General features: G+C 43.1%; 1 protein-coding gene across 1 annotated transcript; it reads left to right on the forward strand.

Annotated features, from left to right (window-relative positions):
- The first annotated feature begins 21,130 nt into the window (after positions 1-21,130).
- Positions 21,131-60,723, forward strand: CRISP2 (cysteine rich secretory protein 2). The gene is made up of 14 exons (XM_054383384.1): positions 21,131-21,305; positions 24,292-24,353; positions 25,787-25,906; positions 26,403-26,490; positions 30,084-30,229; positions 33,010-33,104; positions 34,669-34,757; positions 53,583-53,644; positions 54,524-54,646; positions 56,594-56,684; positions 57,220-57,365; positions 58,621-58,715; positions 59,459-59,547; positions 60,596-60,723. Exons 1-14 carry the CDS (start codon positions 21,131-21,133, stop codon positions 60,721-60,723), a joined length of 1,509 nt encoding a protein of 502 aa, XP_054239359.1.
- The last annotated feature ends 2,345 nt before the right edge of the window (positions 60,724-63,068 follow it).

Genomic DNA, 63,068 nt, shown 5'->3' on the forward strand with positions numbered 1-63,068 from the left:
TTGTTTCCTACCTATGCAATGTGCCCTTTGATTGAGCTTCCATGGTAATTCAAGTCCTTACTGGAACAGTGAAACCAGCATTTTAACAATTGCTTAAGATAATGAGTGTATTAAAAGCTTGTTATCATCAGAGGAGTGTGAGTAAAGATGCTACAAGGATCCATTTTCTCACCTTGTCCTGAATGGGAATGAACTGAAGCACACATCTCAAGTTCTTTGCTGGACTGTAGAGGTGGCTTTGCCTTTTTGTTACAAAACAATGAAACAAGTAACACTATGTAAGAAGTGCTGCAAAATGCTGGTGAGGGTTGTGAGAAGTATCTTCTGAAATGTATTAACCCCACTGTGTGTCCTTTCAGATCAGATTCACAGGATGGTGGGAAGAGGATCTTCTCATAAGGGTGCGTGCAAATTTTCCACGGGTAGCTGCCAAGAGCAGTGTGGCAGCCTAAGGTATCACAACATGCTATGAAAGGTGACTTCCTCTTCTTCTAGAATTGCAACCTACCTTTAGGCTGCTGAGGTGGGAGAGGTAATCATGGATGCCAAGCCTGGGAGTCACAAAAGTCACTTGAACTTTTGTCCTGTGACAGGTCATGCTTGAAAACAGCTCAAGGAACTGGTCCTGGTCTAACAGACCATAATTCAACAATGAATTTCATGTTCACCTTTCCACCACAGTGAATCAAATGCACAGATGTGGCCTTAAAGGGATCCTGCAGTTACTCAAAATTTTTAATGGTTTGGAGTGCTGTTCAATCCGTGACTGATGGTTTGCAGCATAACGTTCAACCTGTGGCTTATAAAGCCACCAAAAGCTATTCCCTTATCCTAGAAACTCCTCCTAACCTCCATATAACCTGCCTCAGCATTTGACTCCACCACCTATGTGGTACACAGAGCCCAAATTTACTGCACTGAGGCAGCTTTGTTTATCCACATTGGAAACAGAGTCTACAGGTGATGCAGACTTTGCCAGATTTGTCTCCTGACTCTGAGGCCACAGCATTGGGGCTCAGTTACAGCTGCTACATTCCAAGTAGTATGGCTGGATCCTAAGCTGTTGGGGCTGGTCACTGGTCTGTGGTAACTCCTGAGTGTTACCCTGGTTGTCTAGAGTGTTGGTCAGCCTGAGCTCCAGCTATGGCCTGTGCTAACAGTTTAAGCAATAGGCTTGGCTTTGTATTGCAATATATAGGACCACTGCTTGTGTAATTTACTGATATGAAGGCTGACCCATTAGCTGGAGAGCTGCAAAACTTGGAGTGGATGGAAACACTTGGAGTGCCATGAAACATCCTGTGCAGATGTGCTGAAAGACTTTCCAAGGAGACCTGTCTGGCCAGTATCCCACAGGTAATTTAACTTTCCTTACAGGGGTGAATTCTGGCAGAATTCAGAGGCTGTCTTCAACTCTGCTAAGTCAGATGATATTTTTGATTGGAACATTTCAGAATGAGCATCCACAGCCAACACTTACTGACAAGGTTAAGAGCATCCCTTCCTATATTTGCATATCCCAGAAAGCCAACCAGATCCTGGGTTGTGTCTGGAGAAGTGTGGTCAGCAGGTCGAGGGAGGTGATTCTCCCCCTCTACCCTGCTCTGGTGAGAGCCCACCTGGAGTACTGCATCCAGTTCTGGAGCCCCTATTACAAGAGGGATATGGACATGCTGGAAGGTGTCCAGAGAAGGGCCACGAGGACAATCAGAGGGCTGGAGCACCTCTGCTATGAGGGCAGACTGAAAGAGTTGGGGCTGTTCACTCTGGAGATCCGAGGTGGCCTTATTGTGGCCTTCCAGTATCTGAAAGAGGCTACAAGAAAGCTGGGGAGGGACTTGTTAGGATATCAGGTAGTGATAGGACTAGGGGGAATGGAACAAAGCTGGAAATGGGGAGATTCAGGCTGGACATGAGGAAGAAGTTCTTCACCATGAGAGTGGTGAGAGCCTGGAATGGGTTGTCCAGGGAGGTGGTTGGGGCTCCATCCCTGGAGGTATTTAAGGTCAGGCTGGATGAGGCTCTGGGCAGCCTGATCTAGTGTGAGGTGTCCCTGCCATGGCAGGGGGGTTGGAACTGGATGATCCTTGTGGTCCCTTCCAACCCTGACTGATTCTATGATTCTATGAATCTATGATTCTATGATTCTAAGATTCTATGTTTTGCTATTGGCCCTTCAATGAAGTCATGAGCTTTGAAGCAATAGGTTCTTTTGTCAGATGATTTTACAGGAACTCTCCAGGGAATCCAAAATATGTTTTTCTCCTTTTCAGAGATGATTCCATGAGGTGTGGTCATCTAGGCAGTTACTGGATCTCATCTACCTCAGACATGAAGTTATGAACTTGAAATTTCAGTTACCCCCAGAGGGTTGTGGTGTTTTCTTTTGAGAAGATGCAATCTGTGGTCTTCAGAAACATTTCTTGCAACTCTGGAAGACTTGCAGGTGAGAACCTGACCCAGGCTGACATCTAAATTAGTGCAATGTAAGACCTGGAAATTCAAATAAATATCAATTTTAATAAATGCTTTTGCATAAGTCTTTAATTACATTTTAGATTTTGTCTACTTAATTACAGAGACAGACAGTCAAGTCGCTGGCCAGCACACTGACTTACTATGATCAGTAATTCCAACAGCTGGAGCCTATCTGCAGAAGGGCAACAGAGCTGGTGCAGGGCCTGGAGAACAAGTCTTGTGAGCACCAGCTGAGGGAACTGGAATTATTTAGTCTGAAGAAGTCTGAGGGGAGACCTCACTGCTCTCTACAGCTCCCTGGAAGTAGATTGTATTAAGGTGGGTGTTGGTCTCCTCTCTCAAGTAACCAGCAAAGAAATGGCCTGGAGTTGTGCCCCAGGGGAGAGTTAGATGGAAGAGCGGTCAGGCATTGGAACAGGGTGCCTAGGGAGGTGGCAGATTCATCACCCCTGGAGATGTTCAAAGAATGTGTAGACATGGCATTTCAGGACATGGCTTAATGGTCATGACAGTGTTGGGTTGATGGTTGGAATTTATTATTTTAGAGGTCTTTTCTAACTTGAATGATTCTACAATCTATTCTATCTAGCATTCCTTGTGTTTTCAAGACCACTAATCTTAAAAATATTTTGATTTAATTTGTGTTACACACACATATAAATCAAAGGCTCAGTTGGTTCTTAGGTGGTCAAGTAATAAACAAAAGATCTCTGCAAAAAGTGAGACTTGGAAAAATTTGTGCAAAAAAGAGACTGTAAGGTAAATTGCATTTTATCCTGCTAAAGGTTGTGCCTCTTCCATGAGATACCTTGAAGCATTGTACAAAGGAAACCTAGTTTGATATTTATGACCAACTTTGAATTGTCCACAGTGAACCTAAAATGTGTCCTGTTCCCAAGGACTGTAAATCCTGGATCTGATGTTTCCTATTACCTGACTAAGGGTTAAGGCAGTCACAGTTTCCCTTATACAATGTGAAATTCAGCTCTTCTAGTAATTGATCCTAAGTTGTTTGCCTTCCTCTGAAATTGTCTGTGCTTATGGGTGTCAAAAAGAAAAGGAAGGATTTGCAGGGACTGCAAGAAGTCAAAACAGGGACTTGTGGGATTGCAGCAGATCGATTCCTAGTGCTTACAGATTGTGTGCCCAGATAATTTCAAAGCACATGGTATGAAGGGGTCACATCAGCCTCATGCCAGTATTTTTTGCAGCATCAGGCAAGACTATCACTTAAGACCTAGCCAAAAGATTTACAATGTAAATGGTTAGTGCATATGGGCATGAGATTGCCTAAAGTCCCCAGCTGCCAGTGTAGACAAAGCCTTAATTAGCCAATGATGATGGAAATTTGTGCTAGTACGGAAGTTTTCTTTATTCAGTAAGCAGTTCCTCAGCTAGTACTGAATTGAAATCAGCAACCTGTTTGTCAAGTAACCAAGGAATGCAGCTTTAGCTCAGTATTTATTAACTAAAAATTCAATCAGTTAGTTAAAGGTAAAAGTTTATCATTTTCTCTCATGAGACACTTGGTACACTAAGCAAATGAGAACGAGTTTCTTTCAAAAGATTAGATATCTGCATTTGGGGACCTAATTCCTTCCAGAGGACAGTGATTACCTGAGCAGCTTTTATAGACTGAGAGAAATAAAGTGTTGTTGAGAGATGTAAGCAATGTGAAGCACTTGTTCTGCAGATTATTTCACTACCTGTGAACACTGAGCTAAGAAATTCAACTGCTTCCCAGGAGCACAGGCACACAGTTCTCAGTAACAGGCATGAAAACATCAGCTCTACCTAACACACCTGTAGAAACCATCCTCATCTTTGCAGTAACAAACCAAACAGTAAGTGAATAGGTAAGAGTAGCTCTTGTGAGGATTTGATGTGGCTTTGGTAATGTCAAGTTGGCTAATCCATCCCAAGTTCAGTCAAGGAGATTTGACTTGCCTGTTTACTTTGAACAATACCTGTCTGTAACATCAAACATGCTCATATCCGGTACACAACCTGCCATGTCAGCTGAGATGGGATTAACTGTGATGGCCTTTGCAGAACAAATACAAGTAAATCAGCATGAATATTGTCCATGGCTGCTTTATTGTGTCAACAGAGCAGGCTACCTGTGTTACATACATAGAAGAATAAAAATTCCTACCTCAGTTCTGGACTGAAGAAGAACACTGAGTCTGGCAACCTTTGTTAGTAGGTACTTTCAGCACATACTAAGGCCAGGGAGTTTCTTCTCCCCCTCTACTCTGCCCTAGTGAGACCACACTCAGAATACTGTGTGAAATCTTGGGCTCCCCAGTTCAAGAGAGATGGAGAACTGCTAGAGAGAATCCAACAAAGAGCCACAGGGACAACTGGGGGACTTGAGCATCACTCTTATGAAGAGAGACTGAGAGCCCTGGGGCTGCTTAGTGTTGAGAAGAGAAGACAGAGAGGGGATCTGATCAATGTCTATAAATATCTGAGGGGTGGGTGTCAAGTGGAGGGGGCCATGGTCTAGTTGATTAGATAGGCTTGGGTGAGCAGTTGGACTTGATGATCTCAGAGGTCTCTTCCAACCTGGTTGATTCTGTGATTCTGAAAGGTGGGAGTCAGTCCCTTCTCCCAAATAATAAGTGCTAGGACAAGAGGAAATGGCCTCAGGTTGTGCCACGGGAGGTTTAGACTGGATATTAGGAAAAACTTTCTTCCTTGAAAAGGTTGTCCAGGCAGTGGTGGAGTCACAGTCCCTTGAGGCATTTGACAGGTAGACATGGTGCTTAGACATGGTTTATTGGTTGACTTGGTTACACTAGGTTAGTGGTTGGGCTTAAAGGTCTTTTCCAATTGAAACTATTCACTAATTCTATTATCTACTATGTAGGAAGCCTAAACAATCTGTAAGATTAGATCCTCAAGGTAAGAAAATTAAGCTAAGGCCAGATGAAGTCTACCCTCTGTTGAACTACTTTATCATTGCCTTTCCAGTGGAGAAATTATAAATAAGATGACAACCAGAAGCAAGGAATGAGATTCAATTTCTCCAACATTTTATTTTATATTTAAGAACCGCTTTTTAATTCTGGAAAAGCCAACTAAAGAAATTCTCATACCCTATAGACAAATGTTATGCAGGAGCCTGCTCCTAACTTTTGCTCAGGCAGAAATGCAACTATTTGAAATACATTTAAAAAAAAAAAAAACAGCTTGGCATTTAAGCAAACTGACATCTGTTTCATTAACAAACAACCTGGATAACTTGGGTTTGTGTGTAAGAGGTTTTCATTTGTCATAACTCTGCAGACTGAAGAAGCATTTAATCAGCTTCAGCAGAGCATAATCCCTTAACTTTGATATTTCTTTTCCCCCTCACAGCACTTAGCAATGCAAACAATGTTATGAATACCTGGAAGCGTCACAGCAGATTCACAATAGCAACCTGTCATAGTCTGCCCAAGTGAAATTGTTTCTGAGACAGGAAAAAAAAAACAAACAGGAAATTAGCAAGAGAAAATGGTTGTCATTTGGAAAATTCATATTAATTGCCTACAGTCATAGTCAATGTCAACTGACTTAGCAAAGAACATTTAACATTCAGGTTTGAGTAGTCCCCAGAAAATCAACCTCTCAATTTTAAATCAGTTGCACACTTTAACAACTGGCAGAAGAGGATTTTCAGTAAGTCAGTTGCTTCATTGATCTGGAAATGACAAGATTTAGAGCATGCATTTACATAGAACAGAGGTGGGGACAGCTTGGGAAAGTTAGCAGTGTATGGAAATTTTCAAGAAAGTAAACCTCAGGTTTTCATCATGGACCATCTGTGTGCCACTAATGGGCACCACTAAATATGTTACCCTGTGTAACTAAAGCTACTTCAGACTGGCAGCAAGCAAGTCAGAAATAAGGAGAGAAGAGAGTATTGGGGAGAAATAGAGCAGTTATTCAAGCAGTTATTCAAAAAGGAAAGTAGAGCAAGTGGTAGCTGTCATTCTCCATGAGCATCTTTAGGTTGATAAGGGATCAAGAGAATCCATCCCTCCTCAGGATAACTGAGACAAAGAAAAGAGTGGGGAAAAAAGCATAAAATATCCATATTAATTCCTCAGAGCTCTATGATTGTCGTGGTGGTCTGGTTTCCTCAGGGACACATGACCAGTATGTTTCTGCATTACTGAACTTTGCCCTTTTAATCATTGTGGGAAACTCTCTTCCCCAATGTTAATGCTGATGAAGCTCATACTTTACCTTTTCATAAACTTTTCACAATGTAAGAACCATGAAATTCTTTACATTAAGGACGAAATGTTCCTAATGTTCAACCTAAACCTCCCTTGATGCAACCTAAAGTCTCTAAGGACCTCACTGCTGTCTACAACTACCTGAAGGGAGGTTGTAGCCAGGAGGGGGTTGGTCTCTTCTCCCAGGCAACCAGCACCAGAACAAAAGGACACAGTCTCAAGCTGTGCCAGGGGAGGTTTAGGCTGGAGGTGAGGAGGAAGTACTTCACAGAGAGAGTTGTTAGAGGTTGGAATGTGCTGCCCAGTGAGGTGGTGGAATCACCATCCCTGGAGGTGTTCCAGAGGGGATTGGACGTGGCACTTGGTGACATGGTTTAGTAGTCATGAGGTCTTGGGTGACAGGTTGGACTTTGATGATCCTTGAGGTCTTTTCCAACCTTATTGATTCTGTGATTTCCACTTGTCCTATCATATTTTACCTGGGAGAAGAGACTGACCCCCACCACACAACAAGCTATTTTCAGCAAATTGGAGAGAGGGAGAAGGTCTCTCCCCTGAGCCTCCTTTTCCATGGACTAAACAAGTCACTCCTCACAAGACTTGTTCTCTAGACCCTGCACCAGCTTTGTTGCTGTTCTTTGGCCATTCTCCAGCATCTGAATCTCCTCATCGGAGTCAGTGGCCCAAAACTGAACCCAGTATCTGAGCTGCAGCCTCATTGATGCTAAGTTCAAGAAAATCTGTGGGAAAAAGAGTAATTTAGAAAACTCTTTAACTGTCTGTCTGAACAAATCAATCCAGCCAGGAGTTTTCACTTACAAAGTTGCCTTGAGAGCCCAAAGATGGAATTCAGCTTTACTGCCCTTGAGCACATCTACAGGTAAATAGGTAAAACTTCAGACCACACAGAGACAAACTATTAACTGCAACACTTCTACTAAAAAATTCCTGTTTAGCTCATCTTTCTTGCTAACTGAATGTGTGACAGCATCATTTATTTGACAACATTTAGGCCCATGTTTGTTTCATGGTCTTCTTATCTGCCTTTCTTCTGGGCTTACTGTGCAAATTTGAAATCTGAATGACTGATCATTTTGCACATAAGAAAAACCTATGCCTCTAAACCCAAACTAGCTGTCTGAGAAGAGAACAATTCTGAAATGGACCTATGTAGCTCACAAATCCACCAACTAAATGTTTGGTGCTTTCTGCAGACTCTGTTTTCCAAGCTCTGTTCGAGCTGCCAGCAGGATCCTCCATGAGAAATCTGTGTAGCTGCAAGAATCCCAGGTCCTATGGGAATCAATAGAGAATCAATAGCAATTCCTGATGTTTAGCTCAGTATTATTTAAGAAACTACTCCAACTGGAAGAGATGTTCCTCCTCCAGATTAGTTCCTCTTTCACATATCAAAGCTCCTGGAGATTTGTCTTCCTGAAACAAGAAATTATTTCTGAGCAGGACATTGTTTCCTAGGATAAGCCACTGCTGTGTTGTAGCTGAGTGATATAAGGATATGCAACCACCAAAGCTCACTAGAAAAGTTATCTAAAAGACAGGTAGTTATGGTGCTTAGAGCTACGATATAGTGGTGACTTGGCAGTGTTGCATTAGTGGTTGGATTTCATGATCTTTAAGCTCTCTTCTGATCTAGATAATTTTATGATTCTAAAAAAAAAAATCGAACATCACTGCTGGCAGTTCATGTAAAAGGCTGAAAACAGGGATTAGCAAAGTGGTGCAGTTGTGAAATGCCACCTGTAAATCAAGGAATAGGTAGTGTGAATATTTAATGATAGTTTGAGGAGGATCTTTTTGTTTCTTTTTTTGCAGGTTCTTGCATGACCTGGGTTAAAATTTTATTTAATTACTCAAGGATATTATTTTTTAAATCCCAATTTAGCAAAAAAAAAAAGAAAAGGAAAAGGAAAAAAAAAAGGAAAGGAAAAGGAAAAGAGAGGACAAGAAAAGGAAAAGAGAGGACAAGAAAATGAAGAAGGAGGCAAGAAAAGGAAAAGAGAGGACAAGAAAAGGAAGAGGGGGCAAGAAAAGGAAAAGAGAGGACAAGAAAAGGAAGAGGGAGGCAAGAAAAAGAAAAGGGGGAGGCAAGAAAAAGAAAAGGGGGAGGCAAGAAAAAGAAAAGGGGGAGGCAAGAAAAACTAAGTAGAAAATAAAAATGGATCTTGTCTTTAGTACTTGAAGTGTGTTAAATCGTGCTTCATGATGCCTTTTTCAGTCTAATCACTGCAGGACACTTATATGATTGGTTTAGGCCAGACCTCAGGCTCTAACACATGAAAATTTTGTTACAAAATAATCTCACCATTCATACCTAAATATGGTTATGTTATTCTCTGATGTGCAAGAGAAAAAGACCATCTGTTTTGTATAACTCTGATCAATAGTAGGCCCTTGTTCTTTTAGAAAGGGAGTGCAAACTAATACGAAGAAGCATTTGCAGTGCAACTGCAACTGCCATCAAGCGAGGCGATCTCGGCCGTCACGTGCGGGTGCAGCGAGCACAAAGAAGCTGCTGAACAGGGAGACAATGGCAACTTCTTGAGATTACAACAGAACGGGAGAGAGAAAGAGAGAGAGCCCACTTTTGTTCTATCATTTAATTCCCAGATGTACTGTCATGAAGCACCATTAGGGCATAATGAATCTGCTCTGTTATTTGCTTCAGTGTGGGCTTTGAGCCAGGGAGTCATTCTGCCCGGGAGACAAAAGAGGCTCTGTCTGTGCAGCGATCCCTGCATCCTCGCGACACGTTGCCTCCTACATGTTGTGAACTGTCTATCCCCTCCCCTCTCCCTCTGTTATGTTAGCTGTGAACCGCAGTGAAAATCTGTCTGTGACAGACACTTGCAGTACTTGGTCAGCTGTCACACAAGCATGAGGTGAAAGACTTCAAATATGGCATTGGGCTTACAGACACTCATGCACGCACACACACACACACAGAGGAACAGCCATCACTGGTTACTGCTCAGGTCCGAGCATGAAAACAGAAACAAATCAAACAACCAACAAAAAAAAGGAAAAATAGAAACAACAAAACAAACACAAAGGAAGAAAGTGCTTCTATGGAAGCCTGAGCTCTTACAAACAAAGAAGGCATTTGTAATGGTTCTGTTAAAATCATAGAATCATAGAATCAGTCAGGGTTGGAAGGGACCACAAGGATCATCCAGTTCCAACCCCCCTGCCATGGGCAGGGACACCTCACACTACAGCAGGCTGGCCAGAGCCTCATCCAGCCTGGCCTTAAACATCTCCAGGGCTGGAGCCTGAACCACCTCCGTGAACACCCCATGCCAGGCTCTCACCACTCTCATGGGGAACAACTTCTTCCTCGTATCCAGTCTGAATCTCCCCACTTCCAGCTTTATTCCATTCCCCCCAGTCCTGTCACTATCCTAACAAGTCCCTCCCCAGCTTTCTTGTAGCCCCCTCAGATACTGGAAGGCCACAATAAGGTCACCTTGGAGACTTCTTTTCTCCAGAGTGAACAGCCCCAACTCTTTCAGTCTGTCCTCATAGGAGAGGTGCTCCAGCCCTCTGATCTTCCTCATGGCCCTAGTCCTGTCACTATCAAACATCAAACATATAAGATCAAATGTCTAACTGCAGGGTCAGTAACATCTTCATTCCATTAATGCCAATGGCAAGACAAACACAAGGGAAAAAGACCTGATGAGAAACCTGTGAATGGATGAATGGCCCAAACTGACTCATTGTTCTAATATGGGCTAGAACAGAATTAATTCTGCTCAGTGATTTGACTTTTCAGCTCAGTCTCATCTGTCAGAAGGCATGCAGATATGACAGACAACTTCTGGGAAATCCCCAGAGTGTTGAACCATAGAATTGCTTAGGTGGGAAAAGATCATTAAGTCCAACAATTAACCTAACACTATCAACCCCACTGCTAAACCAGGTCTATAAGCATCATGGCTACACAGTTTTTAAATCCCTTCAGGGATAATGATTCAGCCACTTCTATGGGCAACCTGTTCCAGAATTTGACAACCTTTTTAGGTAAGAAATTATTCCTGATATTCAACCTAAACCTCCCCTGCCACACTGCTTGAGACCGTTTCCTCTTGTCCAGTTACTTGAGAGAAAAGACCAACATCCACTTCACTACAACTTCCTTTCAAGTAGTTGTAGAGTAAGCAGCTCTCCCCTGAGCCCCCAAAATAAACAATCCCATTTCCCTGAGCCTCTCCTCACAGCCTCTAGACCCTTTACCATCGTTGTTGCCTTCTCTGGACCCACTCCAGCTCCTCGATGTCTTTCTTGTAGTGAGGGACCCAGAACTGAACACAGTATTCAAAGTGCAAAGCACATCTGAAGCCAGGCAAGGAAACTCACGATGCCTGAAACAACAGAGGTGTGATTCATTTGCCTACATATAGACATTTAGGGCTATTTAAAGTACTGCAGGATGTCCTAACTTATCTCCATCTGATACTCCAGAAGGACAGTCTCCCATGAGTGCTGTGCAATACCTGTTAGTGCCATGTCTCAAATATGCTACAGCAAATCTGGCAACAGACATCCATGTTTCAGTGACAAAATCCTCTCTTGTACATCTGCACTTCACATTTCCCTGAGTGCTTAGAGATTCAACCTTGCAAATTGTCACTCAGAGAGCACAGGATGTCAAGCAGCCAAGGCACTGAGTGGTGTAGTGCAGTATGGTGTGTAATCCAGGGTAGATAACCCTCACCCTCAGGCAGTGCTCATGGCTCTGTGAAAATAAACATTTGTTCCTTCTTGCAAACAATCCTCTGCTCTTACTACTAAGGACATACCTAAAGACAGAATCATAAAGTGGTTTGGATTGGAAGGGACCTTAAAGTTCATCTAGTTTCAAGCCCCTGCCAGAAGTAGGGACAGCTTCAACTAGATCTGGTTTCTCAAAGCCTGCAACCTGGCCTTAAACAATTCCAGGGATGGAGCATCTTCCACCTCTCTGAGAAACCTGTGCCAGTGTTTCCTGCATTTGACAAACAATTATTTTCCTTTTGTTTCCTCCTAGCACATCCTGCCATTAATATTACTTCCCCTCTACTGGGATAACTTGGGTGGACACATTCAATGATGCTTATCAAGTATGTCCAGAAATATTTTTGCTACTAACATTTTTAGAATCATCAGATGTTCTTACCAGAGAGATAACAATCCCAGTTACCCTCTGACAATGCTAAACTTATTCACTACTCTTCCACATTTCTGGTCCTTCTTTTTTTCTTCCTGATGAGCATCAAAAAAACCTCTCCTAACCTCCACAAATTCAGCTTCCATCTAATGACAAAATTCACTTTCTATTCTACATTTTAACATTTGTCATTTGCCCCAAATCTGACTGGATTCATGGTGAAGAACTTCTTCCTAACATCCAGTCTGAACCTACCCTCTTCTAGGTTTGATCCATTCCCCCCAGTCCTATCACTACCTGACATGCTAAAAAGTCCCTCCACAGTTTTCTTGTAGGCCCCCTTCAGGTACTGGAAGGCCACCAAAAGGTCTTCTCAGAGCCTTCTCTTCTCCAGACTGAACAGCCCCAACTCTCTCAGTCTGTCTCCATAAGAGAGCAGCTCCAGCCCCCTGATCATCCTCGTGGCCCCTCTCTGGTCCCATCCCAGCACATCAATATCTTTCTTGCAACAGAGGCTTCAGCACTGGATGCAGTACTCCAGGTGGGGTCTCACCAGAGTGGAGGGGGAGAATGACCTCCCTCAACCTGCTGGCTACACTTCAGCCCAGGATACAATTGGCTTTTATTATGCTGTTCTTATGTTATTTTTAACTGAATTCAAGGAGATTTATTTAAGCCACTAACATAGGAGCTGACCTTGACTATAACCTTGTGTAGACCACAAACACTTCTTATAAAGAAGCATACTGCACAATTCAGTAGTATTCTCTCTATTTCTTTCCTGTATTGTAGTCACACCTGACTTAGTAGTGACACCACAGTTCTTTAAATGTTTAGGGTGATTGGTAAAGATTCTTGTAATGAATATGTCTATTAACATAGAACACCTGAAAATAAATTAGCTTTTATTACCTTTATACACAAAGGGTTTAGTGATATGATGTAGACTATTACTTCAGAAGCCATTTAGAATCACAGTCTCACAGTATATCAGAGGTTGGAAGGGATCTCAAGAGATCACTTAGGGTAGTCTGCAGAGGAAGGCATCTAGGTGGGGTTTGAAAGTCTCCAGGGAAGGAGACTCCACAACCCCCCTGGGCAGCCTGTTCCAGGGCTCCGTCACCTTCACTGTAAAGAAGTTTCTCCTCACGTTGAGCTGAAATCTTCTCTGTTCAAGTTTGAACTCATTGTTCCTTGTCTTATCACTGTGAACCACTCAAAAGAGCCTGGCCCCTTCCACTTGACACCCACCCCTCAGCTATTGATAGACATTGATCAGATCCCCTCTCAGTCTTCTCTTCTCCAGACTAAACAGCCCCAGGGCTCTCAGTCTCTCTTCCCAGGGGAGATGCTCAAGTCCCCTAAGCATCCTCACATCCAGGTACCTGACAATAGACTGTGTTTTCAACTTGTGAAGGAAACAAAAGTTTCACAAGACATTACTCCCAAAGGTTTTGTGGGTTTTTTTCAATAAAAGTGGAAGTATATCATTCATGGAATTATTATTAAGGTCTCTGACTGTGATAAAATTTTGCCTGAATGTTTCCTGTTCATGCAATGAAGTCTGAGGCAGTTCAAAAAGGTTTTGGGCTCTTCCCTTTCTGTGAAAGGACACAATTTCAAGCAGTCCAGTGCAACATTCCGTGAAGAGAATTAATCTTTGAACATGCTCACAGACATATTGTTTCCTTAAATGATCCATGTTCAACAAAGGGTAAGAAATATGCATCAGACACTTAGAAAAGTCTAGAAAATTCTTTTCTGTCATCTTTTCCAGGCTCAGAATTGTCATCAGAGATAATCCCTTCCATGATATCTAACAATTCTCCTTGACATTTTAAAAACAGAATTGATAAGAGCAGGTATGCTGGTAATTAAGTCTACCAAAGACCTAACGGAGGCTTTATAGGAAAGCATGGCATGGTACAAGGATATTGTTATACCACCTGAGAAATAGTGGCAAGCAACTTCTCCCTCTAAACATGGAAACACTCCTTTCAGGTAAACTATGGGTGTTGGACTTGATGATCTTCAGAGGTCCTTTCCAACCCCCACCATTCCATGATTCTGTGAAATTCAATTTCATTTTTAGTTGCATTTTTCTGTGTAGCTGCCTAACAAAGGAGATTCTTGAAATACAATCCTGCTAAATAAATGCTCTGCTGCTAAATCAATTTGCTATGGCAGAAGTCTGAAGTTACTAAATAAAGGAGTTGTTTATCCCTTTTCTAAGTCATGCTGTTAGAGTTACTGGCTTTAGTACCCTGGGAAGGGCTACAGAAGAGCCTGGGGTTTGTTCTCTGTGTGCAGAAGTTAGGGGTGATGGAGAAGGAAGACAGCCATTGGCTCTTGAAGGGGTCAGTATTGTCTTTAGGGTGGGAGTGCTGTGCCTCTGTGACTGACCTTGCAAACAGTCTGTTCCTAAAGATACATAGTGGGACCTTCAGGCTGCTGTTTTCCAAAGGTTCTGCTTAATGGCACAATAGTTCATCAGTGTACAGGATCACAGCATGTTAGGAGTTGGAAGGGATCTCTGGACAGCATAGAGTCCAACCCCCTGCCAGAGCAGGATCAAAGAATCTAGCACAGGTTGCACATGAATGCATCAGGATGGGTCTTGAAAGTCTCCAGAGAAGAGAAGGAGACTCCACAACCTCTCTGGGCAGCCTGTTCCAGTGCTCCATGACCCTCACACTTTACTGGTAAAAGTGATGCCATGGGAAACACAAAAGTGAGGTAGAAATAAAAGCTGAGGCATTAAGTTTCTTTCAGAATTATTAATATAGTTTGGAATCTCTATAATGGACTCCAGATATTTATCAGGCATGTGAGCTGAGGTTACACTGTTCACAAAGGAGTTGCCTCCCTGAGATAAATGCAGATGATACATAAGAAAGAGTAGACTTTTGTTCAGGGTAATAAAAAAATGATATGCTTGGATAATTGAGAATATTGTCCTCATATGGAGCATGAGAAAAGAATGTGGTCAATTATGCCTCAAATACTGGTGGGAAAGCTGCCAGAAGGCCTCTTTAGCTCTTAAGAGCAGTACATTAATTGCGTGGTCCATTTGTGTAACAGGCATGAAACTCCAGATGAGCATTCAGGCTTTTGCTTTGTGGCAGGCAGAAAAGGAGACAGCTCCACTCATTCATAATGCAAAAGTGATGCACAGAAGTGATAGAATCATAGAATCATAGAATCAACCAGGTTGGAAGATACCTCCAAGATCATCCAGTCCAACCTATCACCCAGCCCTATCCAATCAACCAGACCATGGCACTAAGTGCCTCATCCAGGCTTCTCTTGAGCGTCTCCAGGGATGGTGACTCCACCACTTCCCTGGGCAGCACATCCCAATGGGCAATCACCCTCTCTGTGAAGAACTTCCTCCTAATATCCAGCCTATACTTCCCCTGGCACAGCTTGAGACTGTGTCCTCTTGTTCTGGTGCTGGTTACCTGGGAGAAGAGACCAACCCCCACCTGGCTACAACCTCCCCTCAGGTAGTTGTAGACAGCAATGAGGTCACCCCTGAGCCTCCTCTTCTCCAGGCTAAACACCCCCAGCTCCCTCAGCCTCTCCTCACAGGGCTGTGCTCCAGGTGTGATTGGGTGGTTAGAAAGGTGAAACATCTCTCTTAAATGTTTTGGCATCTCTAATTCAGGTGTCTGCTTTCATCAAGTAAACAAGGATGTCACCCAAGGTTGGTCTCTAGGTAGGATGAACCAGGAGGCTATCTGCCACTTTAAAGATTAGAAATGAAGTTTCAGACTGATAAACTTAGCTGAGGTAACCTGGGTCTATGATAACAATTATTTATTGCTCCCTTGGAAAAGTAAAATTCTTTCTACACCTAATTCTAATCTAATTCTTTCTACAGTCTTGAAGTGGAATAAAACAAGGAACATCCAGATATTTGGAGACTGTACTCCACAAGCAGGAATATTTCAGCAGAGTGGGGTTTGGAGGCTTTTTGTGGCATCTCCTCTAGTTTAGCCTCTCTTTATAACCAACAAGAATGGAAAAATAATTGCAGAAGCCAATATACCTAAGAAAGTGGAGATGTCTCTGCTGATTCTTGAGAGATTCTAATCACCTATTTTGTGCCAGGTATGCATCCTATGGATACCTAAAGAAAGTGAGAGAAATCTGAAGTATAATTCTTTATACAGTTTATTAGAGCTATCTGTTCTTACTTGTGATAACCTCCAGGACCCTGTGCTGTGCTAAGAATCCATTTTAGAACATGCTACACAAATGAGAATAAAATGGATGCTTTTCTTCCTAGAGGATGTATAGCTATCTACCAGACAAGATAAAAGAGGGATATAGATTAACAGGAGATAAAATAAAATGGTTTCAAGGCAATAGCCACAAACTAGAGCAAATTCACTGCACTGAAATATTTTGTACACATCAAAGCAAAGACCCAGGGACAGCTCTGCAAATGTTTCCTGACCAAACATCACAAAGCCAAAGATGCTGAAAATGTACCAACTGAAAGGTGAAAGTCATCACCAAGAGTTGAGGAAGTCAGAGTCAGAATCTGAAAAAATGAATGTCAGATTACAGATAGGGGCTCCACATGTCTGAAAAAAGATGGAAATAAGTAGGTTATGAGTGATGAGAGGGGACTGGCATGAACATTATAAGAAAGATAGGAAATGGTATTTCTTTTAGCAATGACAGGCATATAGAGACAGTATAAATGCCTGAGACTTGATGTGATTTACTAGAGAAGAGAGGTTTAGATAATCACATTTTCTATGTGCATGACCACTTTGCTTCCTCAGTGGATGTTGTTCATTTCATCAACCTTTAGACATCTTCAGCATTGAAGTCTACCACTGAGTTCGTTGCTCTAGGCTTTATTGAGAGGAAATGAAGTAAACCAGACATTTGTAGGCTTCTGTGGATATAATCTCTTCCAGATAAGTAACGCAGGATGAAATGATTCACATCCTGGAAGTGTCCATTTTTCTCTATGTGCTGTCAAGGGAGATGTGCTTGACTAATTTTAATGACATCAAAGAAATTGTTAATTTCCCAAGTTTAATGAAAATGACCAGCCAAGCATAAAAAGACAACATTTTTTGGGTAGGGGGCTTGGAGGTGGGGAGGTCTAGTAGATCAGCTTTTAGTAAACAAGCAAGAATTTGCCTTTCTCTATCTTATTTTAACTAACACCGAATTTTCTGATCAGAGCTCACAAGGCATTTCAATTCAGCTCAGTGAATTCTGGGAACAAATTAGACCAGAGTAAATTGAGGAGAGCTTATCAATAAAGGAGTTGTTTCCTCTCAAGGGTGCATGCTGGGGTCAGACATCTTCATCAATCACCTGGGTGATGGGACAGAGTACACCCCCAGCAAGTTTTGACACGAGGCGAAATGGAGAGGCATGGCCCAGGCACCAGGTGGTTGTGTTGTCAGTCAGAGAGACTTCACCAGGATAAAGAAATGGGCCTCAGGAAGCTCATGGGCCAACAGGAACCTCATGAAGCTAAGCAAAGGGCAATGCCAGGTTGTGCCTCTGAGGAAAAACAGACCCTTACATAAGTACATGCTGGGGACCTACTGGCTGGAAAGCAGCTTTGAAGAGAAAGACCTGGGGGTCTTGGTAGGCAACAAGGTGAATATGAAACAACAATGTACCTTTGTAGCAAAGGAGGCCATCTGCATCCTGGGCTGCAGAATAGAGTGTTGCCAGTAGGTCAAGGGAAGATCATCAGGTCCTTCCATTAACCTAGCACTGCCAAGTCCACCCAAAAACCATGCCCCTTAGTGCCACAGCAGCACATCTTTTAAATACCTCCAGCAATGGGGACTCCACCACTTCACTGGGCAGTCTGTTCCAATGCATGACAACCCATTTGTGGAAGATATTTTTCATTTTATCCAGTCTAAACTTCACCTGTCACAACTTGAGTCCATTAACCTCATTCACTACTTTTCAGGCCTCACCTGGAGTGTGATGTCCAGTTCTGGTGCCCATGTGTCAAGACACCAACAGACTGGAGAGGGTACAAAGAAGAACCACAAAGATGATCAGTAGGATGGAGAACCTGTCCTGTGAGAAAAGACTGAAGGTATGTCTTTTCTCTCTGGAAAAGAGAAGGTTCAAGAGGGACTTAAAGAGTGGCTACAAAGAAGATTGTTTCTTCTCAAGAAGTCACATAGACAAGAGAAGGAGCAATGGGTACAAGCTGCACCAGGAGAGATTTCATCTGTTCTGGGGAACCTGATCTAATGGAGCAACCCTCACTGCAAGGGGGGGTTGGCTAGATGACCTTTGGAGGTCCCTTCCAATCCAAACCATTCTATGATTCTGTAAGAAAATGTTCACAGCAAGAGCAATCCTTCACTAGAACAACCTCCCCTGTGACATGGTGGAGTCCCCATCACTGGAGGTTTTCAAGATGAGATAAGACAGGATTCTAGATAATCTTTATCTAGGTTCCCCTTCTCATGGAACATTGGACCAGATGATCTTTCAAGATCCCTTCCAACCTGGGCTGTTCTATGAGTTTGTGAATTTATTGTTCTATGAGTTTGTGAATTTATTGTTCTATGATTGTATGATTACAAACTATAAGAATAATTTATGAAGTGTCATGAGAGAATCTCTATTCACAGGAATGTTACTGTGGGATAGGGTTTTGCTCTGGATCATTCACTTGAGTGGGTAAATGGCACTTACTCTTGAATGGGAGGTTGATTTAAGGGGACTCAGTGTATTTTGGACAAAGAGATGAATGACACAATAGGATACAGTCTTTACTGTACCACCAATCCCTGAATGTAAGTTTTTTTTCGTTAGTAATGGTTGTAATGAGTATGTAGGAACATTTGCTTATTCTTCTAACAATTGGAGGTTCCCACTGTAATTAATTAAACTGCCATATCTGTTGACAAGTAAAACAAGTCTCATTTGGTGCTTTTCCTGTGTAAATAATGTACAAATCACACAACCTTAGAACAGTCCTGGTTGTACAGAACCTCTGAAGCTTATCTGGCCTAACCTCATGGCCAATGCCTTGCCAAAATGAAAGTTAGATTGGGTTGCTCAGCACCTATCCCAGTTTTGAGAGTCTCCGAGCATGCAAAACCTTCCACCTCACTAATCAATTTGCTTCAGTGCTTAACAAGGCTGTAAAAGTTCTTTTTGTTTAGGTCTAGTCAGGGTTGTAATATGTAGCACTTTACCTCATGTCTGTGCTGCAAAAGAGTCCATCTCTGCTTTCTCCTTTCTGTCACACTGGCACTTCACTAGTCTTCCTCCAGTTGGTTAATGCCTTTCTTGTACTGAAGACTCCAAATTTGGACAAAATAGAGCAGATGCAGTTCTGAAAGTGCTGGAAAGGTGGATATGTGCACTGTTCTCAGTATCCTCACAACATATAGAATCATAGAGTTATTTGGGTTGGGAAAAAAACCCTCTAAAGATCATCTAGTCCAAACCTACTGCAGTGAGCAGGAACATTTTCAACTAGATCAGGTTGCTCAGAGTCCAGTTCAAGCTGATGTGCAATGTTCCCAGGGACACTGCATCTACTGTCTCCCTGGGCAACATGTTCTAGTGCTTCACTACCCTCACTGTAAAAAGTTTCTTCTTTGTATGCAGCCTAAATCCCTCCTCTTTTACTTTGAAACCTTGATCTCTTGCTAATGTAGTAGCGCTAATGTAGTACCTGTGCAAGGGAGCACTATTCACCCCTGTGCAACTTGCCATGTAACCACCAACCCTTAAGAGTTTTTGTTAGGGTTTCTTTCTAGACAGTTGGACTCCCCTAAATGTTCACTTTCTGTTAGATCACTTCTTCAGCTGAACAGCAGCCTTATTTTCCATCATTTTGAATGCCCTCTGCAGTTTGCTGTCAACCCCAGAGTTGCTGACAATGTGTGCCTTCCCATATCAGTATCACACCACTATCATCTTCTCTGGTAGAATCCATATAAATGGTTCACCAGGAAATGAAAAGCAAAAGAATGGTCTGAGTGCACACTTTGAAAGGGCCAAGCATAAGAGAGGGGTGACTATGAAGAAGGAGAACACAAATAGAAAAAACAGAACAAAACAAAACCATCATTTTATATAAAAGAAAACAATGACAGCAATTGCTTGAAACTGAATGTGCATAGGAACAGTCAATGTGCACATAAATACTCTTCTGATCTGGCAGGATTTCTACTTACTCTCCTCTTACCCTATTTACCTGTGTCCTGGTTTTGGTTGGGATGGAGTTAATTTTCTTCTTGGCAGCTGATGCAATGCTGTGTTTTGGATTTAGGATGAGAGAAATGTTGATAACACACCCATGCTCTGATACTGAGATGTTGTACAAGATGCTGGGAAGCTGCATGGCCAGGGCAACTGACTTGAACTACACCAAGGATATTCCATTCCATGCCATAGAACATCATGCTCAGTGTGTAAACTGGGGGGAGTTAGCCTGGGAAGGCCACTTGCTGCTCAGGGACTAGCTGGCATGGGTCAATGGGTGGTGAGCAGTTGCACTGAGCATTGCTTGTCTATCATGGGTTCTCTGTCTCTTCTTGTTATCTCCCTTTTCATTATTATTTTATTAGTTATTACAATTATGATTATTATATTTATCATTTAATTTCAGTTGTTCAACTGGTTTTATCTCAACACACAAGTTTCATTTGATTATTTTCCAGTTAGTTTCATTATTGTCCAGTTCTCCTCCCCATCCCAGCCTGGGATGTGGCTGTGTGGTGCTTAGATGCCAGCTGGGGTTAAACCAGGACAAATTGGAAATGCAGGAGCAAATATGTGCTTTAATGTTAGTGCACACAATAATCTTTAAATCTTTATCCAACGCTTGCTAAAAGCATCAAGCACAGAAATACCCTTGTCTCCTTCTTTGAGTTTTATATTGCAGGATTGATATAAAGAAGCCATAGCATGGCCAGGAACTTGGTCCAAGATTTTTCTGCCCCAAAAGAACAACCAATAGGTAAGATTTCATCTTGGTTACAACAATGTTAATCTGGAGACACCTTAGTAGCCAGCTGAGTTTATTTGCATTGCTGGAGATTAAGATCAAGTCTTACTACAACTGGATGTGTCAATCATTAGCAGAGAGCCATGTACCTGGCACTCTCACTGACTGCAAATTTCCCATGTAAGGAGTATTTCAGAGTGTTCAATCACTTCCAATGCAAAAAAAAAAAAAAAAAAGGAAACAAAATTGGAGCATAAGCAAACAACCTCCCTCTTGGAGGAATGAATGCACAGTTCTACCTGGTCACCATTTGAATTATACAATACCTGTGACACTCTGTCATCTTGGCCTATCAGGAAACAGAAGACCTATAAAGCACCCTCTGACAAAGAGCTCCACTCAATTCCACAGCCACCTGAAGAAGGACAGAAGAAACTCCCAATCTTCCTGGAAACAACAGGTAGGCTTCAGATTGCTATGTTTGTTTAAAGTATTGCAGCTTTCTTCATGTATTCAAATGCAACCCGTTGTCACAAGACCTGTTGAACAGGACAGTCACAGACAGAGGATTTTACTCCTTGAAAAGAAAAAAAAAATAAGGATAGTAGCTCAGTGTATCCTGCTGCTATGTGTAGCTGTCACCATTTCTTTTCAGAGTTGGGAAATTACCACCCTGTGCAACTCTACCACTTTTTTACAAGGTGGCTGCTAAGTAGGACTTCGTGCAATGATGCCATGCAAGTGAAGTGACAGCCTGTACTGTTCCATTTCAAGTCTGTTTTAAGGATGGCAAAAAATGATGGTGTTATTCTGTTGTAAAAGATATTCAGTTGTATGAATTATTTAGGATACACCTTGTCTGGGTTTGGTTTTATTTTTTTTTAGGAGGAGGGATGGAGAAAACATATTCATGCAAGTTTGCTAAACTCCAAAAAAAAAAGGGGGGGGGGATGTTAAAGCCCTATCTTTCAGTGGCAGATCCCTGTACACAGATGGAGTTGAAGGAAAGTCAGTAAGACTTGGCACACATCCTGATTTATGTTTGATTGAGGGGGAACAGGGGAGGGGGATAGAGCGACTGATTTTAGGACCAGTGCCTAGAAATTAATGCAGAGCAATTAAATTTACATCTCATAAACTGTAAGCATTTGGTTAAAATCGGTGGGATTGCCAGAAGTATGTTAATATCTCAGAGCAGGAAACCCACTGGGTCTTAAAAAGCATTCCAAGAGCATTTTGAAACTTGTACCGTGTATTAAATTACCAATTACATTTAATTGTAACTTAATTCACAGAAAATATTGCAGTGAATGAATACTTTGCCTACGTCTCTAAGTTAGCTGCCTCAGTTTGATTTGCAAAATAGAAAGCTTCACAGTTTCCATGAGGAATTGTTCTGCCTTTGAAACAGAGAGTTTGGGGGTTGTATATTGTAGGTGCAAAAAGGGTTGTGTTCTATCTGCATATCATCACACTTTACACTCAAGAGCCATATATTTTCTTGCAACTTGGATGCAGCCAAAAATAATCTCCAACCTCTGCTTACTTTCTAGCTAGAAATTAAGTGAAAAGAATAAATTTTCATGTTGTTGGGAGTATAATATTATTGCTGAGTGCCTAGGTCATATGCACTGCAAAGTTTTGTAATGGTTCTGAGAGACAATTAACTTTCATAAGTTAATATGAAAGACATTCTGTGATCCTAAAGCACTTCAGAGAGGTGTAGGTGGTGTCAAAATTAAACGTATGTGACATGAGACAATAATAAGAAGGGGTTGCCCAGGGAGGTTGTGGATGCCCCCTCCCTGGAGGTGTTGAAGACCAGGTTGGACAAGGCCTTGACACTCAGCTTGGTCTAGTGGAAGGTGTCCCTGCCCATGGCAGGGGGGTTGGAACTAGATGATCTTTGAGGTCCCTTCCAACCCAAACCATTCTATGATTCTATTAACTCCATGGCTTATGCTTTTAATTAGTGGCACGTTTTCCCCTGGATAAAGCAGATTTTTCCTCAGCTAAAAGTACTTGCAATAAGCCACACTGTTTCAAAGACCATGAGAGTTTAATTGTCCAAAGGTGGCCAGTCTGTACAGGTTTTTTTTTGGCCTCTGAACTTCAGCTGCCCATAGTCACAGTCCACTATTGACAGGCTTTGCTCTCAGCAGAGCTGAAGCAGCAACCCTGCCTACAGGCTGGGGACTGTGGACCACCTCCAGTGCAATGCAAGCAAGCTGCTGAGGGAAATGGACCTTGATGTACCCTTTGGAAAAGGGTAGTTTTACTTACCCATATGTTCTCCACAAGCCAGAGCACCTTGTGTTTTCTATCAACTGGTTGCCTCAAGGTAAAGGAGCTTAGCTGGATATGAAATATCAGCAAACCCTACTGGCATTTCCCTAAGAGTAAATTAAAGCTAAACCCAGCAGCCCCTCAAAACCCAAATAAGAAGTTAACAACACATCTCTGTGGTAACATGCCCATAAATTCCTTTCAAGTGGAGGGCTGGGACAAATGCCAGAATAAGTAAATCCCACTCTAGTCACCTGCTTGCCTGCCCAAGGTAGATAGGCAGAAAAAAAATCTGAGTGTACCTCCTATGCCTGATTGGAATCAGTCACTTGAACTTTGAAGTGACCTGCATTACCTCCTGGATCACTGCAGTGGGGTGGGGTGGTGTTTTGAGCCTCCTAAGCAAGTAGAGCCTTGGAGTCCAAGGTCTTCTTCTCCAGTTACAGAAGGCTCTCCTTTGTCATTGCCATTCCACTCTATCTGTAATATAAAAAGAGTTGTCTTCAAAAAAAAAACAAAAAAAAAAACAACAAAAAGCTTTCTGAAATTCTTCCCCAGGAAGCCAGTCCTGGTCCATTTCTCATTCAGCTTGTTTTGCCCCAGCTCCTGAGCAAGACTTCACAGTGCTGATCACTAAGTCAGGGATTTAAATCCTGCCTCAGACACTGAAGTGCAGGGGTATGCACATGGTCTGTGTCTGATTCTCCTTCCAGCCAATGCAATCCAGTCAAAGTAGGCAACAGGGAGTAGGAGAAGCTTCAGATTAACACAGACACAGCAGTAAGCTAAAAGCAGCATCACACCCTGGCTGTTCCCCAATGTGGCAATGAGCAGAAGGCTTCCTACAGGAAGGGAATCATGAATGTGCTCCTGTAGTGTGAACTCAGGTGAAATTATTCAGCCAGGATTACAGCAGGAAGTATGACACCTACAAAGCAGTTGATTCACAGAAATTTCAAAACCCAGAGAGGGAATGAATTTTCATTTTTTATTTGTAAAAATAGAAGAGGAGGAAAGAAAGAAAGGGAAAAAAAAAAAAAAACCAAAAAAAAAACGAAACACAAACCCCCACACATTATTTGGCAACTTGAGAAAAAGCCTTGAGATACAGAGGAGAAAGATGTAAAAAATAAACAAAATCCTCATTTTCCCCTTTTCAGAGATGATTCTGCCTGTGGTGTTCCTGTGTCTCACAGCTGTGCTGCCTCCATCCACTGGACAGGTAGGATCCACACTTTGTACTCACAAAATCTGGATGGGACCTGAGGCAGTTGTGGTCTGACTGAGTATGTCTTTGCTATGCACATCGGTCATATGTAGAAAGAGTCTGATTAAATACCTAGGATCCAGAAGCCTTTTATTCCTGAAGTCTGTTTAGTTTCAAAGCAGCACAGCAGTTCCACACTTGCCAAATAAACCACCTATAGACTCCAGGTTGCTTGTGATTTGGATCAGATTCTATTTCCCAAAAGCCCCCATACTCAGATCCAGTCATCTGGATCTCCCAAGGATCCAGTGCTCTTCCTCTTAATTCCCCACAGTTTTACAGGCAGCAATTACCTAACTCAATCCCTTTCTTGTCCTACAGGTCCCGCCCTATGTGCCTCTCCCTGTGTTCCCAATCACAGAATCACAGAGGCACCCAGGTTGGAAAAGACCTCCAAGCTCATCAAGTCCAACTATCATCTCAACATTATCACTCATTTCCCTCCACAGCTAAATGAACTAACATACTCAACCTGGTCTAGAGTTGAGGTGTCCCTGCCCATGGCAAGGTGGTTGGAACTAGATGATCCTTGAGGTCTCTTCCAACCCTGACAATTCTGTGATTCTATAACACACACTCAGAGTAACTCCTCCCAGCCCATACCTGGTCTGAAGTTTGCCACTTCTGCTTCAGAAACACTAATATGACAGCAATGTGTCCTGGTGGCCAAGAAGGCCAAGGGGATCCTGGGGTGCATTTAGAGCAGTGTGGCCAGCAGAGCCAGGGAGGTTCTCCTCCCCCTCCACTTTGCCCTGGTGAGGCCTCACCTGGAATATTGCATCCAGTTTTGGGCTCCCCAGTTCAAGAGGGCAGGGATCTGCTGGAGAGAGTCCAACTGAGGGCTACAGGGATGATTAAGGTACTGGAGCACTGCCCTGTGAGGAGAGGCTGAGAGCCCTGGTCTGGAGAAGAGAAGACTGAGTGTTCATAAATATCTGAGGGCTGAGGGTCAAGAGGGAGGGGACAGGCTCTGCTCACTTGCACCCTGGGATAGGACAAGGGGCAATGGATATAAACTACAGCACAGGAGGTTCCACCTCAACATGAGGAAGAACTTCTTCACTGTGAGGGACACAGAGCACTGGAACAGGCTCCCCAGAGAGGTTGTGGAGTCTCTTTCACTGGAGCCTTTCAAGACCCATCTGGATGCATTCCTGTGTGACCTGTGCTGGATTCTATGGCCCTGCTCTATCAGTGGGGTTGGACTTGATCTTCAGAGGTCCCTTTCAACCTCTAACATCCTGTGTGTGTGATCCTTGCTTCATGTCAGTATTTTAGTATTTTAAATTATTCTTAACAAGGATTCAGGACTTAGTTACATTCAAATTTTAAAAATAAATAAATAAATAAATAAATAATGGATATATAAACTTGGTCTTTCAATTTAGGAACCTGAAGGTTTTGCTGCTCTGTCAACTAGCAGAGCAGATCAGAAAAAGTTGATTGTTGACAAACATAACGACCTCAGGAGAGGAGTAAAACCAACTGCCAGCAATATGCTGAAGATGGTAAGTTGCCTGCTGTAGATCTATTGTTAATGAATAATAGACTGTATTAGAGATACAGGACTGAGTGCAAGGTCTCATTATTTTATTCAGCCATAAATGCCTCCTCCAGACCTTTCCTAAGTATTGAGAATGGATGGCACCAAGCGAAGCATAAAGCTGTGCAGATGGGGAAAAAACCAAAAAAGTCTGGAAAATTTTGTGGTGTATGAGCAATAATGTGTGTGTCTGTGGGAGGAAAAAGAAAAAGAAAAGGAGGAGCCATGGCATTGTTCATTTCTTTTTGATTAATTCCTCATCACACTTCAGACTTTCTGTTCTCCTGGGTGCAGAGTAACTTTGTTGCTACCCTCCTTATCTCCCCAAAAAGGGGGAGAAAGGGATTTTGTCTACAATATTACTTTAATTTAAAGTGTAACTTCCAAATGTTGTTCCTTCATGAGGGCTTATTATTTGGTACATGGCTGAAAGACTAATACTGTCTTCTTCTCTCATTAAGGAATGGTCTCCTGCAGCTGCACACAATGCCCAAAACTGGGCTAATCGATGTGCTTTAAGTCACAGTCCTGCTGACATGAGGAAAACCAGTAAGTGAAAAAGACTGATGTCATAAATGTTATTGATGTGGCCACTTTGGGTTTGTGTTTGGTTGGGTTTGGTTTGGTTTGGTTGGGTTTGGTTTGGTTTGGTTTGGTTTGGTTTGGTTTGGTTTGGTTTGGTGGGGATTTTTTTGAGATGTCACTTATATTCCATGTGATTTTATTGGTGCATGGGACAAAGGCAAGATTCTAGAAGTAAATCTCTTCAGTAAGCAAGAGAAAAGATCGATCCCATTCTCATTCCACTTGCATCAGTTTTTACTTAGGCATAGCCCATTTTCATCCGTAGGTGGGTAAAATTATAGTGAGAAATCATTCTCCCAACATGACCATCAGAAGGGTGGAGAGAGACTGTTTACAAAGGCCTGCAGAGACAGGACAAGGGGCAATGGCTTTGAACTAGAGCAGAGCAGATTTAGATTGGATATTAAGAACAAGTTCTTTACTATGAGCGTAGTGGAACACTGGAACAGGTTGCCCAGGGAGGTGGCTGGGGCCCCAGCCCTGGAGGTATTTAAGGTGAGATTTGACAGGGCTCTGGGCAATCTGATTTAGTTGAGGATGCCCCTGCTGACTGCAGAGGGGGTTGGACTGGATGACCTCTGGAGGACCCTTCCAACCCAGACCATTCCATGATCCTATGATTCTAACCTGCACTTGGTTCAGTGCAGAAATCAGCTTACCAGTGCTGACTGAACCTGACTGGTGCTAAGAATAATTTCTAAGCCAAGACTCATAGTTTTTAAGTTCTCTGGCAACTTGCAGCTTGTAGCTATCTTAGAGGCTGATACAATCACATCATGGCTGGATGAATGTGAGCCAGTCTGTGCCCAGGTGGCCAAGAAGGCCAACACCATCCTGACCTGGATCTGGAATAGTATGGTCAGCAGCAGCAGGGAAGGGATTGTCCCCCTGTACTTGGCACTGGTGAGGCCACACCTTGAATACGGGGTTCAGTTTTGGGGTCTTCACTACAAGAAGGACAATGAGGGGCTGGAGTGGGTCCAGAGAAGGGTAACGAAGGAGTTGAAGGGTCTAGGGAACAAGTCTTGTGAGAAGCTGAGGGAACTGTGGTTATTCAGCCTAGAGAAAAGGAGGCTGAAGGGAGGCCTTCTGGTTCTCTGCAACTCTGTAAAGGGTAACAAGAAATAGGACAAGAGAAAATGGCCTCACATTGCTCCAGAGAAGGTTGAGGTTGGACACCAGAAGAAACTTCTTGACTGAAAGGGCTCTCAAACACTGCAACAGGCTCCCCAGGGATGTGGTTGAATCCACATCCCTGGAGATGTTTAAAAGATGCAGATGTGGTGCCGAGGGACATGGTTTAGCACCAGACTTGCCTGAGTTAGGTAATGGTTGGACCCAATGATCATAAAGGTCTTTTCCAACCAAAACAATCTATCACTCATTGGCTATTGAAGCTACAGCAATACTGTGTTAAAAATAGCCATGAACAGTGCCCAGTGTGGTGTTGACCGACTTCTGTCTTTGTTGTGTGTGAGAGGTGACCTATCCTCCAGTCTCTACACATTTTGCCTAAAAGCTAAATCCTCTGGTTCTTGCCAAGGTGAATCCCACATGAGAACTAACAGATATGCAGTAGGGTTGAGCCTGAATAAAGAGAGTACATGGAGGCACAGCAGACACCTTCTGGTGTGTCAGAAGTAAGATTTGATTTGTTGGATTTTTCCAGGATTCACAGATTCATAGAATGGGTTGGGTTGGAAGGAACCTTGATCCTCTAGTTCCAACCCTCCTGCCATGGGCAGGGACATCTTCCACTAGCCCAGGCTGCTTAAGGCCTCATCCAGCCTGACCTTGAACACCCTTAGTGAGGCAGCATCCACAGCCTCCCTGGGCAACCTCTTCCAATGTCTCACCATCCTCACTGTAGTAATACCTGGTGTAAGATCAGCTAAGAGCTGATCTGGGGGGACATGTATATAACATATTACAGGTTGGACTTGATGATCTCAAAGGTCTTTTCCCACCTGGTTAATTCTGTGATTCTGTAAATCTACCCTCCTCAAGCTTCAATCCATTCCTTCTCATCCTATCACTACAAGCCCTTCCTACAAGAATGTAGGCTCCTTTCAGGTACTGGCAAGCCACTATAAGATCTCTCCAGAGCTTTCTTTACTCCAGGCTAATAGCCCCAGCTCTCACTTCACAGAATCACAGAATTAATCAGGTTGGGAAGGACCTCTGAGATCATCAAGTCCAATCTATTCCCCAACACCATCTAATCAACTAAACCACGGCAGTAAGTGCCACATCCAGTCTGTTTTTTAAACACTTCCAGGGATGGTGGCTCCACCACCTCCCTGGCCAGTACATTCCAATGGCCAATCACTCCTCCCTTGAAGAAGTTATTTTTTGCTAACATTCAGCCTAAACCTCCCCTGGTGCAGCTTGAGGCTGTCCCCCCTTGTTCTGTCACTGCTTCCCTGGGAGAAGAGATCAGCCCTCACCTGGCTACAACCTCCTTTCAGGTAGCTATAGAGAGCACTAAGGTCTGCCCCTGAGCTATGATCTGGGTCATGATTAGCTTGCTAACTCAAACAGAAAAGTTAGTCATAAATGCACTGTGCACATGTGCAGGTGTGTCTACAGACATAGAGAAGTCCTATCAACAGCCTACACCACAACTCACACAGGCTGGCCACACTGCTAAGTGCTCAGCTGGCAGCTTATTGATAGAGGGTGATGCCACTGCACTGGACCAAAAAAACCAACAAGCTGATGTACCATCAGGGATGAGAATTACTGTGGAAATCATACCTCCTTTTGCTGTCTTTTTCCCACATCACACAGGATCACACACACAGGATGTTAGAGGTTGGAAGAGACCTCTGAAGATCATCAAGTCCAACCCCCCTGCCAGAGCAGGACCATAGAATCTAGTGCAGGTCACACAGGAAGACATCCAGATGGGTCTTGAAAGTCTCCAGAGAAGGAGACTCCACAACCTCTCTGGGCAGCCTGTTCCAGTGCTCTGTGACCCTCACAGTGAAGTTCTTCCTCATGTTGAGGTGGAACCTCCTGTGCTGTAGTTTATATCCACTGCCCCTTGTCCTATCCCAGGGTGCAAGTGAGCAGAGCCTGTCCCTTCCCTCTTGACACCCAGTCCTCAGATATTTATGAACACTTATTAAATCCCCTCTCATTCTTCTCTTCTCCAGACCAGGGCTCTCAGCCTCTCCTCACAGGGCAGTGCTCAAGTGCCTTAAATCATCCTTGTAGCCCTCAGTTGGACTCTCTCCAGCAAATCCCTGTCCCTCTTGAACTGGGGAGCCCAAAACTGGATGCAATATTCCAGGTGAGGCCTCCAGGGCAGAGCGGAGGGGGAGGAGAACCTCCCTGGCTCTGCTGGCCACACTGCTCTAAATGCACCCCAGGATCCCCTTGGCCTTCTTGGCCACCAGGACACATTGCTGTCCTATGGAGAACTTCTTATCCACCAGCACTCCCAGGTCCTTGCCCACAGGGCTGCTCTCTAGCAGATCACCTCCTGTACTGGTGCAGTTTAATATTCCACAGGAGTGTCTTCAGTGCATTTCTCAGTACCTTTCTCCTTTCAGCTGTCAGATGTGGTGAAAATCTCTTCATGTCAACTGCCCCATTGCCATGGTCAGATGTTATACAGTCCTGGTATGATGAGGTGAAAGATTTCGAATATGGAACTGGAGAAAAAACCCCAGGTGCTGTGTTTGGCCATTACACTCAGGTAGATGCAATTTTTTTTTCTTCCTATTTCAGGATGAATAAATGAATATCTCCATGTTAGCAAAGCAACTTTGCCCTTTAGTTATCTTCACAGGGAATAAGTACAGTGGAGGTATTCTGACAAAACGAGATGAGAACTTGCAAAGTGACAGAATGAAAGTGACAATAACAGGTGAAATATCTTCATGGATTAAAGCTACTGGTATTTCAAAACTTCAGGGAGAAGCAAAGGGAAGAAACCTATTTGTTTAGCACCTAAAATTTGGCTTAGATGATGAACATCTGAAAATTGTTCAGCCACTGGAAGAATAGAGAGGAACTCTAAATAGCTTTGATGCAGCCTAGGTTGTAGAGACTGAAGGAGAGGAATTAATCACTTTTGAGCTTAAAACAACCTATTCTGTTCACCTGCACAAGGCACAGGACACAACATTTTATATGAGTCTTCCTTCTTCTTCCTTAGTTTTAACTGAATGAAAACATATGCAACTGAGACAGTTTAATTCAAAAGTTATGTATATATGTGTGATAAATTATTATCATAATTAACTCCCTCTACCCTGCCCTGGTGAGACCACCTGGAATATCATATCCAGTTTTGGGCTCCCCAGTTCAAGAGAGACAAGGATATTACTGCAAAGAGTCCAACAGAGGGACACAAGGATGAGGAAGGGATTTGAACATCTCTGCCATGAAGGAAGACTGAGACACCTGGGGCTGAGTGCTGAGAAGAGAAGGCTAAGGAGGGAATCTTATTAATGCCTATAAATATCTGAGAGGTGGGTGTCAGGAAGAAAGTGCCTGTTTCTTTTTGGTGGTGCCCAGCAATAAGACAAGGAACAATGGATGTAAGCTGAAACACAGGTGGTTCCACCTCAACATGAGGAGAAACTTCTTTACTGGGAGGGTGATGGAGCACTGGAACAGGCCACCCAGAAAAGTTATGGAGGCTCCTTCTCTGGAGACTTTCAAGATGCCATCCAGAGGGACCTGGACAGGCTGGAGAGGTGGGCCCATGACAACCTCATGAGGTTCAGTAAGACCAAATGCAAGGTCCTGCATCTGAGTCGAGGTAATCCAAAGCATCAATATAGGCTGGGCAGGGCCTGGCTGGAGAGCAGCCCTGAAGAAAGGGACATGGGGGTGCTGGTAGATGAGAAGCTCAACATGAGCCAGCAGTGAGCACTTGCAGCCCAGAAAGCCAACCAGAGCCTGGGCTGCAGCAAGAGAAGTGTGGCCAGCAGGGCCAGGGAGGGGATTCTCCCCCTCTGCTCAGCTCTGGTGAGACCCCACCTGGAGTACTGCATCCAGTTCTGGAGCCTCTACTACAAAAAAGATCTGGAGGTGTTGGAATGTGTCCAGAGAAGGGCCACGAGGGGTGATCAGGGGGCTGGAGCTCCTCTCCTATGAGGAGAGACTGAGAGAATCAGGGTTGTTCAGTCTGGAGAACAGAAGGCTCCAAGGAGACCTTCTTGTGGCCTTCCAGTATCTGAAGGGGGCTACAAGAAAGCTGGGGAGGGACTTTTTAGGATATCAGGGAGTGACAGGACTGTGGGGAATAAACAGAAATGTGTAGATTCAGATTGGATGTTAGGAAGAAGTTCTTCCCCATGAGGGTGGTGAGACACTGGCACAGGTTGTCCAGAGAGGTGGTGGCAGCCTCATCCCTGGAGGTTTCTAAGGCCAGGCTGGATGTGGCTCTGGGCAACCTGATCTAGTGTGAGCTGTCCCTGCCAATGACAGCAGGGTTGGAACTGGATGATCCTTGAGGTCCCTTCCAACCCTGACAATTCTATGAGTCTATGATTCTAAGACCTGTCTGAGTGCATTCCTGTGTGACCTGCCCTAGGTGATCCTGCTTTGGCAGGGGTATTTGGACTAAATAATCTCTGGAGGTCCTTTCCAACCCCTAAAATTCCATGATTCTATGATTCTATATCCTAAATGTTCTTTGGTTCAGAGGTGACAGCAGGGTGGGAAAAAAAATCTTTTTCCTGAAAGGAGGGACTTAACATTTTACAATAAATAAATAAATAAATAAATAAATAAAGTGACCTTAGTTGCCAATGCTCTCCATGGATCAACAATGTGCTCTGGTGGCCAAGAGAGCCAATGGGATCCTGGGATGTATCAACAAATGTGTCCAGCAGGTCTAGGGAAGTTCTTCTACCTCTCTACTCTGCCCTGCTGAGACCACACCTGCAATACTGTGTCCAGTTTTGGGCTCCCCAGTTCAAGACAGAGACCTGCTGGAGAGAGTCCAAGGGAGAACCAGGAGGATGATTAGGGGAGTTGAGCATCTCCCCTATGAAGAGAGACTGAGAGCCCTGGGGCTGTTTAGTCTGGAGAAGAGAAGACTGAGAGGGGATCTGATCAATGTCTATCAATAGCTGAGGGGTGGGTGTCAGGAGGAGGGGGCCAGGCTCTTTTGGGTGGTTCACAGTGATAAGACAAGGAACAATGGGTTCAAAATAGAACATAGAAGACTTCAGCTCAGCATGAGGAGAAACTTCTCTACAGTGAGGGTGACAGAGCACTGGAACAGGCTGCCCAGGGGGTTGTGGAGTCTCCTTCTCTGGAGGCTTTCAAACCCCATCTGGATGCATTCCTGTGATCCCTAAGTGATGCTGCTCTGGCAGGGGGGTTGGACTTGATGATCTCTTGAGGTCCCTTCCAACCTCTGATATACTGTGAGACTGTAAGACTGTGAATATTGTAGTTATATAGTTTTAAAATGTGGGGGTTTTGTTCATTCTCTCATCATTTTTATTTTACCTCCAGGTGGTTTGGTATGCTTCTTATCTTTTGGGCTGTGGTGTTGCTTCCTGTCCTGCTGGAAAATACAAATACTTCTATGTCTGCCACTACTGCCCTGCGTACGTATTGATTACCTTCTTCTTCTTACATTCTCAAAAATTGGGAGATGGTGAAATTTGGAATAGGGCACATCACCCTGAGCTGAGGAACAGGCCTGAAGACTTTATTAAGAATATGGAAGAAAAAAAAAAAAAACAAAACAGAAACATACTAATCAGAAGAATTGTTCCATAAGCAAAAGTATAGAACACACAAAAATGACTGTGATTTTCAGATTAAATTTCATTTTCCTAAAAAAAAAATCTTAATCTTCATAATAGTAAATCAGAAAGAATTGTTTTCCACATACTGCTTGAAATCTTGGTTTGGAATGGCATATCAATATGTATGATACAGTGAAGATTAATTAATAGCAAAAGTTATTAATTAACAGCAAAAGTTATTAATACTACTGTCAGTAGCCACCAAGATGCTCTATCACTCCCCGTCCTCAGCAAGACAGGAGGAGAAAAAGTTATGTCAGAAGCTCATGGGTCAGGACAAGGACAGGGAGATCACTCACCAGTTGCTGTCATGGGCAAAATTACTTGGAGAAATTAATTTTTTACCAATCAAACAAAGCAGGATGATGAGAAATAAAAACAAATCTACAGCCACCTTCTCCCTATCCCTCCCTTCTTCCCAAGCTCAACCTCATTCCTAGTTTCTCTATCTCCTCCCCCCTGAGCAGTACAGAGGAACAAGGAACAGGTGTCTTAGTCTGTTCGTCACATGTTGTTTCTGTTGCTTCTTCCTCTTCTGCTCCAACATGGAGTCCTACCCCATGGGAGACAGTCCTTAACAAACTGTGATGTGAGTCCTTCATACAGGTTGCAGTTCTTCATGAACTGCTCCAGGATGGCTCCTTTCTGAAGGGTGCAGTCCTTCAGGAACAGACTGCACCAGTGGTGGTTCCCCCACAAGGTCTCAGGTCCTTTCAGGAGCCCACTCCAACACGGTGGGGTCCCTGTGTGCTTTGGGCACATTCATCTTTTCTGCCATGGGCTCCTCCAGGGGCTGCAGGGTGGATGTCTGCTCTGCCATGGAGCTCCATGGGCTGCAAAGGGACACCTGGACTCACCATGGACATTACCATGGATTGCAGATGGATCTCTGCTCCAGCATCTGGGGCACCTCCTTCTCCTCCTTTTTCATTACTCTTTGTGTCTGCAGAGCTGTTTCTCCCCCATTTTCTCCCTCCTCTCTTCTGTTCTCTGTTGTGCAGCAGTTTTTACCTTTTTTTTTTTTTTTTGGAGCTATATTATCACAGAGGTTCTAACACTGCCACTGACTGCCTCAGCTTTGGTCACCAACAGGTCTGACCTGAAGTTGGCTGGACCTGGCTCTGTCTGTAACAGGCAGCTTCTGATGTCTTGTCATAGAAAGGACCCTTGCAAATCCCACCCTTCATCCCACTACTAAAACTTTTCCAGATAAACCCAGCACACACAAAATTAATTCAACCTATAACCTAGACTGAGTGCAAATTAATCTACATTTATGCAAGCATCCCTATCAGTCAGTTTTCTTCTCAGCAATGTTATAGTGACTTTATAACTCATGTTGGTAATGTTGATCTTTCAGGGGGAATCTACTAAGCTCAATTGCAACACCCTACAAAGCAGGAAAACCCTGTGGTGATTGCCCTAAGGCTTGTGAGCGAGGATTATGCAGTAAGTTTTTAAGCATTATAATTGTGACTTAGGTAAAGTTGATGCTTTAAAAAACAAAAAATAAACAAAAAAAAACAAAAATAAACCCCACACAAAACAAAAGAAAAACACAAAGCAAAACAAAACCAAAAAAACTCAGAGTTAGTTTATGCAAATAGAAAGGTTTTCAAATTGTTTGTTCAAGCCAGTACCACTGCTACAGAAACATGGTTCACCATGCCAGGTGATTTACCTAGGTGGAACAGCTTGTGGGGAGAAACCAGACTCTGTGACTGAGAGAGTTGGGGTTATTCAGTCTGGAGAAGAGAAGGATCTGAGGAGACCTTCTTGTGGCCTTTCAGTATCTGAGGGGGGCTACAAGAAAGCTGGGGAAGGACTTTTTTAGGATGTCAGGGAGTGAAAAGACTAGAGGGAATGGAGCAAAACTAGAAGTGGGTAGATTCAGATTGGATGTTAGGAAGAAGTTCTTCCCCATGAGGGTGGTGAGACACTGGAACAGGTTGCCCAGGGAGGTGGTGGAAGCCTCATCCCTGGAGGTGTTTAAGGCCAGTCTGGATGTGGCTCTGAGCAACCTGATGTAGTGTGAGGTGTCCCTGCCCATGGCAGGGGGGTTGGAACTGGATGATCTTTGAGGTCCCTTCCAACCCTGACAGTTCTGTGATTCTGTGATAAGGGTGGGCAAAAGTTAGAGAGTAGTTGGTGTACAGTAGGACACAGATGATACATCCACTTGATGCATCAAGACATTCATAAGGCCTAGATACCATCATGACAGATGACAGTCTCCAGATATCCATATGGAAACTGTCACCAATACTCCTAGTGAGAGAAGATACATTGACTTCCAGTGAGGTCAAATATGTATTTGTATCAATGGCAGCATAGAAATCTGAGCTCTGGATTTCCAACTTTATTCTATGTGCTTTTTCATATCCAGGAGAGACTCTTTCTCACTCTTGTACCTAGGAATTGCCAACAAAGGAGAGGAGTTCTTTGTCTTTTTCACTTCTTCCTCGTTTGAACAGTGGTGGCTGATCCAATAGCAGCAACAACACATTTGATAAGCAAATCTGAGTTTTAAAAATTCCAGCAGAAGATTAAAATGTGTGGGCTCAGTCTCATAATGTGAGACTGAATTTCAAGTTTTTGTTATGGACTCAACTTAATTCTCACTATCAGCTGCAATATAAATGAAAAAAAAATTATAACACCCTGCAAGAGCAGTGAGAAATCTCCTTGAAACAGAAGAATTTTTTACTTGTGCTCAAATGTTTTCTATGCTGCTATGGAATAAGTTGGAAGATGCAAAGAGGGGGGAAAACACTACAGAGACAAGAAATATTGATGCTGTGCATTTCTTATTTATGGTTATTTTTGTGTTTCTTTTTCAGTCAAGTCTTGAAAGTCTGAAGACATTTATTCTGACTGTATTGGCAAAGTCTCCTGGATGTACCCATAGCTTTGTCAAGTTCACTACTCTGATTTCTGCCAATGCAAAACTGAAATAAAATAGTTTCCTTCTTGGACTTCCATTTCCTTAGTGACTTCTCCCACAGATGCATAAGAAGCAATTTCATTTCCTTGTCTCAACCATGGAAAAGCTGTAGGAGGGTGCATATACTCTATTTATATAATGGCCTAGAAGACAGTGGAGATTTTAAGTGAAATTTAGTATTTGGGCACCAGTTATATTTAATGATTAGCTTCTCATGTCTCTCCTTTCCCAAGAAGCATTGTTCAAATGCCTGTGATTCCACAAGTTTCAGCTAACCAAACCTGCCTTACACTGAAAAAAGAACTGTTTGAGAAAAGAGTTTAATCCACAGTCATGGACAGTTAAAGGGGGGGAAGGTCCCTGCACTTGGAAACTTTGCTTTAAAGAACAAGCAGAGGTGTCTTCCAGAATTATTTTTTTTAATATCTGCTTTTGCTCTATCAATTATTAAATTGATTAAATTAAATTATTAAATTACTCTTCACCGACCATTTCATTGTAACTTTCTTTCTTATTGCCATGAAGTCCAGTACACTAAATTTCCACCACTTTTGTGACTTTAAGCATTAGGTCTTGAAGGAAACCTGATTCTTCAGCAGCAAAAGTTCACATGAGAAACTGCAGATTTCCTAGGCAAAACCAGAAGCCAGGCAAACAACTTTTCATCAGCCTTTCTTTCAGACAGAAATGAAGAAGAGGTGATTGGGTACAGTCAGCATGGCTTCACCAAGGGCAAATCCTGCCTGACAAACCTGGTGGCCTTCTATGAACAGGTCCCAACATCAATAGATGAGGGGCGAGCAACTGATGTCATTTACCTGGACCTGAGCAAAGCCTTCCACACTGTCCCACACCACAGCCTGGTCTCCAAACTGGTGACACATGGGTTTGATGGGTGGACCACCAGATGGATAAAGAACTGGCTTGATGGCTGCACCCAAAGAGTGGCTGTCAATGGCTCCATGTCCCAGTGCAGGCCAGGGACAAGTGGAGTCCCTCAGGGCTCAGTCCTGGGACCAGTCTTGTTTAACATCTTTGTTGGTGCCATGGACAGAGGCATTGAGTGCACCCTCAGCAAGTTTGCTGATGACACCAAGCTGTGTGGTGCAGCAGACAGCTGGAGGGAAGGGATCCATCCAGAGGGACCATCCGGACCTGGACAGGCTGCAGAGGTGAGCACAAGCCAACCTCAGGAGGTTCAACAGACCAAGTGCAGGGTCCTGCATCTGGGTCGAGGCAATCCCAAGCACAAATCCAGGCTGGGCAGGCACTGGCTGGAGAGCAGCCCTGAGGAGAGGGACTTGGGGGTGCTGGTGGATGAGAAGCTCAACAGGAGCTGTCAATGTGCACTTGCAGCCCAGAAAGCCAACCAGGGCCTCGGCTGCAGCAAGAGAAGTGTGGCCAGCAGGTCAAGGGAGGTGATTCTCCCCCTCTGCTCAGCTCTGGTGAGACCCCACCTGGAGTACTGTGTCCAGTTCTGGAGCCTCTGTTACAAGAGGGATATGGACATGCTGGAAGGTGTCCAGAGAAGGGCCACCAGGATGAGCAGAGGGCTGGAGCTCCTCTCCTGTGAGGACAGACTGAGAGAGTTGGGGCTGTTCAGTCTGGAGAAGAGAAGGCTCCGAGGTGACCTTCTTGTGGCCTTCCAGTATCTGAAGGGGGCTCCAAGAAAGCTGGGGAGGGACTTTTTAGGCTATCAGGGAGTGATAGGACTTGGGGGAATGGAATAAAGATGGAAGTGGGGAGATTCAGATTGGATGTGAGGAAGAAGTTCTTTACCATGAGGGTGGTGAGAGCCTGGAATGGGTTGTCCAGGGAGGTGGTTGAGGCCCCATCCCTGGAGGTGTTTAAGGCCAGGCTGGATGAGGCTCTGGCCAGCCTGCTGTAGTGTGAGGTGTCCCTGCCCATGGCAGGGGGGGGTGGAACTGGATGATCCTTGTGGTCCCTTCCAGCCCTGACTGATTCTATGATTCTAAATGGCTCTTAGCATAAATAAGATGCAACACCCATTGCTGTGTTCTTTGGGAAGCAGCCATTCTTCTGTGCAGTCACCAGTAGCATTAAATATTATTTTAGTCTCACCTTACCATAGTTTCACATGCCAGACCTCTTTTATTAAGGAAGCTGCTGTCACAATTAAGATTTCAAGTCCCAGAGTCTTTGGCACAGAATAATTGCATCACACATTTCTGACTCACTCATTTCAGTGACAATTTCAACACACATTTCTGGGTCATTCATTTTGGCAGCATGAAAGATGAGCATTAAATTAAAAGCCTGAGTTCACAACTTATTGTTTAAGCTGTTGTTTGTTGTTGGGTTGGGGATTTTTTTTCTCATTCATCTCCATTAATTTTTCCTGAATACCTCTCTGCTAGTAAATTGAGCAATGCCAGGACATAGGTGTGAGTGCTGGAACATGACTTGCTGCACTCTGAAATGTATGGAAGAATAAAAATAATGCAACAGCTAGTGCAGTGTTATTATCATTAAGGAAATGGGTAGACTCCTTACCCCTACTCCTAAAACCAATCTATTTCATATGAGGAATAGACCCAGAAATCTATTCCCCTCCATCATAACCCATACAGATTCACAGACTGCATCAGGACCCATAAAGGTCATCTTTGTCCAACCCCTCTGCAATCAGCAGGGACACCTCCAACTTGATTGAGCTGCCCAGCGACACATTAATGATGCTGAATGTCTCCAGGGAGATACTACAAGAACTAATTTCTCAGTCCCTTGCAAGAGGAAAGAAAGAGTGCAACGAGGTGGAAATCAGTTGTCATACATCTCACCCATGAGGACCCAGGGCAGTAAAGCAAATAAGCCTAATTTAGATATCCAGGAAGATAACAGAGCAAATAATTTACCTGTAATTTTGTAACCAGTAGAGCACAAAATTCAAGCATGTATTCATCATGAGCTGATCTTGCCAAATCAAACTTTCTTATGTGAGTAACTCGGATGCGTGGGTGGTGTTTTGGCTTTGGCAGGGGGGTTGACAAAACCACAAAAGATATTTCCAAACCAGGGAGCTGTAATTCTGAAGGAGGTAATAAGATATGGCACATACACCCAAGTGAACACACACCTCCAATGCTCCTGCACGGGGGGGCAGAGACAGAGGTCTGGCAATGTGGTCAAGTGTCTGCACAGATGGGCAGTACGCAGCTGCATCAGATGTCCATGACCTTTCCCAGCCACAAGTCACAATCACTGTTGAAGACAGCTTTTGCCAGTATGAAAAGCCTTTACTGAATGCTTCTGCTGGGTAAAGGAGGGTCAGATCCACATCATCATTACCTGGAGAATAAATCTTATGAAGAGTGACTAAAGGAGCTGGGGCTCTTTAGTTTGGAAAAGAGGAGGCTGTGGGGAGACCTCATTGTTGTGTACAACTACCTGAAAGGACATTGTGGGAGAGGCTGGTGCTGGTCTCTTCTCACAGGTAATTAGTGATAGAACAAGAGGAAATGGCCTCAAGCTACAACTGGGTAGGTTTAGACTGGACAGTAGGATTTTTTTTTTTCCCAGCAAGAGTGGTCAGGGAGTGGAATGAGCTGCCAAGGAGGTGGTTGAGTCACCAACCCTGGATGTGTTTAAAGGTTGTTTGGATGTGATGCTTGGGGATATGGTTTAGGAGTTAATTTTGTAGAGTAGGCTTCTTGGTTGGAGTTGGTGATCCTGAGGGTCTTTTCCAACCTGAGTATTTCTGTGATTCTGTGATTCATTTGCCATAAGCATGTTTAGGGCATATTCTGAGGCAAAACCAAGTTGTAGGTTCCCAGATTACTTCCAACAAATATCAAGAGCCAATTCTGTTCTAAGAAATACACCAGGACTTTTATCCATTACAGTTTAGTATAAAATGAATAACTGGTACTTAGAAGATCTGGAAAGATAATAACAGTTGAGAGATTAATGATGCTTGGAGGAGAAAGCCCAAGATACCCAGGAACATTAATTTGCTCCTCTTTTCCTCAATGAATTTTGTATTGTTTCTCTCCAGTGGGACATACCTTTGATGAGTGGAGCACAGAATGGTTTTTCTCACTGGTCTCATAGCATTTACCTTATTCCAGTACCTTCTTCACAAGTGTTGTCTGTTGTGCTGGGACTGGCTGTGATGGAGTTCATTATCTCCACAGCAGACATCATAGCACTGTGCTTTGTATTGGTAGCTAGAAAGGTGATGACACATCAGTGTTCTGGCCACTGCACAACATCAAGGCTGTTTGTCCAACATTCCCTCCTTCACCAGGAAGCTGAGGAGTGGGCAAGACCTTGAGAGGGGACATAGCCAGGACAGCTGATTCAAACCAATCAAAGGGATATTCCACATCTTTTCAACAACAAAAGGGAAGAGAAAGAAGGAAGAAGGGAGGGCATTCATTATTGTGGGATTTGTCTTCCAGAGCAACTGCTACACGTACTTAAGTAGTGCTTCCTGCAAAGTGACTGGACATAGAATCATAGAATCAGTCAGGGTTGGAAGGGACCACAAGGATCATCCAGTTCCAACCCCCCTGCCATGGGCAGGGACACCTCACACTACATCAGGCTGGCCAGAGCCTCATCCAGCCTGGCCTTAAACACCTCCAGGGATGGGGCCTCAACCACATCCCTGGGCAACCCATTCCAGGCTCTCACCACTGTCATGGTGAACATTGGCTACTGATGGGAAATTTCTCTGACCTGAGCTGGAACAGAACTAATTCTGCTCACTGGTTTTATTTTTTAGCTCAGTCAGCTCTAAGTGATGTCATTTTTTGAAGTTAAGGATTGCTTTTGCAGACAGTGTCTGCTTCTAGGAGTGATAACACTTGAGGTTTAAAGTTACCACCAAGGAATGTGATGCAGAAAGGTTCTTGCTTATACTTTCTCCCATAGAAATAAAGATAACTCTTCTGTACCACACAGGAGAGAGGTGAGAGGAGAGAGGGGAGAGGAAAGAGGGGAGAGGGGAGAGATGGGAGAAAGGAAAGGGGAGAGATGGGAGAAAGGAAAGAGGGGAGAGGAGAGAGGAGAGAGGGAAGAGACAAGAGAGGGGAGAGACAGGAGAGACGAGAGATAAGAGAAGAGAGAGAAGAGAGGAGAGAGCAGAGAGAAGAGAGGAGAGAGGAGAGGAGGGAGGAGGGAGGAGAGAGGAGAGAGTCCTTTATTGGAAAGTAGAAAAACCATGTGGCAGGCAGAACTGAGTTTGCTCTTTCCCCAGACTTGGTGTTCAACAGTCATGGCACTCTTTTAGTTGCTGAAACAGAACCTTCAATGTCATTTTGCAAATGTATCACCATTAGTTTTGAAGCGCATGGATATTCCTAGAACGTATGCAGCCTTCTGAAAGCTGTAAGAGGGATGCATTTTCAACCTCTCTCATCCTGTAAGCCTTCAGAATTTGAAGAAATGTTCTTGAAACCTGCAAAGCAAAAACCATGCAGTGCACTTTCAAATGTGTGCCTAGAGCCTTGATTGATTTGACACTTTAAAGTGCTACAACATTTCAACGGTGAAGATGGAAAGAAGTGTTTTAATGTGTGGTGGATTTGAAAAATCCCTCCTGAACCTGTGGATTGCCTCTCACTTAGATTCTCTCCTGGCTGCACAACACAGCTCTCCCAAAATGTAAGAAAAAGGCATTGCGCATACTTCAATATCTGTTCTCTGTGAAGGGGGGTTTGAAAGAAACAAATTGTGTGCCCATCTGAACAAAAGAACTCAAAGAAGGATCTCCATTTTTCAAACAACATCCCCATCACAGAGCTAATTTTCATTAAAACAGTTAATATTCTGTATTTGTCTCATCTTTTAGTTTAAAACCATTGCCCCTTGTCCTGTCATAACAGGCCCTGCTACAAAGATTGTCCCTGTCTGTCTTTAAGTGCCCTTTAGGTGCTGGAAGGCTGCAATAAGATGCTGAGATAAATCAGCACACTAACCCAGCAAAGAACGATTTCTCTGGTTAGCTTTCTCTTAGGAGGAATCACTCCTCTCCTCTAATCATTCCATCAAAGCCACAAAACAGGACCTTAAGCCATCAGATGTGTTTGACTTGCCTGTACCCTGCACTTGTCCTAAGCTGCTAGCATTAACCACCCACATTCACACAAAGACAGAAAGCTTCCCAAGGCGTGAGGAATGGCTAAACAAGAATTTGTTTCTAGTTTAAATGTGCCTTAAGATCTGCAGCTGCAAGACTCTAACAAAACAGAAAGCAGGTCAAAAGAAGCCCTCGTTAGATGAAACCCCTCTGCAGTGTAACTGCTAAGACTTCCAGTGCCAGGGGAATACCTTGCAGTCTGTCATGGATTTATCTCTTATCTTCTCAGAGGATTGTGTCAAAGCAAATGCTAAACAAAAGATAAGTTAGTTTGAGAGTGACAAGACCATGTTGTCTAGGTTGCTTGAACAGCAACACAGCAATGCCTTAACCAGCATCGTTAGCAAACTCGTGACTAGCAACTGCATGCCTGATGGCACTTGTGAGGAGCAGCCACCACCTAATGAGCGCCATGGGCCTTTGGTTAGTGCTGTGTACTGCCAGCTACATCTGTGCAAGGAGGTGAAGATAAAAGATAAGGAACAATAAAGTGGGATGTCATTAATCAGCTCCTACCAAAGGAGCATATCAGGAGATAGCATTTAATAATGCATCGCCCCAAGCAGCTCAGCGTCTGAGCCTGGTCTCGTCTTCTGCACAGTGCATCTCCCCTGAGCTCGAGCTGTCTTTGTTCACTTTAGGAGCTGCAGCATCAGACCTGCTTTGGCGTTAGTGGGTGGTAAGAGGATTCTCATCCTGCCAGGAGGTGATGCACAATGCACAGGTTACCCTTTTTTGCTGCATTTAAGAATCACAGAACCATTCAGGTTGGAAAAGACCCTCAGGATGTCCAAATCCAACCGAGAACCCTACTCTACAAGGTTCAGCCCCCAAACAATATCCCCAAGCACCACACCCAAATGGCTTTTAGACACATCTAGGGTTGGTGACTCAACCACCTCCCTGGCCAGTCTTTTGTCTCTTTCAAAGACAAAACAGCAGTTGTGCAGCATTCCTGGATATTCCATGTGCCTGGAATGCACAGCATGTATGGAGCGTTGGCCACCCTCACAAGCAGGTGTTGTGTGACTGTGTCAACTTGCTACACTGCACTCAAAGAATATCCCTCATATCTAGGGCAGGAATGGGTGATTTGTACACGCACCAGAGCTATGAAGGTACTTGTGGCTAGCTAAAGAGCTGAAGAAGGGGAGAGGTGCAATTTTGTGTTGCTTCTGGCAGGGAAAATACATCACGTTTTAGTCCATATAGAGACACCATCAAGCAGGCTCCAAAGGTAACACACTGACAAGAAAACAAATCAGTTGGGAGTGGGTTTTTCTCTTAATAATTTGGTCTTGGTAATGTCAAAGGAGTCAACTTAGCTGCTCATCCATTCATCTCAGACACCTGATGTAAGAGGAGATGAAATGAGGACCTGAATTAGCTCCATTAGCTGTAAAGGGAACAGAATGAGGATGGCTCTGGAGTTAATTCACAGCTCATAGAGTTGGATGAGATTAAACATACTCCAGCAGTCTAGATGATTCTCTTCCAGGGACAGATCTTCACTGTCATCTCCAAACTCAAGAGCCTTGCATGTAGGCTAGCTGTAGTGAGGCAAGCAATGACAGCAAGCTTGGCTGGGGTGGAGCTGGGAAGTGAGAGATCTGTTGAACATAAGCTTTCTGGCTGAAGAGCAAGAAACACAATAGTGGGAATGCTGACAGGCAGGTAAACACTGAGAGATTTTCTTCAGTGGGTCAAAGAAAGAAGTTGAAGAAGCACATTAATGTAAGCAGTCACAAAACACTCTGGAAAAGTGAAGTGACTGCTCCCATTAGATGAACTAGCCCAGAGATTCCCCATTTTCAAATCCTGAAAGCATGGAGAACACTCTCTCTCCTCCTAAACTGCCACATCACAGGTTCATAGGAGACTCCACGTTCTTGATCTCCCTTTGATTACATTGTGGATGATGAGTTTGATCCAGAACAGACTGTGACTGATGCAATAGTTGAAGCACAAGAGGTAAGAATTGGAGGAATGTCATCAGATCAAAACACAGTGAAAGAAAACATCTTATCACAAAGCACATTTGTAACTAAAAGCTGCCCAGCTTTTCTACATCATTTTCTTTGCTTCTGATTAGATCAGCAGGCCAAAGGCACATAGGTCCAGGTGATTTTATAAGCACCTTTTGCAGAGCTGTAACCATCTGAGAAGATGACAGAAGAAGGTGACAGAAGAAAGGCATAAAAGGTGCCCACAAGAAAAACACAGCTGAGAGGGAAGAATTGAAACAAAAAGTGCATGCTTATGCCTGTGTTAGTTCAGTCTGCCTCTCCCTAGTTGTCTCAGCTGGATTGAGGTCATTAAAGATGATTTCTTGGTGTAGAGCTGATTGTGACAGTCTGATTTAAGGCTGTTCCTTCTCACCAACCTTAGAGGAAGAGAAAAGCATTTACCAGCTAAGTTTATGAGCTGCTGTGAGAATCTGTCACTCTTGACATGCTGCCAGAAGATGTAAACCATTTGGTGAACATTTTTGTCAAATTACCAAAAGAGTTCATTTCCTCCTTAAGCTGCCTTTGCCAACTATTTCAGTAACTAAATAATGAGACTGAATTGAATAAATCCTCCAGAGGTATTTCAGCCTCCACAGAGCATGTTAAGAAATGTGTTTCAGCTCTGGATGCCCAGGTAAAACAAAAACATCTAATTTTCTCTAATATCTGTCTTCAAAAAGCTTTTTGTTCCTCATGTGGATACCCCAAAAACGATGCTTTCTCTTTAGTCATCAAAGAACAAACTACCCAGACTTTCTTCCTCAAAGTTTATTACCTTAACTACCATAATATCATCCTTAAAACAAATAAAAAAGCTAAAAAAAAAAAAAAAAAAAAAAAAAAAACAAGTCTCTGAAAGCCCTCCAAGTATGACACCTGATAGGGACAACATCCACTTAAACATGTTTTTCAGACTCTATGAATTAGACTGCAGATATCTGGGGCTTATTCTATATTGATATCAATTCTCAAGCCTTAAAGCTACCAAACTGACCCAAACTGAATCAGCTCTCAAAAAGAGTTTTACAATTTATACCAATGTGAATTTTTGTCAACAAAGATAAAAAGCAGTGGACAGTGCAGGGGGTTGAATATTGCAGAGAAAATGCTGAAACCTGGGTGTGTATGAACTGATTCTTTATTTGACACATCTGACATCCTGAAGCCTTGCAGCACAAGATCACAGGATCTCAGGTGTTGGAAGGGACACCTGAGGATCATCAAGTCCAACCCTACTTGCCAGAGCAGGACTATAGAAGCTAGCTCAGGTCACACAGGAACATACACAGGCCTTGAAAGTCTCCAGAGAAGGAGACTCTACAACATACATGGAGGGAGGGAAGAAGGAAGGAAGGGAAGAAAGGAGGGGAAGGGGAAGGGAAAGGGGGAAGGAGGAAGGGGAAAGGGGAGGGGGAAGGGGAAGGGGGAAGGGGAAGGAAGGAATTCACATCTCCTTTTGCCATGACGAGGGTTTCCTTCATGCTGTGTGAGCCAGCCACTACTTTTGTTGTCTGCTCATGCAGTTGAACAGGGAGGTCAAGGGAACAAAGCTTTTATAACTGAACCTTTTTGAGTTTCCACCATGTGTAGAGGATGGCACTGGAATTTAAAGGAGACTAATAAACTGGAAACATTTTCTGGGCTAATCAAAGATGAGACAACACAAAATAATATATGTGAGTGCAAATTGGAGGCTAGGAAGCATTAAAGCACAGGAGACACCAAAAAGAGGCAGGTTTTTTTCTGGAATGTATTAACCAGCTACTTGTTACTATGACTTACTATGTAAGTAAATGAATTCACTTTGCTCTCCATCAGTCAAGCCTAAATTCATCTACTAAGGTGTCAAATAAATTTATAATGTATCAATATGCAAATATTAGTACAGGGATGACTCAGTATATGACAAGTGGACGGCGCTTACTGGAAATTCCTAGCACAGCCTCTTAGAACAGGGATGTGTGAGCTCAGCTTTATGTTGGGCTAAGCAATTAGCATGATGACTTCAAATAGTACATGGCTCTTTTATGCAAGAAAGTGGCGTTTGTCTTGCAGATATTTGACATTTTCAGGGTTTTGTGGGGCTTTGTTTTGTTTTGGTGCTAGAAAGTTATTGCTTTAACAATCCCAGTACCATCATTTCTCCATCTAGAACAACACTGCCTTAGGCAATGGGAATTTCAGTGAGGATACATTTGACCCACCCAATATATCAAGAACTTCCTCAGTCTCTGAAGGTAAGATTGTGAGGCTGATAATGTTAAGATAAAAAGAGAGCTGGAAGCACTTCTCAATTCAGTCCATGTACCTGAAATCTCCAGTTTCCAAAGGAGTCACCTATGGGTTACACCTGCCTTACCTACTGACTGCTAAGAGTTTAGGCAATGAATCTGGAGTAGATTCTTAACTTCTTGAGTGTCAGTATATGGAAAGTGAATCCTGCTTCAAATCTGGTAGTCAAAACTAGCAAAGGAACACATTGTCAGTAAGAATATCCTAGTGTGGTGTCTATAAAAAGTGAGAGATGAACAAACCAAAATCAGTCAGGTAAAACACACAGCAACAAAATGTTCATTTGTATTTTATTACAAAGATTTGCTTTCAAGTAACTTTATTCTCAGGTTATTATAAATCTCTGAATTCAGTTGTGAAGCCAACTTGTTTTTTAACAGAGTATTTCTAAGAATCAGACAAGTAGCTTGTAACAAGTCCAACGACACAAAACTGTATGAGAGAGAAATTAAAGGATTTAACTTGGCTAGTCCTTGCAGGGAGTGGGAGTGACTAACATGATTACACTGACAATTTAATCTCTTATTTTATTAATTGCTAAGATGATTTCTATTCCTGAAATAAAAAGGGAGAAAAAACCTAAACACTACTCGATATTTTCCTCTCCTCTGCTCTGTTTCTAAGGTTCTGATTTCTCTCAGGAAGAATGTGAGAGGAGTGAACTCCTGTTTACAAGTCAGAAAAAGTTTAAAATTTCCCTTTTCATTTCGAAGTAAAAGATCAGAAAATTCACAAACACTTCCTTCCTACTTTGTAAACTATACAGAAATGGCTCTAAGTATTAAGTCTATTTATGAGACCATTTGTCTCTGCCAGAAGTCAGTAGCTATTGAAATAACACTTCCTCAGGTAACCACAGTCACACACAGCTGTGTGTGCTCTGTCTACAGCCTCATTTCTTGAAAATTTCCTTCTTAGTAGCCAGAGAGCAAATCACCTCCACAAGCTTTATCCACAGTAGTTTTAATCTCCCAAGTCAGTCACATTACATCATATATATAAAAGCACACAGCAGCTGCCATTAGAAGGACAAGAGCAGAACAATCTCAGGACTGAGCAGAAGTCTCTTTCCAAGATCTGTCTAGAGGGTTTGGGTCTTTCTCAGTTGCTCCTCATCTCTCCCCACTGCAGATCTGATGACATCCAGCAGAGCCTTAAATTCAGCAGTCAGTGCAGGCCAACAAAGGTGGAACAGTCATGCTGACAGTCTGCCTCCAACAGCAGACCTGAAAAATGCTGCTGGCAACAGTGCCTGAAATGTCCTCTTTGCAAATTTCAACTCTTCAAAACTGCAGCTGTGCCACAGTAGGTAAAAATCTAATCAGTGTGTCTGCCTGGACTGAAAGATGGCAGAGAAAAGTCAGGGTGAATAGCTTTGCTCTCCAAAGGTTGAAGGCAGGCATTGAGTAGGTATATTTCCTGCAGGAGGGTGGTGGGTTTGCTCTGCCTGCTGCCCATGCTGGCTGAAAAAAGTCCTCCTTCAGTTCAAAAATAATGCTACACTACTATCAGAGAATCACAGAATGGTTGGGGCTTGAAGGGACCTTTAAAGCTCATCTGGTCCAACTACAGAGAGCAGAAAGAAGTTCTTTACAATGAGGGTGGTAGAACACTGGAACAAGGGTGGTAGAACACTGGAACAAGGGTGGTAGAACACTGGAACAAGTTGCCCAGAGAAGTGGTGGAGGTCCCATCCCTGGAGGCATCCAAGGTCAGGCTTAATGCAGCTCTGAGCAACCTGACCTAGCTGGGGATGCCCCTGATTAATGCAGGGGGGGGGTTGGGCTAGATGAGCTTTACAGATCCCTTCCAACCCAAAACTATAGGATTCTGTGATCTTCAGCTAGATCAGGCTGCTCAGAGTCCCTCCAACCTGCTCTGGAGTGAGGCTTCTACCACCTCTCTGGTGCCAGCCTGTGCCAGTCTTTCTCTACCCTTACTGACAAAAATGTCTTCCTGCTATCTAGTCTGAATCTCCCCTCTTTTAGTTTAAAGCCATCACCTCTTGCCCTATTACAAGAGGCCCTACTAAAATCTTATAATGGTGCTGTAGCCAAAATTCCCAGTTTGCAACTTTTTTATGCCCAGTATCTCAACCTTGGTAGTCTGTTAGCCTTCAAAGAAACTCATGACTTCTGTGTTGGTGTGCCTTGCCTTTGCTTGGGTTGGGTTCTTTTGTGTGGCATCTGACACTAACTCAGTTATCAGCCTGTTGGTTACCTCCTTAATAATAATCTGGAGTGGAAGCTGATTTGGGTTGTCTGGAAGAAATTAACAATGCCCCTTGTAGCAAAATAAAGTTAGTTAAAAGGATGAGGTCTGCATGGTGTTCTGTATAGCTATGAAAAAGCTCTCTGCAAACCCTGACCCACACAGAACAGCATAATTTTCAATCAAAGGCTTTAGTTAAGCTGCCATTAACTTCAGTGCAATTGAACTGAAGAAACTGGTATGAAGAAACTGGAATTTTGTCTTCATTGCTTTAGCTCAAATCAGATTCTTATTGTTCATGTTTATATAAGTGCTGGGAGAAGGAAGAAGCACTTCCACAGTCAAATCTCTTAAACTAATTTTTCTTTGAAACAACCCACACATTTGCAGATCCTTGTGGAATTAATATTTTTGTTTAATTAAACTCCTCCACCCTTCCAGGTGAATTACTAAATTGCTCTTTGTACCATGGGGCCGGAGGTCAGTTTCATTAATCTTTGTTTTCTTCCCAAATATTTTATCCATCAGGAATTGCAGCCTATCTGGCAGACATTCTTTAAAGAGCAAATGAATTTTGCTATTCAAACAGGTGTGGTACACTGGAAAGAAGTACTTGCAGTACTGTTTCATTTTACCACTACAAATAAAGCTGACTGTTGCATATTAATGAAAATTACTCTTTACAGGGAACTACCTCCCCAAACACCAAGTACCTGGAGGTGCCAGACTACCTCAGCTCACAGTCAATAAAGATGCAATCTTAATCACTATGGTAGGCAGTTTATTAGGCTTTCTGATGGTGATAACCCTGGTCTCATCAAAGTTGTCACAAGCACTTCAGATGAAAAAAGCACCCTTGCCCTTATCTCAGCACGTGGAAGGAGACGGAAGACCTTATCACAAGCACCTTCCCCTAGTGCTGCCAGCCATACAAATAAAGAACAAAAGTAGCTGTGTTGGAAAGGAAATCTACTCTGATATTAAAATGCTGGCAACAGCATACAGCTGCAGAAACACTGTAGAGAACAGCAAACAATGGACCAACACTGAGTTTTGTTCTGGACAGCGACATCGACACCGTGCTCGGTGTGCAAGGCATCATGGCCAAGGCAGAAGGGAACTGCAAGCAAAAAATGAGGAGATGTGCAGATGCTTTCTGCCTTCTGAAAGCCAACAGACAGCACAGAAGGAAGCAAGACAGGTTGTATTTAAATAAAGCAGAGATGAGCATCAAGGACATGTCAAAGCTGCCTTGGAGATATTAGGCTACAAATGAGTGGAAACAAAGATTCTGCAAAATGGGAAGGTGAGCTGAGTGACACTGCACTGGAAGAAAAAAAGTAAACACACAGCACACAACTCTTCAGACAAAAGGAAGGAGATACACAGAGAAAGCCTCCTTCTCTGGAGACTTTCAAGACCCATCTGGATGTGTTTCTGTGTGACCTGTGCTAGATTCTAGGGTCCTGCTCTGGCAGGGGGGTTGGACTTGATGATTTTTGGAGGTCCCTTCCATCCCCTTATATCCTATTGGCCTATGATCCTATGAACTGTAGCCATTCTGCAAGTGGGTTACTCCTGAACAGCATATAAGGTGAATTGCATGTAGAGTAATGCTTAGTGCCACAGCCTTCTGGCCTCACTCAGCTAATGCAATATAAATTTTCTGTAGCAAATCAAAGGTCAGAAACCACTTGGAAGCAAATATCACTGTGTGGCCCAGCATGAAGACCATTCTGTGCATGGCTATAAAATGAGTAACTGACTTATGTCTCTGCCTCAAAATATTTATCCCACTCTTAGGGCAGAGCCAGAAAAGATAACTGCAAATCAACCATCCCTCAGCTGGAGCTTTAATTGTGTGAACACACCACCAGCACCACAGCCTGCCCATCGCACTACAAGTATTTTGGCAAAGGTAAAGTCCTAGTGCTGCAAAAGGACAGGGCTTTTATCTTCTCTCTTTCCTTGCCCTGGAGATAAGAAAAAACCCCAAGTCAGAACAATGCTGTTGGATTGGTTCATTTTCAGTCACCTGTTCTCCAAAAGAAGGCTTTCGTCTGAAACGTGCAGCCCCAAAGCTGATGTCATCTATTGACAATAAATATTGACAGGGGAACCTATATATATACAGCCCCAGAGTGAGGAAAGCCTCTGACTGCTGCCACTCTTCCTAAGACACGGAAGGAAGCCAGCTGGACAAAGGTAATGTATGCAGAATTTCATTCCAGTATTAGAGATCTCATCCCTAGAGTCACTTGGTTGTTATTGGTGGGGCAGCGTGTTACGAGTTCTAACAAAGTTAATATCTAAGCTGTATCAAATGTGATCACTACACGAAAATGTCTGTTTATAAGAATCCCCAAGGAGGAGTTTAATAATAAATATCTTCTGCTTAGAAAGCATACCTTCCACCTTTCTGGGTGAGAAGGGGCTTCAGGGGAGTCTAATTCTCATCTCTCTTTAGATTAAATGTAACCCCTGGACTCATTTGCATCATTCATGGTTGGACTTGAGGATCTCGAAGGTCTCTTCCAGCCTGGTTAATTCTGTGATTCTTCAATTGTGAACACAAATTAATCCGTTTTACAGAGAGTGTTTATCCACAGAAAATGGTTTTCTAATGTCATTTGAATCATTGGTATGTTAATTTGTTTCACTTGAGTATTGGAAGGTACCAGTAGAGCTGGACTCAGAATTTGGCCACTTAGAAATGTTCACTATCTACCCAAGCTCTCAGGTATATACACTGTACAAAAAAAACCATTACAATATCTTAGTTAAATTATTGTCTTATTAAATTTATGGTATTATTTTATATTATTCTTATTTTATCTTACATTAAAATTATCTTAGTTAAATTATTGTCTTATTAAATTTATTATATTATTTTATATTATTATCTTATTTTATCTTACATTAAAATTATCTTACTAAAATTATATCTTATTAAAATATCTATTATTATAGTTGGCTGGTGGTGCTTTTTTGATGTAGAGTGGATAGTGCTTTATAAAATGAAAATTAAAGTTGTAAACTCAGAGGAGGCAGGGAAAAAGTCTTTTACCACAGTAACTGAAAAGACAAATATTCCTGTTCTTACAAACTTTCAAACCTCCTATGCCCTGAAAGCTTTATCAGCTGGCAGGAAAAATAAGAGTGGGTGTGAGACAGTTTGTGTACATGCTATGGTATTTGCTTCTAGAAGGTACCTTAGCAGACAAAGGGCAGTAGTGAAGAGTTTCCTGAACGTCTAGGTCTCAGATGCAACTTGAGGGTGATCATCACCATTTGCTTGAGCCATTATAGAACCATAGAATAGTTTCAGCTGGAAAAGACCTCTAAGCTCATTGAGTCCAACCATCAACCTGGCACCACCTTGGCTCTTAAACTATGTCCCAAAGTGTCCACATGTTTCCTGAACGTCTACAGGGATGGTGACTCCACCACCTCCCTGGGCAGCCTGTTCCAATGCCTGACCACTCTTTCTGTAATGAAATATTTGCTGATATCCAAACTAAACCTCCCCTGGCACAATTTCAGGCCATTTCCTCTCCTCCTATTACTTGGTACTAGGGAGAAGAGATCAATTCCCACCTCACTATGACCTCCTTTCAAGGAGTTGTAGCGAGCAATGAGGTCTCCCCTCAGCCTCCACTTCTCCAGACTGAACATCCCAGTTCCCTCAGCTGTTCCTCATCAGACTTGTGCTCCAGGAGCTTCACTAGCTATGTTACCCTTCCATAGACACACTCCAGGAATACAATGTGCTTCTTTTAGAGAGGGGCCCAAAACTGAACAGAGTATTCAAGATGCAGCCTCACCACAAGTGGACTTCCCTGGTCCTGTTGGCCACACTGTTCCTGACACAGGTCAGGATGCTGGCAGCTTTCTTGGCCACCTGAGCACACTGCTGCCTCACTTTCAGCCAACAACCCCAGGTCCTGCCAGGCAACTTTCCAGCCATTCTCCCCCAGGCCTGTAGCATTGCATGTGATTGCTGTGACCCAAGGGCAGGACCCAGCCCTTGGCTTCATTAAACTTCCCATAACCGACCTCAGCCCATTGATCCAGCCTGTCCAGAGCCCTTTGCAGAGCATTCCTACCCCCAAGCAGATCAATACTCTCACCCAATTTAGTGTCATCTGCAGACTTACTGAGAGTGCATTCAATCCTCTTGTCCAGAATCAGCCTCACTATGATTGAATGAGGAAATAGGAAGCAGGAAAGAAATAGGGACAACTGTTGAGGAGTTCAGGGCTCCACTCTAAGTATCAGTTCCCAGTATGGATGATGGACACTTAAACAGGACACTGATCTGATCCTACCAAACCACAAATGAATGAGTGCTTTTTAATTCAAGGAGGCAAAGATGAAGGAGATGTTGCAAGTGCAAGATACCTTAGCCAAGAGGGGATTGATCCATCCCAAGACCTACAGGACTTGATACTACTTGTAGTCCCCGCTTCAGTGAAAGGTGGAGTTGTCTTTTTGTACTAGACAGTGGTGCCCAGCCATCATCATACACTCATGTGCACAGTTTCAGCACAGCCAACTCTATTAGGTACCAACTGAAGCAATCTTCTGTGTGACAGAGCTGGGCTGGCAGTAGTTTTGTACCTTGCTCACCTACCATATTACACCACTAACTTTATGCAACAGAGACTGTTAAATCTGGGGGCTTATATCCTGGTTTATTTTTTTTTCCTTTGCAGAAATGGGTCTGCTAACTACAATCATTTTCCTGGCTGTTTTGCTGCACCAATCTACTGGACAGGTAGGAGCATTCATCTAAGCAAAAGATGAGCACATTGTGTAGATCTCTGACATGGCATAGTCTGGCCTAGTTCTAGTCTACAACCTGTGCCTAGAGAAGGGGCCATCAGCATTGGCAGAACTCATCTCAATGACTTAGTTGTCCAGATCTCTGTCATGCTCCCTCTACAAAGAGAGGAGAAAGAGGTAATTGGAGAGAATGGAACTTCCAGTCCTAAAAGGGAGTTCAGATTTTGTGGGATGAGTTACCTCTGCCCTCTTCAGTAATGACAAAAAGCATAACAATGTCTGCCTTAGAATTAGATGTCTCATTTTTAGATATTAAGTGGGAAGACTATTTTTCTGAAGGTTGTTTTAGCCTGGAAACTCTAGTGTAAGCATTCCAGCCCTTTTATCTGTAAGGATTCATGACCTGCCATCACTATGTAAGAGACAATCTAAAACATTCATTGCTTTCCTGACCTTAGGTGTTTCAGAAGATGGTCTGCAAAGAATCCTAAGTTCTGGCACAGCTTCACATACTTCCAAAGCTAGCAACTGAGCAGAGCTAGTGACCTTTTCAGTTTGCACCAGAGGTCAAAGCCCGTCTTGAGATTTGGTTCCAGAGCTAAGCTTTCTCCATGTTTGATGTGGAGACACCTAAAGATAGAATTCCTCCCTACACATTTCATTTAGGGTCATATCTCCTAATGAAAAGTGCAGTTCAGATCAAGTAAGGAAGCAGAAACCCCCAGCAATTAACCTAGGAATAGAAGAACTAATAAAGGAAAGTTGGGAATTTCCAAGAAGCTCTACCACGACAAGAAGCTCTTAAATTATCTTGCTTATGAAACTTCTAATAACTGAAACCTTCATTGGTGTTGTTTTCCTGCATTTACAGCATAAAGTAATGGACATTTCTTCCTTTCATCCTTTTAAGTTGCAAAACCAGAAACACATTCTTGAGGAACACAATGAAATACGGAGATCTGTAATTCCCACGGCCAGGAACATGCTGAAGATGGTAAGCTCTGCCTTACAGATCACACAATCTACCAGGTTGGGAAAGACCTTTGAGATCATCTAGTCCAACCTATCACCCAACACCATCTAATCAACTAAACCATGGCACTAAGTGCCTCAGCCAGGCTTATTTTAAACACCTCCAGGGATGGTGACTCCACCACGTCCCTGGGCAGCACATTCCAATGGCCAATCTCTCTGTCTGGGAAGAATTTCTTCCTAACACCCAGCCTAAAACACCCCTGGTGCAGTTTGAGACTGTGTCCTCTCCTTCTGTCACTGGTTGCCTGGGAGAAGAGACCAACCTCCACCTGGCTACAACCTCCCTTCAGGTAGTTGTAGACAGCAATGAGGTCTCCCCTGAGCCTTCTCCTCTCCAGGCTAAACACCCCCAGTGCCCTCAGCCTCTCCTCATAGGGCTGTGCTCCAGACCCCTCCCCAGCCTTGATGCCCTTCTCTGGACACATTCAAGCAACTCAACATCTTTCTTGAACTGAGGAGCCCAGAACTGGACACAGTACTCAAGGTGTAGTCTAACCAGAGCTGAGCACAGGGCAGAATGACTTCCCTGCTCCTGCTGGCCACACTATGCCTGATCCAGGCCAGGATGCCATTGGCCTTCTTGGCCACCTGGGCACACTGCTGGCTCATGTTCAGCCTACTGTCAACCAGCACCCCCAGGTCCCTTTCTGCCTGGCTGCTCTCCAGCCACTTTGTCCCCAGCCTGTAGTGCTGCATGGGGTTGTGTGGCCAATGTGTAGAACCCTGCACTTAGATGTGTTAAATTTCCTACCTTGCAACTAGCTTGATTTCCACAGAGAACAGAGAGATCAGCAAAGGTGCTCTGGGATTAAGATGAAGAAGTCAGAACTTGATCCTTTTGTTTCTGCAGGCTTCATGCTCAATTTTGCACACCTTCACCATAATGCTGCAAGAACTTGTGTAATGCAAAGGTCCCAAGATGGGCCACAAGTGCTAGTCAAAACCTCTCTCCTAACCAACATGGCTTAACTTCTCCACTTAGAAAAACTCAGTTAAGCAACACAGAAACTGTTTCCCATCAAGAGTTATTTGCCATGGTTATTGACCACCCATCTCTTCATTGCTGTCAACCCTACATTAACACAGCCTGCACAGTGAATGACCACTTACTGCCTTGTGTTTGGTCATTGCAAGAGTAAGCAACTGCAAGCCTGCGAGGTACAACATGCAGGGATGGCTCTCAGATTGTAGATTCATAGAGCCAGAGGATGCTTTGGCTTGGAAAGGACCTTTGAAGGTCATGTAGTCCAACCAAGTTATGGATAACACTCTTGAATCTATGGAATAATCAGCTCCTTTAGAAGAGAAACACATGTCCTGGTGAAGGAAAGAATATGGCAAGCAATGTGAAGCAGGAGCAGAATCATGCTTCTAAATCAAACACTGTCAGGGGGACAAAAAAGGCCTAGATCTATGTAGCTATCCTTAGCTGAGCTTGCTTTACCCTTTGCTGCTCCCACCCCTGTCACTTCCATGAGCAGACAAGCTGGCTGGTGCTTTAGGGTTACATCTGCATGGTGAGGCTTGCAAACATTCCCCAAGTTCAAAGGTCAGCTGCTGTCTATCCCTTATACCTCAGCTGCACCTGGGCTAAAAAATTCACTTTTATACCATTTAGTGCACTGCACCCAACAAGGTTAACTCAGACACAAGGTCAAAATGAAGCAACAGTATAACTATTAATCAGGAGCATCTGGACTATGTGACACTGTGGAGAATAACCTGCTCTTCAACCTTTAAGAGATGGAGAAATGTGGTGCCCCTGCCCCAGCAGTGTGAACTGGCACAGATCCTCTACATTCTGTTGAGAACCAGGGGAACATTCAGCACTCAATGCCTCTTTTCTTCTCATGGACTGCACTAACATAATCTGCAACCTGAATCCTTCTTCCTTTGTGTCTTGCAGGTGTGGAGTGAGAAAGCTGCCCAAAATGCTCTGAAATGGGCAAAAAAGTGTGAGATGAGAGTCAGTCCAAGAGAGATGAGGACCATTAATGGTATGTGACAAATGTGGAACCTAAGCTGATGGGCTAATGACAATTTGTAGGTAATCCCTGTGCATGTAAACTAAAAGTAAAAACTTTTAACCTATTGTAGGATATCTTTTTAGGATTGTTAACCACAAAACCATCATCTTTACCAGATAATTACCCTTCAAGACAAAGGTTTGGAACTCAAGTGGGAGGGATGCTATGTACTTGTCCTATGCTTGTACCTTTCCTGAGGTGTTCACTTCGAGCTCCTGCTGGAGACAAGAGAGTGCAGTAGATGATTGTAGAGACATTTTCCTGTAACATTTTGTAGCCAAATAAATATCTGTGACTGAAAGCTCACCAAAATCAGAGTACCATTTCCTGCATCTTTCACAGTATGAGGTGTGCTGCTCTCTTCTTAAAATCACAGAATGGATAGGTTGGCATCATAGAGATTATCTTTTTTTTTTTAGGATGTAGCTATAACCTCTCTGTCCTACCTCCCCCTCCACAGCTTCCTCCTCTCCTAAGTAATAAAACAGACCTCCTTCTACTTCAGGTATCACATGTGGTGAGAACGTATTGCTATCATCTAACCCAAAAACATGGACTGAAGCAATTCAAGTTTGGTACAGCCAGTCCTCCAATTTCAAGTATGGATATGGAGCAACTGCCAAAAATGCTAATATTGAGAACTACACCCAGGTATGGAGAACTGAAACAAACTGCAGCCACACACTAGAATTACAGGAACACAGAGAAAATTATTTATCACTGTCCTCAAATCACTGTCTGGCATTCATGCTCTGATCCATAAATGAATGATGGATTCATATTCTTTCCTAGGTAATTCACACAATCACAGAATGGTAAGGGTTGGAAGGGACCTCTGAATATCCTCAAGTCCAACCCCCACTGCCAGAGGAGGATAATTATGAGGAAACAGAACCAGTATTTTGGAAGAGCTGGCCCAGAGGTATTGATTTTTTCCTCTAAAAAATAATATTTCCCTCTGATCCTATGATTCAGAAGGAAACATTATTTTGTAGGAAAAAATAAACAATTCAATACCTTTAATTTAGAAAAAAATATTTTCTATAGAGGGATTAAAATACCTGATTAAGAAATATCCAAACATCTATGGTGAAAATATTCAAATTTAAATTTTAGTGCCTATCAGAAACTGCATTTAAGAACATTTGGAAACTGGAAGACATGGTTAATTCATTGTTATATTTATCCTTTCTGGCAGCTAAATTGTAAATTAAAAGCTGAATAGACAAAACTAAGCAAGAAATGTCTTCTGATTCTGTTATTTTTGTTAGTTCTTAGATAAGAATTCAAGAAAACATAGAATCATAGAATTGTGTTGGTTGGAAGAGACATTTAAGATTAATGGAGCACCTCTCCTATGGTGACAGACTGAGAGTTGGAGCTGTTCAGTCTGGAGAAGAAAAGGCTCTGAGGAGACCTTCTTGTGGCCTTCCAGGGTCTGAAGGGGGCTAAAAGAAACCTGGTGGGGGACTTCTTAGGATGTAGGGTAGCGATAGGACTAGGGAGAATGAAGCAAAATTAGAAGCGGGGAGATTCAGACTGGATGTTAGGAAGAAGTTCTTCACCATGAGGGTGGTGAGACACTGGAACAGGTTGCCCAGGGAGGTGGTAGAAGCCTCAATCCCTGGAGATTTTTAAGGCCAGGCTGGATGTGGCTGTGAGCAACCTGATCTAGTGTGAGATGTCCCTGCCCATGGCAGGGGGATTGGACCTCGAGGTCCCTTCCAACCCTGACACTTCTATGATCCTATGATTCTCAAGTCCAACCATTAACCCAACACTGCCAGGTCACAACCAAACCACAGCACACATCTAGATGACCTTTGGAGGTCCCTTCCAACCCAGACCATTCTATGATTCTACCTACGAGAGTCTGAACTAAGGTGTGGGGTGTTTTATTCCACAGCTCATCTGGTACAACAGTTATCAGATAGGATGTGCAGTTGCCTACTGTCCCATGAACCGCTTCAACTACTTCTACGTTTGCCAGTACTGTCCTTCGTAAGTACTGCCCTTTTCTTACTCGTTTTATATATCAGGCAATTATGGAGCTGTCATCACAGACTCCTGTAGTCCACTGATCACATGTAGGATAAAATGATCAAAGTTAATTTTACCCATTTGTAGTTCTGAATGATGGTTCCTCATCAGATTAAATAGCGATTTTTTTCATACCGAATTAGACATTAATTTTTTTTTTCACACTGAACTAGATGTGAATGAAATTTTAGCATATGAACAAAGAAAGGCCTATCCCTGCCAGAATTAGGCACCGTGCACAAATCTCTCTATGGCTTTGACCACAAACAAGAAACTCAGATGCAAAGTGGAAGCCAACAGCAATTGAATGTTCAGAGAGAAGAGAGCACCATTGAAAAAGCTGCATGTCAGAAGGCATCTGCTGAGGTTATTTCTTTATAAGCCACAACCACTTAAAAGCCATTAGAAGAGCACTATTAGAAAGCACTTTTTTTTTTTTTTGAAACTAATAATATTATACAAATGCAAACAAGTGATTGATTTGTATTCTCTAAACCTTATCGTCCCTCTTAATTAAAATTAAAGTTCCAGTATTCCATTAATATCTCTGCATTCTATTAATAACTGAAACTAAACCAGGACTCTCCATAAAAATAACTTTATTCTAAACGTCCTGATTGACTTTTGTTGTGATCAATAACACAAACTCCTGTCAAATGCTTAGATTTGATCTTCTTCTGTGTTGTTTTTCTTTCCCATTTCAGAGGAAATAACGCAATGCAAATAGCTACACCTTACAAAAGTGGACCAAAGTGTGCAGACTGTCCTGGCCACTGTGACAAAGGGCTGTGTAGTAAGTGGTTGTATTCTCCTCCTTGCAACAAATTTTGCATTACCTCAGCTCATAATGTTGTTCCTTAGCAATATTTGATTGTTACTTCTTGCTAATCTGGACCAAAGATCCTAGACCGAGATCCTTGGCACCATTTGGGTTAAATACCCCAACAGAACAGGCACAAACTTGAGCAGGGGGTTGAACCAGATGATCTTCAGAGGTCTCTTCCAATCTCCAGTATCCTTTTGCAGCAGGTGAACCATGCTGCTGTTGAGCAAGTGCATTTATCACACTGTCAGTCTTCTGCTGCCCTCTCCTGGAAGCATCAATACAAACGTCTCTTCTATATCTATATAGAACCATAGGAAGTTTTGGATTGGAAGGGACCTCCAAAGGTCATCTAGTCCAACTCCCCTGCAGTGAGCAGGGGCATCTTTAGCTAGATGAAATTGCTCACAACCCTGTTCAGCCTGACCTGGAGTGTTTCCAGGAATGAGGCACCTACTACCTCTCTGGGTATCCTGTGCCAGTGTCTCAGCAACCTCACTGCAAAAAATTTCTTCCTTATCTGGAGGCTAAATCTCCCCTCTTTTAGTAGAAAACTATCACCCCTTGCCCTGCCACAAAAAGCCCTGCTAAAAAGACTGTCCCTATCTTTCTTATAGCAACCCCTTTACATACTGACAGAGTGCAATAAGGTCTCCCCAGAGCCTTCTCTTCTCCAGGATGAACAACCCCAGGTCCCTCAGCCAGTATATAAGGATGCAAACAGTCTGTCCATATGCACAAGGAAATCTGCACAGGCCCCTGGCTTCTGCAGACTTCCATGAGGAATAAATCAAAGCACACAAAGAGAGGGGAACTGTAAAATACCACCTTGCTTCCTGCATTCCCTTTCCTCCAACATTCAACTAACAAGGCAAAAAAGTACAAAGACTATATAGACAGAAAAATGTGAAATTCTTTGAAAATGCAGACTTATCAGACCAAGACTTGGCTTTCAATTAATATTTCAAATTTTGTTTGTTTCTGTTTTTGTTTTGTTTTTCTCTCTCTTGCATTTTAGCCAACCCTTGCAAGTACCAAGATCTCTATGCAAACTGCAATAATCTGAAAAGCTTGTTTGGCTGTAACTACCCAGTGGTGAAAGAGAAGTGTCCTGCTACTTGTAGATGCACTACTCAAATCATATAAAGCCCTAGCAGATGTTATTATAGCTACTGTGAGACTTACTTAATAGGGATTGAGTAGAACTCACTGTGAAGTGTATTGACTCCCAGTGCAACAGCTCAGGTTCACCCACAGGTAACATTTCTTTCTGAAATCTCCCTTCACTACTGCAGTCCTAAATCAGTCTGGTAGCTCAAAATAACCTCTGATGTGATTTTAGACTTTGTAGAAATCATGCTTCATCTGCTAATATGACTTTGTGGGGTTTTTTCCTTGCAGTGGATTTTCCACTGAATTCCTCTCTTTTTTTTTTTTTTTAATGGGAAACCCATCTGAAACACTTCAGCCTTTTTGCAAAATATGCTAAATGCCACTTACCTTTCTTCTGTTACTTTTCCTTTGATTATCAATGCAATCTATTTCCTGATAAATAAATACATGATTTACCACTGGTTCACAAACAGATCTCTTCACTGAAGTTATTGATAATTCAATCTTTTTTTTTTTTTCATTTGGAAAATTCCTTAGGGATATTTCAAGGCTCTTTCATACTTTGTGTGAGTTGAGGATGAGACAGCAAAAGAAGGACAAGGCAAAAAGGTGATGCATTTTTTTGGACAGCCAAGATAAAAGGCACACACTGAATCTGCCAACTTTTATCTGTGTCCTAAATACAAAGCTTCTAATAGATCTGTGTATGTAGGGGATAAATGGTTAGGGTTTTATTTTTCTTTTCATAAGGAACCAACAGTGGAGAAAGCTGAAGCTTTTTAAAGGCATTTATGCAAAGAGTTTACACATACATGTAATAGAATCGCAGAATGGCTTAGGTTGGAAGGGACCTAGAGATCATCTGCTCCAACTTCCCCACCAAGGGCAGGGATGCCTCTGCACTAGAATTGGTTGCTTAAGGCCTCATCCAACCTGGCCTTGAACACCCCCAGGGAGAAGGAATCCACAACCTCCCTGGGCAACTTGTTCCAGAATCTCACCACGCTCATTCTGAAGAACTTCTTCCTAAGATCCAGTCTAAACCTACTCTCCCTCAGCTTCAAACCATTCCTTCTTGTCCTGTTGCTAAACAAACACCCTTGAGAGTGAGAGAGACATGGAGGTAGAGGTAGAGATGGAGATAGAGAGATATATCCTTTCCTATCCTCTCTGGATATTCCCCACTTGGAATCCATATTTCAGCACATAGAAAAAAATGTTGCTACAGAAAAAGAAAAAAAAAAATAAGAGGAGGAGCAGCTCCAGGTCTCTCCAAATCTCCATCCAAATCACCTGCTTGTCTCCAGAACTTCCCAGGAACCATCTCAGTGCCAATTCCTAGCATTGAACATCTCTACATTGTCTCCAAAAGGATTAAGCTCAGCTGGAGGCCTTAGATGTGCTTCTGCCACCTCTGTTTGCAGGCAGGCCACCAGCTCCTCCCTCCAGGGAAGTTTAGCTGGAGCTGCTGCATGCAGTCACAGAGCCACAGCAGTTTGTGTATTGCTTCTAAGGGGACAGTTCCTGGAGTGAAGTTTTTCATTTCATATCTTTCCAGGCCCCTTACAACACAGGCATGACTTCAAAGGGCTGCATACCTATATTGACCCAGAACTGTTTGTTTGTTACCTGTCAGTGGTTACTTGGAGAAACTTCCTGACCTATTCAGTGAGAGAGATGATATTGTAATCATGCCTTTTTAGATAGTAAAAGTATTAATACCTTGGTAAAACAGTATTTCAGACTCACTTTACAGCTTTTTGTTTCACTTGTTACATCTTTTAACTGACCATTGTATTTAAAATTTTAATTTATATTTTTAAAAAAAAAGGTAGATACAAAGGAAATAGAAGCTCTTTGCTTCCAGTTTATAAACTCTGAATAGATGTTTAAAAATGAACAAACATCTGGAACAGCTTTTTCTCAACAAGCAGAGAAGCACTTTCCCTCCTAACACTTCTCTCAGGTGATACATCCTGGTGCCATGCAGGATGCACTAGGGTCACCTACCAGACCTCCAGCTGTTCATCAGGATGAGTGTTGTTCTCCTACAGGTTTTTGGAACAAATATATCAGACCTGAGTAGGACTGATCCCACTCACCACGTACCCTTCCTATTTTACATCAGCAAAAATCCTTTTCTCCACTGACTGCAGTTCTAGTTAAAAACACAAGAGGGTGAACCATACCTGAACGTTCAGCTGCATCAGGTTTTGGGTTTGCTGTCTGTACACAGGGCTCCCTCTTTCACTAGAAATTAAAAGTTCTTGCCCTGCCCTGCCCTGATTTTAACACTTGCTTGCACAGAAATGTTTAGCTAATATTGGATGAATAGATAATCACTGCATATGGAAGTAGTTTGGTAGCAGTTTCCTCCT

The sequence above is a fragment of the Indicator indicator genome, chromosome 9 (assembly GCF_027791375.1).
Source record: "Indicator indicator isolate 239-I01 chromosome 9, UM_Iind_1.1, whole genome shotgun sequence".
NCBI lineage: Eukaryota > Metazoa > Chordata > Aves > Piciformes > Indicatoridae > Indicator > Indicator indicator.

Bases quoted from the DNA above. Each gene is read 5' to 3' on its own strand.
- CRISP2 (XM_054383384.1), top strand. From the start codon at position 21,131: ATGCACAGTTCTACCTGGTCACCATTTGAATTATACAATACCTGTGAC. The intron at 33,105-34,668 runs GTACGTATTGAT...TTGATCTTTCAG, and splicing joins GTCTGCCACTACTGCCCTGC to GGGGAATCTACTAAGCTCAA. The intron at 34,758-53,582 runs GTAAGTTTTTAA...TTTCCTTTGCAG, and splicing joins TTGTGAGCGAGGATTATGCA to AAATGGGTCTGCTAACTACA.